The sequence below is a fragment of the Erinaceus europaeus genome, unplaced genomic scaffold (assembly GCF_950295315.1).
Source record: "Erinaceus europaeus unplaced genomic scaffold, mEriEur2.1 scaffold_777, whole genome shotgun sequence".
Lineage (NCBI taxonomy): Eukaryota > Metazoa > Chordata > Mammalia > Eulipotyphla > Erinaceidae > Erinaceus > Erinaceus europaeus.
Window position 1 is genome coordinate 1 of NW_026647549.1, and position 61139 is coordinate 61139.

The 61139-nt window shown below is 50.2% G+C and overlaps 2 protein-coding genes across 2 annotated transcripts; both read left to right on the plus strand.

The window, feature by feature from the left end:
• Nucleotides 1-83: 83 nt before the first annotated feature.
• On the plus strand, nucleotides 84-4431 carry LOC132536373 (complement C3 alpha chain-like; the record flags this gene model as incomplete). The annotated part of the gene is made up of 7 exons (XM_060184124.1): nucleotides 84-176; nucleotides 1472-1577; nucleotides 2489-2581; nucleotides 2696-2779; nucleotides 2980-3063; nucleotides 3162-3297; nucleotides 4242-4431. Coding segments are annotated over 7 exons (738 nt in total), but the record flags the coding sequence as incomplete, so codon positions are not given.
• A 15346-nt stretch (nucleotides 4432-19777) lies between these two features.
• LOC103115216 (complement C3) lies at nucleotides 19778-58384 on the plus strand. The gene is made up of 41 exons (XM_060184123.1): nucleotides 19778-19923; nucleotides 20827-21019; nucleotides 24012-24174; nucleotides 24276-24346; nucleotides 24849-24943; nucleotides 25083-25165; nucleotides 25269-25359; nucleotides 27036-27138; nucleotides 27222-27348; nucleotides 27917-28032; nucleotides 28118-28264; nucleotides 30899-31108; nucleotides 31211-31417; nucleotides 32612-32776; nucleotides 33079-33208; nucleotides 34266-34337; nucleotides 34440-34640; nucleotides 36192-36300; nucleotides 37935-38020; nucleotides 39263-39402; nucleotides 39507-39719; nucleotides 40809-40875; nucleotides 40994-41080; nucleotides 41673-41876; nucleotides 43114-43189; nucleotides 43551-43710; nucleotides 44160-44258; nucleotides 46007-46163; nucleotides 50418-50581; nucleotides 51626-51784; nucleotides 51937-51996; nucleotides 52143-52233; nucleotides 52604-52655; nucleotides 54154-54241; nucleotides 54359-54451; nucleotides 56149-56254; nucleotides 56620-56709; nucleotides 56856-56939; nucleotides 57112-57195; nucleotides 57302-57437; nucleotides 58171-58384. Exons 1-41 carry the CDS (start codon nucleotides 19850-19852, stop codon nucleotides 58310-58312), a joined length of 4995 nt encoding a protein of 1664 aa, XP_060040106.1. The 5' UTR covers nucleotides 19778-19849; the 3' UTR covers nucleotides 58313-58384.
• Nucleotides 58385-61139: the final 2755 nt, after the last annotated feature.

The following is a 61139-nucleotide window of genomic DNA, read 5'->3' on the forward strand; positions in this document are numbered from 1 at the left end:
AGGAGTCCTGGGAAGGAAGGAGCAGGGACAGAGGGAGAGAAGGAGGCTCTAGGGAGAGTCTCACCAATCCTGAATGTCCTCAGCTGAGTAATGGTGTGGACAGATACATCTCCAAGGACGAGCTGAACAGGGCTGCATCCAAAACCAAAAGCACTCTCCGCATTTTCCTGAACAAGGTAAAGCCCCTGCCAAGATCCTACTGGCCTTCCCATCCCTTCCTCTCTCTTTCTCCCCCATTCTCTTTCCTTCTCTTGTTTTTTTTTTCTTTCCTCTCACTGTCTTTTCTTTTTAAAAAAATTTAAATATTTATTTATTCATTCCCTTTTGTTGCCCTTGTTATTTTATTGTTGTAGTTATTATTATTGTTGTTCTTGATGTCATCATTGTTGGCTAGAACAGAGAGAAATGGAGCGAGGAGGGGAAGACAGAGAGGGGGAGAGAAAGACAGACACCTGCAGACCTGCTTCACCGCCTGTGAAGCGACTCCTCTGCAGGTGGGGAGCCAGGGGCTCGAACCGGGATCCTTACGCCGGTCCTTGCGCTTCATGCTACATACACTTAACCCACTATGCTACTGCTGACTCTGTCTTTTATTTTAATTTTTTTCTTTCATCTCCTCTCCTTCCCCCTTCTCTCCTTTAATTTTTATTTATTTATTTATTTTACTTTTCTCAAAGCCCTGTTTACCTCTGGCTGATGGTGGTGGTGGTGTTAGTGTTCGAGTGTGTGTGTGTGTGTGTGTTTAGGATGTGTTGAACCCAGGAACACATAGCCTCAGACATGAAAGTGTTTTCGCAAAACCAATATGCTGTCTCCTTTTTAAAATACCTTATTTATTTACTTATTTTAATGAAAGAGAGGTCCAGAGAGAAAGAGAGAGAGACCAAAGCCCTGCTTAGCTCTGGCTGATGGTGGTGCTGGGGATTGAAATCTTAGACCTCAGAACCCCAGGCAGATGAGTCTGTTTGCAAAACAATTATGCTATGTTTCCCTGCCCACCTTTAGTTCTTTAAAATATTTTTTAAAAATTTAAATGGTCTTTATTGGATAGAGATAGCCAGAAATCAAGAGGAAAGGGGGAAGATAAAGACAGAAAAAGGGAGACACCTGCAACACTGCTTCATCACCTGCAGGTGGGGACCAGGGGTTTGAACCTGGGTCCTTGTGCATTGTGACATGTGTGCTCAACCAGATGTGCTACCACCCAGTCCCCACCCTTAGTTATTTTTATTTTATTGTAATGAAAGAGAGATACAGAGACAGAGAGAGACACCAAAGCCCTGCTCAGCTCTGGTTGATGGTGGTGCTGGGGATTGAACCTGGGACCTCAGAGCCTCAGGCAGGAGAGTGTTCTGGCAGAAACATTGCTCTGTCTCCCATGTCCTCCTCCCCTAGTGCCCTCACCCATATATCTCTGGCTGGACTCCCTCCCTGGTCACTTCCCCAGATAGTGAACCTCTCCCCTCCCCAGATCTCCCACAGGCAAGAGGACTGTCTCTCCTTCCGGATCCACCAGTACTTTGACATGGGGTTCATCCAGCCGGGATCAGTCAAGGTCTACTCCTATTACAACCTGGGTGAGCTTGTGAGCTGGGGGCTGGGGTTCCCGGGGACCAGGGACCTGTGAGTGGGGTGTCTTTGAGTTCCAGGGATCTGTGAGTGGGGTCTCAGGAGCACCCCAGGAATCTGAGGGTGGGGTGTCTGGGGGCCCCAGGGACCTGTGAATGGGGTGTCTGGGGGAGCACGGGACCTGTGAGTGGGATGTCTGAGGGTCCCAGAGACTTGTGAGGGAGTGTCTGGGGGAGCCTAGGGACCTGTCAGTGGGGTCTCTGGGGAGCCCAGGACCTGTGAGTGGGGTGTCTGGGGGGTCCCAGAGATTTGTGAGGGAGTGTCTGGGGGTTACAGGGACCTGTGAGTGGGGTCTCTGGGGAGCCCCAGGATATGTGAGTGGGGTGTCTGGGGGGGTCCCAGAGACTTGTGAGGGGGTGTCTAGGGGATCCCAGGGGCCTGTGAGGGGGTGTCAGGGGGTCCCAGGGACCTGCAAGTGGGGTTTCTGGGGGTTATAGGGACCTGTGAGTGGGGTCTCTGGGGAGCCCCAGGATATGTGAGTGGGGTGTCTGGGTGGTCCCAGAGACTTTTGAGGGAGTGTCTGGGGGTCCTAAGGACTTGTGAGTGGGGTGTCTGGGGGAGCCTAGGGACCTGTGAGGGGGGTGTCTAGGGTCCTAAGGACTTGTGAGTGGGGTGTCTGGGGGTCCTAAGGATTTGTGAGTGGGGTGTCTGGGGGAGCCCACGGACCTGTGAGGGTGGTGTCTAGGCCTCCCAGGGACCTGTCTGGAGTGCCCCAAGGTCCTGTTTGTGGAGCTGGGGCAGGAGATACCTGCGGACGGGGTTCTATGAATGCAAAGGTTGGAGGCCTGGTATCTTCTGTCTGCGCTGGATTCCCAAGTCCTCTGACCACCTCCCCCCCCACCCTCTGCCACCCCCACAGAAGAGTCCTGCACCCGCTTCTACCACCCGGAGAAGAGGAACGGGCAGCTGAGAAAAATCTGCCATAAGGGCCTGTGCCGCTGTGCAGAGGAGGGTGGGCTCCCGGGACACCCCCCCCCAGAAGCCAGCCCAGAGGACTCCACTCGGGAGGGCCGGGGTGGGCTCTGGACCAAGGAGGGAGACTAAACCCGGATCCTCTGCCCGCCAGAGAACTGCTTCATGCCCCGGGGAGAGAATGGCCTCACACTGAGCTACCGACTGGACAAGGCCTGCGAGCCCAGAGTGGACTATGGCGAGAAGAGGGAGGGGGTGGGGAGGGAGGGGGGGGAATCGCTTGGCTGGGAGCCCCTGGGAGTGGGGGGGGACACTATTCCGGGATGGGGAGGGGCAAGGAGCTGGGATGAATCTGCTAGGACCAGGGAGCCCCATGGCCACCACCCCCCATTCTGCTTAAGCGTGACCCCCAATGTCCTCCCCCCTCCCCCACTGCAGTGTACAAGGTCAAGCTGGTAGACTTGGAGTTGGCTGAGGAGTCTGACAGTTACATCGTGGTGATGGAGCAGGTCATCAAGATCGGTGAGGTCCCTCTGCATCCCTGGCTGGGGGAGGAGGTGCAGGCCTGGGAGCGGGGGCACCCCCTCTGGGCTTCCCACTCACTCAGCCCCCCACCCCAGGCTCCGACGAGGTGCAGGTCGGCCAGTGGCGCCGGTTCATCAGCCACGTCAGATGCAGGGACGCCCTGAGGCTGCAGAAGGGGAAGCAGTACCTCGTGTGGGGGTTGTCCTCCGACCTGTGGGGGGAGAAGCCCAAGTGAGTGGGGGCTGGGGGAGGGCGAGCCCTGGGGCCATGGCCCCTCCCTCTGCACCTGTGCTCCGCCCATAGCCACGCCCCTTGGACTTGTTCCTTCCTCTGGCCACGCCCCCTGTCCCAGACTCTCCGGAGACCCTTCACTCTGGCACGTGGCCCCTCCCCTTGGCCCCATATCTGTCCCTGTCCCGCCCCCCCACACTGTCTTGACCCCTTCTCTGCATCTTGACCTCCCTCCCTTAGACAAGCCCTGGTGCATCACTCCAGAAGGCGGTCCCTCCCTCTGGCCCCGCCCCTGACCTTGGCCCTGCCCCCTGACTTTAGCCCCGCCCCTGTCTAGAACACCAGCCCCACTCAAGTGGGATCCCTGGACTGTGGCTCAGCCCTGGCCCCACCCCCGACCTTGTTCCCGCCCCCTGACTACAGCCCCAACCCACCCGCACCCAAACCTTTGCGGTTCAGCCCTGGCCCCGCCCCTAGCACTAGACCCCGCCCCTGACCTTGGCCACGCCCCCTAACGTAGCCCCGCCCCTACCCGTTCCCAGTCCTTGGGTTGACACTCAACCCTGGCCCCGCCCCCTGATCCTGGTCCCGCCCCCTGTCTATAACCCCACCCCCAATCCAGGCCTGTCCCTGGGTTGTGGGCTCCACCATGGCCCAGTCCGGTGACAAATTTTGGCCCTGTCCCCATCCATGCAGAGGCCATGGATTATGGCTCCGCCCAGGCCCCGCCCCCTGACCTTGGCCACGCCCCTGACGGTAGCCCCGCCCTCACCAGGGCCCAGTCCTTAGATAGAGGCTCAGTTCTGGCCCCGCCCCTTGGCCTTGGCCCCGCCCTTACCATTACCCTGCCCCCCGGCTCTGCCCAGTCCCTGGCTGTGGCTCAGCCCTGGCCCCGCCCCTGGCCCTGGCCCAGCCCCTGAATAGCCCACCTGTTCACACCCCAGCCGGAGCTATGCCATTGGGAAAGACACGTGGGTGGAGCTGTGGCCCTCAGAAGACGAGTGTCAGGAGCCGAGGAATGAGAACTTGTGTCAGGACCTGGTCAACTTCAGGGACAGCATTCTGCTCTTCGGCTGCCCCTTATGACCACCCCCACCCCCACCCCCCAATAAAGTTTCTGTTAACTTTTCACAACACTACTCAACATTTGGGGAGGGGTATCCGGGGCTGTGTGGAGCCCAAGTGAGGCTCACCTGGCTGCCAGCACCTCCTCCAACCTCACCTGGCGTTCACCTCAGGCTTCTTCCAACTCACCTGTGTGAGCTAAGTGCCTCCCTCGGCCAGGCCAGTGCCGGGGGTTCCTGTGCCCCCCACCCCTCCATGCTACCTGCACTCAGCACCATTTTTTTCTTGATTGGGGCGGGGGTAAATGCATTACAGTCAACAGTACAATACAGTAGTATACACCTGTATAACATTTCTCAGTTTTTATTTTATTTTTTAAAAAGGTTTTCTTTATTTATGAGAAAGAAAGGAGAGAGAAGGAACCAGACATCACTCTGGCACATGTGCTGCCGGGGATCAAACTCGGGACCTTATGCTTGAGAGTCCAAAGCTTTATCACTGCGCCACCTCCCGGACCACTCTTTTTCTTTTTTTATTTCTTTATTGGGGGGATTAATGGTTTACAGTCGACAGTAAAATACAGTGGTTTGTACATGCATAACATTTCCCAGTTTTCCACTGGAAGCTTTGCTATTTTTTTTTATCCCTCTGGGAGCACGGGTCAAAGATCTTTTGGGGGTGCAGAAGGTAGGAGCTCTGGCTTCTGTAATTGCTTCTCTGCTGGACATGGACATTGGCAGGTGGATCCATACCCCCACCCTGTTTCTGTCTTTCCCTGGTGGGGCAGGGCTCTGGGGAGGCGGGGTTCCAGGACACATTGGTGAGGTCGTCTGCCCAGGGAAGTTAGGTTGGTGTCATGGTAGTATTTTTCAACTTTTGTCCATGAGTGAGATCATCTCATATCCATCCTTCTGTTTCACTTCACATAATTCCTTCAAGCTCTTTCAAGATGAGGGGAAGAAGGTTAAGTCACCATTTTTAACAGCTGAGTAGTATTCCATTGTGTATCTAGACCTCAACTTGCTCAGCCACTCATCTGTTGTTGGACACCTGGGTTGCTATCAGGTTTTGGCTGTTACAAATTGTGCTGCTATTAACATAGGCACACACAGACCATTTGGGATGGGTGTGTTTGGTTCCTTCCTTAGGATATCAGCACCATTCTTACCTCGACACCCCCCTCACCTCCAAAGCTCTGGCACATGAGATGCCAGGGATAAAACTTGAGACCTCATGCTTGAGAGTCCAGCGTTTTAACCACTGAACCACCATAATTCCAATCTGCCCCTCACCTGCACGCCTTAGGCTCCACCCCCTCATCTCACCTGAATTCCCTGCTGCCCTCTTCAGGGCTCTTCCCTCCCTCCCCATGGCTACATTCTAGATGTTGGTGAATGTGATACATCCATTCCCTCCCCTCCTCCTCTTGCTCCTCTTCCCCTCCTCCTCTCCTTCTTCTTCTCCTCCTTCTCCTCCTCCTCCTCCTCCTCCTCCTTCTCCTTCTCCTCCTCCTCCTCCTCCTCCTCCTTCTCCTCCTCCTCCTCCTCCTTCTCCTTCTCCTCCTCCTTCTCCTCCTCCTCCTCCTTCTCCTTCTCCTCCTTCTCCTTCTCCTCCTCCTTCTCCTCCTCCTTCTCCTCCTTCTCCTCCTTCTTCTCCTCCTTCTCCTTCTCCTTCTCCTCCTTCTCCTTCTCCTCCTCCTCCTTCTCCTCCTTCTCCTTCTCCTCCTTCTCCTTCTCCTCCTCCTCCTTCTCCTCCTTCTCCTTCTCCTCCTTCTCCTTCTCCTCCTTCTCCTCCTCCTTCTCCTTCTCCTCCTTCTTCTCCTCCTTCTCCTTCTCCTTCTTCTTCTTCTCCTCCTCCTCCTTCTTCTTCTCCTCCTCCTCCTTCTCCTTCTCCTCCTTCCCCTCCTTCTCCTTCTCCTCCTCCTTCTCCTCCTTCTTCTCCTCCTTCTCCTTCTCCTCCTTCTCCTTCTCCTCCTCCTTCTCCTCCTCCTCCTTCTCCTTCTCCTCCTTCTTCTCCTCCTCCTCCTTCTCCTTCTCCTCCTTCTCCTTCTCCTCCTTCTTCTCCTCCTCCTCCTCCTCCTTCTCCTTCTTCTCCTTCTCCTCCTTCTCCTTCTCCTCCTTCTCCTCCTCCTCCTTCTCCTCCTCCTCCTTCTCCTTCTCCTCCTCCTCCTCCTCCTTCTCCTTCTCCTCCTTCTCCTTCTCCTTCTCCTCTTTCTCCTCCTACTCCTCCTACTCCTACTTTTTCTTCTTCTTTTTCTTTTTACTCAGGAGTGTATATGAGCCACCAAAGTCTATCTTTCTAAAATGTATTTATTGGATAGAAACAGAAATATTGAGGTAAGGGCAAAAAATACAGGGAGGGAGAGGGAGGGAATGACCTGCAGTCCTCTTCTGTCACTTGGGAAGTTCCCCCCAGTCCCCACAGGTGAGGACTGGGGTGTTTGAACCCGGATCTTTGAACATGGTAACAGCCGAGAGCATGACCACCTGGCCCCCGAGCCAACATGATTTTGTGGGATTCACATTTGCTGAAGTGTGTGAAAGGGCTCGAATTTTCGCCTGGGAAGCGACTGCCCTGAAGGTGGGGAGCTGGGGGCTCGAACCCGTATCCTTATGCCAGTCCTTACACTTCGTGCCATGTGCACTTAACCCGCTGTGCTACCACCTGCCTCCCCATAGATTTTTTTTTCAAGGTTGGGAGAGAGAAAGGAAAAAGGGAGGGATATTCGGACATAATAATAGGTGTATGTGTGACTTGGAAAGGAAGAGAATATAGCACCACAGGGGAAAAAAAGAGAATATATATATATATATATATATATATATCACCAAATATAGACAGAGAGTCATAATAATCAGCCCATATCTACAACCTTGGGAGAATGTCTGTAGCTTCCAATGGAGGAATTAGGGATTCAGAACTCTGTTGGTGGGAACAGTCATTGTTTGTTAATAACACTAACAGTCATCAAGTAACCATTGTTAAAATTCATTAATTGGTGTGGAAAACCAACTGTTGTCATCGTCTGCCATCTTCTTGTTGCAGATAATTGTACAACTCTCAGCGTTGTCAGTGCTGGTTGGCTAGCATTGTCAACCGTCATTCAGAATTTGTTCATCACAATAATTGGAAACTGTGACTAGGGAGTTGTCAAGTACTACAAGACAATTCTTTGGTTCTCAGGACAAGTTAATGCCATAGACAGCTTAGCACAGTGCTTGGCACATAGTGATTGCTTAGTTGTTGGCTCCAATGATGACTCCATTGTTAGCTTTGGACCTATGGTCGGTCAACCCCGGAAGGACTGCAAAGGCTTCTGGGAGATGTAGTTCAGCCGTTTGCTGAGCAGAAGGAGGCAATAGTTCTTGATGACAGTCTCTATTTTTTTATTATTATTGTTTTTTTTTTCTTTTCCCTTTTGTTGCCCTTGTTGTTTTTCTTTTTTTTAATTGTTTTAGTAGTTATTATTGTTGTTGTTGATGATGATGATGTCATCGTTGTTGAATAGGACAGAGAGAAATGGAGAGAGGAGGGGCAGACAGAGAGGGGGAGAGAAAGACAGACACCTGCAGACCTGCTTCACCGCCTGGGAAGCGACTCCCCTGCAGGTGGGGAGCCGGGGCCTCAAACCGGGATCCTTCTGCTGGTCCTTGCGCTTTGCGCCACATGCGCTTAATTATTATTATTATTATTATCATCATCATTTATTTATTGGATAGAGACAGCCAGAAATTGAGAGGGAAGGGGAAGATAGAGCGGTAGAGAGAAAGAGACACCTGCAGCCCTGCTTCACCACTCGTGAAGTTTTCCTCCTGCAGGTGGGGACTGGGGTCTTGAACCCAGGTCGTTGTGCATTGTAACATGTGCGCTTAATGAGGTGCGCCACCACCCAGCCCCAACAGTCTGCCTTAAGCACATTCTTATGGGGCCGGAACATCACAAGGACTGTGATCCAGCCCCTGCCTTTATAATCTCACCTTATAGTTGAGGAAAGGAAGCAGTTAGGACTCAGGCTAATGGCACACATGACTGCGTATACATGTCACCATGCATGAGGACCCAGGTTCAAGCCCCCAGACTCCACCTGCATAGGGGGAACTTTGAAAGCAGTAGAGTAGGCCTGCAGGCTGTCTCAATCAAATAAATAATCATTGACAGACTGCTATTGAAACCAAGAGATGATCCACCTGGCTGAATAGGACTGTCTGAGACCCACTAAAATCTGACGACAGATAGCTGAGCTGAAGTGGGACTTCATACTAAGGCCCAAGGGCACCAGAGGTCACAGTCAGAAAGGGTGCATGACATCTGAGTGTCCTTGCCACAGATGCCCATGTCCCATCATGGTGGCGAGTTCCTGGGAATATGTCCCATCATGGGGCAAAGACCTTTGTCATGGAAGAACACTGGACTGTCAAGCGTGAAGACCCAGGTTCAAGCATCAGCATCACCTATGCCAGAGAGACGCTCTCTTTCTCCCACTCTCTTTCAAGTCAGTAAATAAATCTAGACAATTAAAAAGGGGTGACCTGGGAGATGGTGCCGTTAGGAGCTGGAGTTTGAGACTCTCAAGCATGACATCCCAGGTGTGATCCCTGCCCCATATGTGCTGGAACCATAGGGTCATGCTCTGAGTCTCTCTCTCTCTCTCTCTTTCTCTCACAGAAGTAAGCAAACCAATAAATAAATATTTAAAAAATAATAAATACAGATCCAAGAAGGATGACAGAGGACCTAGTGGGGGTTATATTGTTATATGGAAAAATGGGAAATGTTATGCATGTACAAACTATTGTATTTACTGTCGAATGTAAAACATTAATTCCCGGGGGCCAGGTGGTGGCACACCTGGTTAAATGCACAAATTACAGTGCACAAGGACCCAGGTTCATGCCCCCGGTCCCCACCTGTAGGGAGAAAGCTTCATGCGTGTTGAAGCAGGGCTGCAGGTGTCAGTCTCCTTCCCTCTCTACCTCTCCCTCCCTTCTCATTTCTATTTCTATCTAAAAAATAATAAAAGGAAAAAAAGCATTAATTTCCCAATAAAGAAATTTTTAAAAAATAATAATAAATGGTTGGGGGAAAAACATACTAAAGATGTAAAATGACTTTCATACTTGAGGCACCAAAGGTCCTGAGTTCAATCCCCAACACCAACATAAGACAAAGATGAGTAGTGCTCTAGTAAAATAATAATAATAATAATAATATAGGACTGGGCAGTGGTGCATCCAGTAGAGTGCCAAGACTGGGTTCAAGCCCCCCACAGAAAGAAACTTCCATGAGAGATGAAGCAAGGCTGCAGGTGTCTCCCCTTCTTTCCCTCTCTGTCTTCTTTTCCTCTTTCAATTCCTCTCAATCCTCTCACAGAACAATGGTAGGAACTGCCCCGCTCTCTGAAGACCCTACCAATGTGTCCTGGAGCTCCACTTCCCCAGAGACCCACTCTACTAGGGATGGAGAGAGGCAGACTGGGAGTATGGATCAACCAGTGTTCAGTGGGGAAGTAATTACAGAAGCCAGACCTTCCACCTTCTGCAACCCACAATGACCCTGGGTCCATGCTCCCAGAGGGATAGAGAATAGGAAAGCTATCAGGGGAGGGGGTGGGATATGGAGATTGGATGGGGAGTTGTATCCCTCCTATCCTACAGTTTTGTTAATGTCTCCTTTCTTAAATAAATAAAAAAAAGAAACTGCCCCACTCTCTGAAGGGAGGATGGGTCAACATACTCTGCCCCTCGAAGAAGACGGGTCCTGATATGAGAGCGGCCTAGAATGTCCCCAGCTGTGACCAGGGACTGTGAGTTCAGACTGACAAGAGACTCAGAGGTCACACAGGCTCCTGTGCTGAACATGAACAGACCTGGGACCTGGGTCAGATAGATGGGCTTTGTAGTTAATGGTATTTATATGCTTTTCCAATATTTGGGGGCTACTCTCTGCCCTGATCCAGCTTTCTAGTCCTATTCCCAACTCTGATACCATCTCCCCAGACAATACCTTTAGCCCACCTACATGTTAGCTGTCAGGCTGAGGCAAAAATTAGTAAAGTCATAAGCCCCTTGGAATAGACCTAAAATAGACTTCCTAGCTCCTTCCAACATGAACACCCCAAATCTCATATGCTATCCTCTTACCTTTAGGTTCCTGATTATTAAACAATTTATTCTTTATATCTTAATGCTTTTTCAGCCACCAAGTTGCAGATGCTACCATGACGCCAACCTAACTTCCCTGAACAGAAAAACCTCACCAATGTGTCCTGGAGTTCCACTTCCCCAGAGCCCTGCCCCACTAGGGAAAGAGAGAGACAGGCTGGGAGTATGGACCCAGCAGTCAACGCCCATGTTCAGCGGGGAAGCAATTACAGAAGCCAGACCTTCCACCTTCTGCAACCCACAATGACCCTGGGCCCATACTCCCAGAGGGATAAAGCTATCAGGGGAAGGGATGGGATACGGAGTTCTGGTGGTGGGAATTCTATGGAATTGTCCCCCTCTTATTCCACAGTCTTGTCAATCAGTATTAAATCACTAATGAAAACAATAAACAAACCTTTAAAAAAATAAGCATAGAATTGCAATAGGACAGGTACCAACGACCCCTCCATAGGGCACACTGCTGAATCTTCTATAAGCCTGGCCATGTCTTCGGGCAATGGCGTTTGTTCAATTTACAAAGGAGGTGCAGAAGCAAGCAGCAGAGGCCAGGAGAAGGCAGAGCTGGAAATCTCACCTCTGTCTCCCCCATCACCACCGCCCCCGCCCCCAAAGCTGAATCCATCCCCCTGTCCTGGGGGTGGTGGGTCATGGTGTCCAGGTCTCTCTTCATTGTACACAGGGGGTGGAGGGAAGAAGCCAGGTCAAGGTGACAGGTGAGTTAATGAGTAACAAAACCGGGGGAGGAAAAAAATGAAAGCTCGGGCTGTAAAAGGTGGGTGTGGGGATTCCAGTAAGAAACCTCCAGAAGCCAGAGTGATAGAGGCCACACACCTGGAAATGGGAGCAGGCAGGTGGAGAATAGGAAGGAGGGAAGGAGGAAGTGTTCCCAGGCTTCTTGGCACCCTGAGGAGGCAGAAAAGATAAGGACAGGATCAGAGCAGCAGAGGATAAACCCAAGCTGGATGGAGTGTTACACAGAAATCTCCCACCCCCATCCCCAACACACACACACACACACACACACACACACACACACACACACACACACACACACACACTTCCTTCCCCATAGTCGCTTCTGTTTTTTTAAATCATAAATCATAGTAAGAAAAATCCTTATTTATTTATTTTAGTGAGAGAGAGGGGGAGAGCGAGAGGGAGAGAGGAGAGAGAGGGAGAGAAAGAGAGAGAAAGAGGAAGCCAGAGTCCTGCTCAGCTCTGGCTGATGGTGGTGCTGGGGATTGAACCTCGAACCTCAGAAGCTCAGGCAGGAGAGTCTTTTGCAGAATCATGATGCTGTCTCCCTGGCCCCCTTAATTATGATAATGATAATAATAATCTAATAATGATAATATGTATACTAATTATTTTCTCCAGAGCCCTGCCTTAGCCATTTTTTACACCCCAGCTAGAGCTACTGAGATAATAATAATAACAACAACAATAGTAACAACAACAATAATCTCAGATAGATAGTAAATGACAGTGTGGACTCAAGCCCTGGACCTCACTTTGCATCAGTCACAAGCAAATATGTCTCCCACCCTCCCTCAGTGTCCAGGAATGGATTTTTCTAAAAAATTTTTTTGTATTATCTTTCTTTATTTCTTGGACTGAGATAGCCAGAAATCAAGAGGAAGGGAATGATAGAGAGGGAGAGAGACAGAGAGACACTTTCAGCCCTGCTTTACTACTTGCAAAGCTTTCCCCCTGCAGGTGGGGACCAGGGTCTGGAACCTGGGTCCGTGTGCATGGCAACATGTGCGCTCAACCAGGTGCGCCACCACTCGGACTCCCTAGGAATACGTTTTTCTTGGGAAGATTTCAGAAAAACTCCTTGCACCATGGAAACAGCAAGGACCCTCATCCACCCATAGAGCAAATGCTTTGACTAAAATTTGCAGGAATGATGATGGGAATTCATGTCCAGGGTCTGCCCCAAGACTTCAGGCTTTAATGAACCCCAGCCCCCAAAAGAAAAAAAACTTGGTGGGTTTGGAAGTCACCGAAGAGCAGGTGACCCAGGAAGAAAATAAAGGGAGTGATGATGGAGAAAGTTGAGTGATCAGGGCTGGGTGGTGGCGCACCTGGTTGAGCACATATGTTACAATGCACAAAGACTCAGGTTCGAGCTCCCGGTCCCCACTTGCATGGGGAAAGCTTTGCAAGTGTTGAAGCAGGGCTGCAGGTGTCTCTTTATTTCTCTCCATCTCTAGCTCACCTTTCCCTCTTGATTTCTGGCTGTCTCTATCCAATAAACAAAGATTTTCAATTATATATATATCATTGGGCACCAGATACTGGCACTCCTGTGGAGGGGATCCAGCCAGGGGGCAAGTCTCCTATCCCCCCTCACCAGTTGTCAGGGACTGCGTGATACAGAAAGGAGGACTCGGGGAGTATGCAGGTACAAACACTCATTTATTTGGAGATGGGTACAGGTTTATATAGAGAGTTAAACAAAGAATATTTTTCACATATGTCAGAAATTACAGGTTTCTTAAAGGTCAGCTTGCCCCTATGGTAGGGGGCTGGTATGACAAGAATTGATGCAGATACATAAAGGTAAAAACAATTAGTCTCCATGATGCAGGCAAGTTAATTATCCAAAGGCATCTGAGAGAAGCATAGGGGTTAAACCAGTAAGGTGAGGCAGAGAAAAGAAAAACAAAACTTGATGTAAATCACAGATATCAAAGGACACAAGGGAATAAGATTTGGGGGCTTTTCACTGTCTGGTGTTGGGGTGTATGATAGAGTGTGTTCTCCTTTGTGATCAAAAGGTGAAGTGGATGTGTGAACTCTGAGTGAACCCTAAAGCAGGCAGCCATTTGGCCTGCTGCTAGCAAGGAATACTAAGTGTGAGAGGCCTGTAGGCTTTCTGTGAGCTTGAGAGACTAACAAGGAGAAACTGAGTCTGGGAGACTTTTCCCTCTTGGCTTATCTCTAAGGAGAGAGACTAACAAGTGGGGTGTCTTTCCAGACCTCCATCCAAGGATGGGAGAACTTCCCTAAGCTCTACCAAGCTTTCAGACACACACACACACACACACACACACACACACACACACATATATATATAGAGAGAAAGTTGAGTGATCCTAGATGGCCCCCCTTAGGCACATTTCAAAAAAAATCAACCCCCAATTTCTGGAGAAAAAGCAGGTGTTTGAATTCTCCTCCCCCCACTGGAAAAGGGTGGGTGTCGCAATCAGAGGTGACGGAAACCAGGGTTGTAATACAGCTCTCACACAAAGCCTTGTGGTTTACTGGAATCAAAAGATAGTTTCCATTAACCCTTACCATGACTTGGAAAGCAATCCTACCAGGAATTTGGAGCCCCCCACTCCCTCCCCCTGCCCCCTCCTCACACACAGTTGGGCTGCACAGAGGACTCCCTCCAGCTTGACCCCCTCAAGATGCTCAACCCAGCTGAGAAGAGCTAGTTAATTCCACATATTGTGAGGACCAGAAGCTAGCACCCCAAAACATTTGGAAGTCCAGGCAGTAAGTCAAAACCTTCACTAGTTGGTTGGAGCCCCCAGCTCCCCACCTGCAGGGGAGTCACTTCCCAGGTGGGTGAAGCAGGTCTGCAGGTGTCTGTCTTTCTCTCCCCGTCTCTGTCTCCTCCTCTTCTCTCCATTTCCCTCTGTACTACAACAAAGACATCAATAACAACAACAATAATAACCATAACAATAAAAAACATCAAGGGCAAAAGCAAAGGGAAAATTAATAAATAAATATTTTTAAAAAAACACCTTCACTAAGATCATGTAAGCAGGCCAGGGATAGATAGCATAATAGTTATGTAAAGAAACTCTCATGTCTGAGGCTCCAAAGTCCCAGATTCAATCCTCTGCACCACCATAAGCCAGAACTGAGCAGTGCTCTGGTAAATAAAAAAAAAAAAATTGTGTAAGCAAAATAAAGGTGGGGTGGCAATGGCACACCTGGTTAAGTGCCCATGATACTAAGCAAGGACCGGCATAAGGATCCTGGTTCAAGCTCCCGGCTCCCCACCTGCAGGGGAGTCGCTTCACAGGCAGTGTCTTCCCCTCCTCTCTCCATTTCTCTCTGTCCTATCCAATAATATGGGGAGAAAATGGCTTTAAGTCTGTGTGGTGACTCACTTGTATGAGGGCACATGTTACAGTGCACAAGGACCCAGGTTCAACCCCCTAGCTTCCCCACCTGCAGGGGGGAAGCTTCACAAGTGGTGAATCAGGACTACAGGTGTCTCTCTATATCTATCTATCTATCTATCTATCTATCTATCTATCTATCTATCTATCTCTATCTCTCTTCCTTCCCTCTCAATTTCTGGCTGTCTCTATCCAATAAATAAAGATAATTTTAAAAATCGAAAAGAAAAGAAAAAATGGCCTCCAGGAGCAGTGGCTTCATAGTGCTGCCATTAAGACCCAGAGATAACTCTGGAGGCAAAAAAAAAAAAAAAAAAAAAAAAGAAGATAAGAAAGAAAGAGAGAGAGAGAGAGAGAGAGAGAGAAGGAAAGAAAGAAAGGAAATGAACAGTAGAATACCGAGTTGAGAGCACACATTACCATAAACAAAAATCCAGGCTCAAGCCCCTGGGTCCCACCTGCAGAGAGGTAACTTCATGAGCGATGAAGCAGTGCTGCAGCTCTCTCTCTATGCCTCTTCCTCCCTCCCATCTCAATTTCTCACTATCCTGTCAAAATGAAAGAAAGAAAAATAAAACAATTCTAGATAGAGCATCATGTAAGCAACCCCAGAAGAGAAATGGTGGAGATAGTATAGATTTCAAATACATTTGCAAGAACTCAGGGATTTCTAGGAGAAAAACAAACAAACAAACAAACAAACAAAACCAGGGTTCACACAGGGTTGTGTCTGAGATCAGGCTGGCTTGGTCCTTCTCCAATGACCGCTATCTCTTTTTGTGGAACTGTGTGAATTGGCTCTGTTAGGGGGTGCTGGGGGGACAGGAGGGAGAGAATTGGATAGCACCTGAGGAAGGAGTTGTGTTTGTCTCCTTCAGAGAAGAAGGGAGTTGGAAAGCAGCTGAGAAAGTGGTGGTTGTTATTATTATTATGTGAGAGATGTGAGTGGCTTGCAAAGAAAGAACAAGGTGGGGGCTTTAGACAGTCTCACCTGGATGGCAGAAGAGAGAGAGAGAGAGAGAGAGAGAGAGAGAGAGAATCAGAGACAGAGAACACTTAAACAGACCAATGAGTTCATTCCAGGTTGATAGATGTGGATTAAAAAAAAAAAAAAAAAAGCCCAACATTCATGTCCAGCAGAGAAGCAATTACAGAAGCCAGAACTCCCACCTTCTGCATCCCATAAAGAATTGCTGCCCATACTCCCACAAGGGGGAGAAATGTTAGGGGAAGTTGACCAGAGGGCTCTGAACCCCAATTCCATCAAGACTTAAAGAGACAGAAGAGGGGGGAAGGAAGGACACTCAGAAGTAGTAACAGGTGTAGGTGTGACATAGAAAGGAAGAGAAGGCAGGATCATAGAAAAAAGGCAAATATAGATTGATAGATAGATAGATGATAGGTTAGATAGATATAGATAGATAATAGGATAGATAGGTAATAGGATAGATAGATAGGTAATTCTTCTTCTTCTAGCGTTTGCCTTTCTTCCGTAGCCAGTCAACAGCGTCAGGTTGAGCCTGATGTCAAGTTTTGAGACCTCCTTTGAATCTGGAGAGGTGGCAGTCGTTGACTATGTAGGTCATAGTCTGTCTGGAGCCGCAGGGGCAGTTCGGGTCATCTCTGGCTCCCCAGCGATGGAACATAGCGGTGCACCGGCCATGGCCTGTTCGATAGCGATTGAGGAGGGCCCGATCATAACGTGCCAGGTCAAAGCCGGGTGGACGCTCGCAGGGGTCTGTGATGAGGTGTTTGTTCTTTACCTCGGCTGACTGCCAGCTCTGTTTCCAAGAGTCTGGAACAGAGAAGTTCAGTGATAGATAGATAGATGATAGGATAGATAGATAGATAGATAGATAGATAGATAGATAGATAGATAGATAGATAGATAGATAGATAGATAGGATAGATGATAGGATAGATAGATAGATAGATAGATAGATAGATAGATAGATAGATAGATGTTAGATTAGATAGATTAGATAGAGATAATAATCAACCCATCTCTGTGACCTTGGGAGAACCACTGCAGTTTCCAATGGAGGGAATGGGGACACAGAACTCTGGAGGTGGGAACAGTGTGGAATTCTACCCCTGTGGTCTCATAATTTTGGAAATCACTAATAAAACTTAGAAAACAAAAATGAGCCCATACACACTAACTAGACACATCCTTGGGATGTGTGTCCCAAGGCAGGTTTTCACTTCCCTAAATGAAGTATGTGTTGCCTCCTCAACCTTTTGTGGAACTTACCGTGACCACCAAGAAATGATGGGGGGAACATTTGACTAGCGTCTCCTGCAGCATTTTGTCAACCACGAAAGGACATGAAAAGGTACTGAGAAGTTGATTTTTGTCTCGTTAAATGAGTCTACTCTGTCTGTTCTCTCAGGCTTTACTATGAACTGGGGATGCTTTTTAAATAAGGATCTCCTCTCTATCTATCTATCTATCTATCTATCTATCTATCTATCTATCTATCTATCTCGTCTCCAGAGTTATCGCTGGTGCTTTGGCTCCTAAACTACAAATCCACTGCTCCTGATGTCCAGTTTTTATTGGATAGGACAGAGAGAAATGAAGAGAGGAGGGAAAGATAGAGAAGGGGAGAGAAAGCTAGACACCTGCAGACCTGCTTCACCACCTGTGAAGCAACTCCCCTGCAGGTGGGGAGCCGGGGGCTCAAACCTGGATCCTTGCACTTGGTGCTATGTATACCTCAACCAGGTGCAACGTCGCCTGACCCCACCCTCCCATAAGCTCATCTCTTTGTTTTGGATTTTCATCTGTTTGACTAGTCACTCCCCTTCCCTAGACTGCTCCCTGGTGGATGGCCAATCGGCTACACCCCCTTCTCCTTCTCCATCTCCTTCTTCTCCTTCTCCTTCTCCTTCTCCTTCTCCTTCTCCATCTCCTTCTTCTCCTTCTCCTTCTCCTTCTCCTTCTCCTTCTCCTTCTCCTTCTTCTTCTTCTTCTTCTTTCTTCTTCCTCTTCTCCTCCTCCTTCTTTTTGTTTTTTTGATTTATTTATTTATAAAATGGAAACACTGACAAGACCATAGGATAAGAAGGGTATAATTCCCACCACCAAAACTCTGTATCCCCTCCCCTCCCCTGATAGCTTTTCTATTCTTTATCCCTCTGGGAGTAGGGACCCAGGATCATTATAAGGGGGATGCAGAAGGTGGAAGATCAGGCTTCTGTAATTGCTTCCTCGCTGAGCACGGGCATTGGCAGGTCGGTCTGTACTCCCAGCCTGCTTCTCTCTTTCCCTAGTAGGGCACCCTCTTCTATCCTTAGAGCAGTTTGGTCCCAGAGTCTCCCACCCTGCTCCATGCCAACCCAGGTGCGCAACTGGCTTCATGCTACACTCCCAGCTGGGCCAGAATCACCTGTCCAGTCCTAGGTCACCACTGCCACCACAAGTGGGCAACCCACAGGGCACGCGCATGCACACACACACACACACACACACACACACACACACACACACCAATTCCTGGTCAGCTCTAGCTCCCCCCAGAGCCTCTTGTGACCAATTCCACAGAACACTGATGTCACAACTTCAGGTGAGGCTGGGGACAGCATGTGACAGCAGCACCAGGTGACAAAGCACAGGAATAACCATTGCCCACAGTCATCAGTATTTAAGGAGAATGAATCACGACTCCAGAATGCTCCCTCCAAGGGGCTAGGTGGCGGCGTGCATTGTTTCCCATGCACAAGGACACCAGTTCAAGCCCCCAGTCCCCATCTGCAATGGGGAAGCTTCATGGGCCAAGAGGTGAGACTTTGCTGCAGGCGTTTCTCTTTCTAGCTTCTTCTCTCTCACCCTCTTCCCTCTCAATTTCTCTCTGTCTCTGAAAAAAAAAATGCTTTGTTGTTGTGGTTGTTTTTGTCCTGGGGTTTTTCTTTCTTTCTTCTTTTGCTGCCTTTTTTTATATTTGCATTTTCTTTTTTCCTCTTTATTATTTAAAAGATATTTTATTCATTTATTTTAATGAAAGAGAAATACAGAGAGAAAGATACCCACAGAGAGAAAGACCAGAGCCCTGCTCAGCTCTGGCTGATGGTGGTGCTGGGGACTGAACCTGGGACCTCAGAGCCTTAGGCAGACAAGTCTTTTTTTTTTAATGATTTAATAATGATCAGCAGGACTGTGGGACAAGAGGGGTATAATTCCACATAGTTCCCACTACCAAAGTGTCATATCCCATTGAATCCCTTGAAAGCTTCCCTATTCTTTACCACTCTGGGATAATGGACCAAAGTTCTTTATGGGGAGCAGAAGGTGGAAGGTCTGGCTCCTGTCATTGCTTCTCTGCTGAACATGGGTGTTGGCAGGTGGATCCACACCCCCAGCCTGTTTCTCTCTTTCCCTAGTGGGTCAGGGCTCTGGGTAGGTGGGGTTCCAGGACACATTGGTGAGGTTTTCTGCTCAGGGAAGTCAATTTGGCATCATGGTAGCACCTGCAACTTGGTAAATGAAAAAGCATTAAGATGGGAGTCGGGCGGTAGCGCAGTGGATTAAGTGCAGGTGGTTCAAAACACAAGGACCATATAAGGGTCCTGGTTCGAGCCCCCAGCTCCCCACCTGCAGGGGAGTTGCTTCCCAGGTGGTGAAGCCGGTCTGCAGGTGTCTGTCTTTCTCTCCCCCTCTCCCCGTCTCTGTCCATTTCTCTCTGTCCTATCCAACAACAACAATAAAACGACAAAGGAAACAAAAGGTAATAAATATATATATATATAATTTTAAAAAGCATTAAGATAGAAAGCAGAGCAAATTGTTTAATAATCAGGAACCTAAAGGGGAAGTTCTCTTTCTCTGGATCTGGGTGCAATAGAGAAAAGCCCTGGTGTAGTAAGTGGCCTTGACCCTGGTGGAGACCAGGACACGGGGATCATGTTGCAGGGCCAGGAAGGCAAGTCCTCTGATAACATCCTCACTAAGTGTGCCAGCCCCAGGGATGGGAAAACCTAGGGAAGAATATTGGGAAATCCAGGGTAGTCCCTGGAAGGGGGTGGAGTTGAGGGACAGAGGCCACTGGGGGCAGGAGGTTGGGCTGAAGGGAGAGGAGGAGCCAGATAAAGGCAGCACCCAGCTGGCGGCCCTCATTCCTCCCTCTCCTCTCCTTGTCTGTCCCCCTGTCCCTCTGTCTCCTCTACTGTCCCTGTGCCATGGGGGCTGCCGACGGTCCCCCAATGCTGCTGCTGATCTTGAATTGCCTCCCTCTGGCCCTGGGGGACCCCATGTGAGTAGTCCAGCTCCTTCCCCAAAGATGTTGAAAAGGGACGTCAGGGGTTGCAGAACCCCCCACACACACACACACACATTGAATGTGAGGTGCATTCAGGCGGGAGGGGGGTGTCAGTGAACGTTGGGAGGGAATGGGATGGGATGTCACTCTATCTGCAAAATTCCTCGTGAGATGTTTCTGCATGGGCTGACTGTGTAATTCAGTGGGGAAGGTTAGAAAGTTACAGAATTGAAAAAGAAAAGAAAGGAAAGGAAAGGAAAGGAAAGGAGAGAGGAGAGGAGAGGAGAGGAGAGGAGAGGAGAGGAAGGAAAGGGAAAGGAAGGGAAGGGAAGGGAAGGGAAGGGAAGGAAAGGAAAGGAAAGGAAAGGAAAGGAAAGGAAAGGAAAGGAAAGGAAAGGAAAGGAAAGGAAAGGAAAGGAAAGGAAAGGAAAGGAATGGAATGGAATTTACAGAACTTAGGATTCCAGAAGTTTTGAGTGTCCTTGGTGTTCAGGGATTCTCTGCCTGAGATAACTTGAAATCTCTTAGGCTTAGGGTTCCCAGAATCTAGAAGTCTGCAGTTTGGGGATTTGGAAGTGTCAGTGTGTGTGTGTCTGCAATTGGGGGTTAGACATTCAGTGCATGGGACTTAAGTGGGACCTTCATATAGGAAGGTTTTGGAGGTGTGCAGGCTAGGTGTCTGGGGGTCTGTGGGCTCAGGTGGCCATGACTTTGGAGGGGTCGGAAGTTCTTTTAGGGGGGTTTGGAGGCTGGAACTGGTCTTGAGGTTGAGGAGTTGACGGCATGTCATCAGGTCTTTGGATCCTCTCAAGGGTCAAGGACTGTACAAAGCACCCCAGGGACCCTGGTGACTCAGGTAAGGAATGGAATCTACGGTGTTTCCCCGGCTCCCGGCAGGTACTCCATGATCACCCCCAACGTCCTGCGGCTGGAGAGCGAGGAGATGGTGGTGCTGGAGGCCCACGAGGTCCAAGGGGACGTCGCTGTCACCGTGAACGTCTATGACTTCCCGGGCAAGAAGCAGGTGCTGGCCAACGAGAAGACGATGCTGAACAACGCCAACGGCCACATGAACACTGTCAACGTCAAGGTGCGGAGGGGTCTGCGGCCCCCACAGAACCCGCCCCTGCAGAGCCCACCAACTCTTAGCCCCGCCCCTGCAGAGCCCGCCAACTCTTAGCCCCGCCCCTGCAGAGCCCGCCAACTCTTAGCCTCGCCCCTGCAGAGCCCGCCAACCCTTAGCCCCGCCCCTACATAGCCCGCCAACCCTTAGCCCCGCCCCTACAGAGCCTGCCAACTCTTAGCCCCGCCCTTACAGAGCCTGCCAATCCTTAGCCCCGCCCCTACAGGGCATGCCAACCCTTAGCCCCGCCCCTACAGAGCCTGCCAACCCTTAGCCCCGCCCCTGCAGAGCCCACCAACCCTTAGCCCCGCCCCTACAGAGCCCGCCCACCATTAGCTCCACCCCTCTAGAACCCGGCCAATCTTAGCCCCGCCCCTGTAGAATCCAGCCAGCCTTAGCCCCACCTCTCTAGAACAGATAACATTAGCCCCTCCCCCACCGAGCCTGGTCAGCCTTATCCCCTCCCCTTTAGCCCCTCCCCTATAGAGCCTATCCCTCTTAGCCAACTCTTAGCCACGCCCCTCTAGAACTCGGCCACCCTTAGCCCCGCCCCACAGATCTATCACCATTAGCCCCGCCCCTCTCAGCCCCGCCCCCACAGAGCCCCACACTATGGAAGGAATTCATTTGAGCTATCATCTAAAAGACACTTATTTATCAGTGCCAGGTGGTGCTTCTTCTTCTTCTAGCGTTTGCCCTTCTTCCGTAGCCAGTCAACAGCGTCAGGTTGAAAGCTGTCAGGAGCTGCTTGTTGCTGGCTTTGAAAGTGACTGGGATCCATGTGGATTCAGTCGGCTAGGAAGGATCGTCAGTTTCCCCAATGAATGGGTACTCACGGGATGCACCATGAGAAGGTCGATCCAATGCATCCCCCAGGTGGTGCTGATATTCCAGTGATCAAGGTCCTGAGTTCAAATCTCCAGACCCCACCTGCAGGAGGGAAGCTTCATGAGGTGTGAAGCCGGGATGCTGATGTCTCTGTCTTTCTCTCTCCATCTCTATCTTCCATTCCTATCTTGAGTTCTCTCTATATATCCTAAATAAATACCTTATGTATCTATTCATGAGCAAGACGGAAAGAGAGACCCATCACTCTGGCACATGTGATGCCAGGGATCAAATCTGGGACCTAATGCCTTTGATTCCAGCCACCTTATCCACTGTGTCACTTCCAAGGAGAGTGTATTTTATTTTATTTTTCAAAAATTTTATTTACTTTGGATAGAGACAGACAGAAATTGAGAGGGAAAGGGAAATATAGAGAAGAGGGAAGGGGGACTGCAGTGCTACCTCCTCGCTCCTAAATGTTCCCATTACAAGCGGGAAGTGGGGGCTGAACCTGCGTCCTTGTGCGTTGTAATGTGTGCCCTCAACCAAGTACGCCACCATCAAGCCCTAGGGAAGTTTTCTTAAATATTTATTTATTTATTTATCTGTAAGAGAGGAAGAGAGAGAGAGAGAATGAACCAGAGCATCATTATGGCACATACTATGCCAGGGCTCAAACTTTGGACCTCATGCTTGAGAGTCCAATGCCTAATCCACTGTGCCCTCTCTTGAACTGCTACATGTATTTTTATTTTATTTAATACCTATGAGAGGTAGAATCTTGTATGGGATAGAGACAGAGAAGCCAGAGCTTGGGTGCAACACATGGGGTATTGGAATTCAAACTGACGAGGTCACACATGTCAATCTGATCTTCTGCCTACCAACTGAGCCGTCTCCCCAGCAGGTGGAGTCTTACCCTTAGCCCCTTCCCCACAGAGCTCCACCCTTGCCTTCTCTTAGCCCCTCCCCTCTCAGTCTCACCTCCACAGTGCCCCACTCTCCCAGCCCTACCCCTGTTTAATCACACCTCTTCTTAGCCCCGCCTCTCCATGACTTTTTTCTTTATTGGGGGGATTAATGCTTTACAGTAAGATACAGTCATTTGTACACGCATAACATTTCCGTTTTCCACATAACAATTAAATCCCCTCTAGGTCCTCCTCTGCCATCCTGTTCCAGACCTGAACCTCCCCTCTTCAACCCGAGTCCTTTATTTTAGTGCAATACACCAAACCCAGTCCAAGTTCTGCTTTGTGTTTTCCCTTCTGATCTTCTTTTTCAACTTCCATCTGTGAGTGAGATCATCCCATCTTCATCCTTCTCATGTTGGCTGATCTCATTTCACATGATTCCTTCAAGCTCCATCCAAGATGAGCTGAAGAAGGTGAATTCATCATTCTTCATAGCTGAGTAGTATTTCGTTGTGTCTATAGACCACAGCTTTCTCAGCCACTCATCTGTGTTGGACACCTGGGTTGCTTCCAGGTTTTGGCTATTACACATTGTGCTGCTATGAGCATAGACATAAACAAGTCTTTTTTGGATGAGTGTGTTGGCTTCTTTAGGACATATCTCCAGGAGAGGACTAGCAGGGTCATAGGGCAGGTCCACTCTAGCCTTTTTTATTTTATTTTATTTTATTTTATTTTCCACTTCTAGCCTTCTGAGAGTTCTCCAGACTGCTCTTTCCACAGAGGCTGGACCTACTGACTTTCCCACCAGCAGTGCCGGAGGGTTTCTTTGCACCTTTTGCTCTGCCCACTTTTTAGCCTCACCCTCCAGAGCTCTACTCTTTAGTTATAACCTCTTAGCCACACCCCTTTATTAGCTCCATTCTCCAGGTCTCCCTACTCAGCTCCACCCCCACTCATCCCTGCCTTGACAGAGTCCATCAGCTCCTGGGCTTTTCCCTCTGCTCCTGATCTACCCCAGGACCTTGGCATGGGTTGCCCTTCTTTCCACTTCTACCTCTGCTGGCTACTTCCACTCCCTCTCCCAGAATCCCTCACATCTCCCACATCTGAGCAATCCAGGGCACCCAAGAGGGAGGGAGAAAGGGAGACATGGCATAGAGGACTCTTCGTTCACTGCAGAGCCCTCACAGGTGCGCCCCTGCCTGCACCCCTAGATCCCAGCCAGCAAGGAGTTCAAGTCTATGAAGGGGCAGAAGTTCGTCATCGTCCAGGCCACCTTTGGCGGCACGCAGGTGGAGAAGGTGGTTCTGGCCAGCCTGCAGAGTGGCTACCTCTTCATCCAGACCGACAAGACCATCTACACCCCGGGCTCCAAGGGTGAGACCCTGGGGTGGGGGGCTGCTGAGAGGGGGCGGGGAGAGGCTGGAGGGTGCAGGACCGGCTCTCACTGGGGCTCCCTGTCTGTCTCCCACCCACAGTCCTCTACCGGGTCTTCAGCGTGGATGACAAGCTGCTCCCTGTGGCCCGAACTGTTGTCATCACCATTGAGGTACCTGCCACATGAGGGTTGAGAGAGACAGAGAGATACTCAGAGACAGAGGCCACAAAGAGACAAAGTCTCAAACACAGACAGGCTTGGGGCCTGGATGGAGATTCAAGGTCAGAGCTATGCCCCGTCATCTAAGCTCTGAGCTTCTAAGAAGATTGGGCTAATGATTGGACACAGCCAGAGGGCCACCATGAGTTCTGAGCCAGATGCCACCCCTTCTCTGTTTACAGCCTTCCAGGGCTCCCTTCTGCCTTGGGAAGAGGGTGGTTTCAAAGTCAAGTCCTCCTGGCCCCTCCCTCTTGGGTTCCGCTGCTCCACCAGGCTGGCCCCACCCCCGGACCTGATGGGAGACATGGAGGGGCGGGGCTAAGGAATGGGCGGGGCTAAGAATAGTAGGACCCTATGGATGGGCTGATGAAAATTATGGAGGGGCGGGGCTAAGAGTAGCAGGACCCCCATAATGGTCTGATACACCTTCCTATCCCCACCTCCCACCCCACAGACCCCTGATGGCATTCAAGTGAAGCGAGACTCCATGTTTGCTAATGACCAAGGTGGTATCTTGTCCTTGAGTTGGAATATTCCAGAGCTGGTCAAGTATGTCAGGCCCACCGTGTGTGTGTGTGTGTGGTGGGGGGGTTGGGGTCTCCTTGTCCCGAGGAGAGGTATTGAGGGGACAAATGATCTTACTGGGACCCTGACGGGCCTCCCTTCTCCCCCCATCCACCCACCCCAGCATGGGGCAGTGGAAAATCCGAGTCCACTATGAGGATGCCCCTGAGCAGATCTTCACGGCTGAGTTTGAGGTGAAGGAATATGGTAAGAGGGGGCGCCCCAAGAGTAGGGCTGGGGTGAAGGGACAAGGGGAGGCAGGCCTGGCCTTGGCCTCCCACCCACCAGGACCTTCTCTATCCGTCCCCAGTGCTGCCCAGTTTTGAGGTGCAAGTGGAGCCGAAGGAGAAATTCTACTATGTAGATGATCCAAAGGGGCTGGAAGTCACCATCAAGGCCAGGTGAGGGGCTGGGGGGTGAACCAGATGAGAGACCAGGTGGGGATTAGATAGAACACCCATGCCCAACAGAGAGGCAATTACAGAAGCCAGACCTCCCACCTTCTGCGCCCCATAGAGAACTCTGGTCCATACTCCCAGAAGGATAAAGAATAAGGAAGCTTCCAATGGAAGGGATGGGACATGGCACTCTGGTAGTGGGAACTGGATTATGGGAACTGTTATCTCATAATCTTGTCGGTCATTATTAAATCACCAATAATAATTTTTTTTAGTAAATACAATAGTTTGTACATGCATAACATTCCCCAGATTCCCATTGAACAATACAACCCCCACTATGTCATTCATCATCTTTCATGGACCTGTATTCTCCCCACCCATCCACCCACCCCAGAGTCTTTTACTTTGGTGTAATACTCCAATTCCATTTCAGGTTCGACTTGTGTTTTCTTTTCTAATCTTGTTTTTCAACTTCAGCCTGAGAGTGAGATCATCCCATATTCATCCTTCTGTTTCTGACTTATTTCACTCAACATGATTTTTTCAAGGTCCATCCAAGATCAGCTGAAAATGGTGAAGTCACCATTTTTTACAGCTGAGTAGTATATATCCTAAGGAACCCAACACATCCATCCAAAAAGATCTGTGTACACATATGTTCTTGGCAGCACAATTTGTAATAGCCAAAACCTGGAAACAACCCAGGTGTCCAACAACAGATGAGTGGCTGAGCAAGTTGTGGTATATATACACAATAATAAATTTTTTAAAAAGTTGAAAATTAAGAAATCACTAAGCAGAACATAGACTGGAGTTGGTGTATTGCACCAAAGTAAAAGACTCTGGGGGTGAGGGGGAGGGTTCAGGTCGTGGAATATGATGGAAGAGGAGGACCTGGTGGGGGTTGAATTGTTGTGTGGAAAACTGAGAAATGTTACACATGGACAAACTACTATATTTTACTGTTGACTTTAAGTGAGAGAGAGAGAGAGAGAGTAAGAGAGAGAGAAACAGGGGAGGGACCGGACGTGGAAATAAGGTAAAAACGGACCCAGGGGCATGAAGTAGATAGCATAATAGTTATGCAAACAGATTCTCATGTCTGAGGCTCCAAAATCCACAGGTTCAATCCCCCATACCACCATAAGCCACAGTAGAGCGGTGCTCTCATAAAAATTAATGAACTAATTGATTAATTAATTAATTAATTGAAACAAAAAAACAGAAGCAAGTGCCAATGAGAGAACAGCAGAGAGACTAGGGAATCAGGAGAAGTGAGAGAGAAGATTAAGGGGCCAGGTGGTGGCGCACCTGGTTGATTGCACATGTTACAATCCACAGGGACCCAGGTTTATGCCCCCGCTCCCCACCTGCAGGGGGAAAACTTTGCAAGTGGTGAAGCAGGCCTGCAGGTGTCTCTCTGTCTCTCTCTCCCTCTCTCCCTCTTCCCTCTCAATTTCTGGCTGTCTCTATCCAGTAAATAAATAAAGACAATTTAAAAATATATTTTAAGAGAGAGAGAGCTCAGACAAGGAAGCAGGTGGGAGGAAGAACTTGTGAAGACTAAGGGAGAGACCAAGTGGGCCCCAGATGGGTCTCAGGTGGGCACAGAGGTGGAGTCATGTGGGGTGGGCCCCGGCTCCGTGGCTGGAGGGAGGCTGAGCCTCTACCCACAGGTTCCTTTATGGCAAGAACGTGGAAGGCACCGCCTTTGTCCTCTTTGGGGTCCAGGACGGGGAGCAGAGGATCTCACTGTCTCAGTCCCTCACCCGAGTGCAGGTACCTGCCCAAGGCCCCCACCTGCTCCCCTCCCCATCCCTGCCCCCACCTGCGCCCCCCTCACCTGGGTCTCTGTCCCCCAGATCCAGCAGGGCTCCGGGCAGGCCGTGCTGAAGAGGGAGGTGCTGCTGGGTGGGGTGCGCCCCTCCACCGCTGAGGCCCTGGTGGGCAAGTCTCTGTATGTGTCAGTCACTGTCATCCTGCACTCAGGTGAGGAGGTGGGCAGGGGAGGACCAGGCTGAGGAGGGAGGGAGGACTGGGCTGAGGAGGGAGGGAGGACCGGGCTACCTAAGAATGACCTGACTGGGGCTGGGCGGTAGCACAATGGGTTAAGCGCAGGTGGCTCAAAGCACAAGGACTGGTGTAAGGATCCCTGTTCGAGCCCCCGGCTCCCCACCTGCAGGAGGGTCCCTTCACAGGCGGTGAAACAGGTCTGCAGGTGTCTGTCTTTCTCTCCCCCTCTCTGTCTTCCCCTCCTCTCTCCATTTCTCTCTGTCCCATCCAACAACACCAGCTATACCAACAATAACATCCACAACAAGGGCAACAAAATGGAAAAAATGGTCTCCAGGAGCAGTGGATTCATAGGGTTGGCACCAAGCCCCAGCGCTAACCCCAGCGCAATAAAAATAGAATAATAGAATACAATAGAATAGAATAAAGTAAAATAAAAGAAAATTAAATAATGACCTGACTGCAGAAGAGGAGGATGCCCCAGTTGGGGTCCATCTGGGGGATTTGGTGACCCGCCCCCCCCTCAAACTCCACCCCCTCCCAGGCAGCGACATGGTGGAGGCAGAACACTCAGGGATACCCATCGTCACCTCCCCCTACCAGATCCACTTCACCAAGACGCCCAAGTTCTTCAAGCCGGCCATGCCCTTCGACCTCATGGTGAGACCCCACCACCTGAGATTCCAGCCCCATCTCCTGAGATGACCTGGCCTCGCCCGACCCCCCTTCTCTGTGCTCCCCGCAGGTGTACGTGACCAACCCCGATGGCTCCCCGGCCAGCCGCGTACCAGTGCTGACGCAGGGCTCCAACGTGCAGGCCCTGACCCAGCCGGATGGAGTGGCCAAGCTCAGCATCAACACCCCCAACAGCAAGGCCCCCCTCAGCATCACCGTGAGCACCTCGCCCCCCCCCCCCCCGGACCTGGGAAAGAAGGGAGGGAGCTGCTTCAGGACAGCACCTAGGTTCCTGCATTCCTTAAAAAGAATGTGTATGTGTATTAATAAAAAAAAAAAATGCTCCCAGAGGGATAGAGAATGGGAAAGCTATTGGGGAGGGGATGGGATATGGAGATTGGGTGGCGGGAAGTGTGTGGAGTTGTACTCCCCCATCCTATGATTTTGTTAATGTCTCCTTTCTTAAATAAATTTTTAAAAAGGGAGAGACAGAAGGAGTCGGGTGGTAGCGCAGCAGGTTAAGCACACTTTGGTATAATACACCAAAATGCGTTTATTATAAAAACATTTTTCAGGGAGTCGGGTGGTAGCGCAGCAGGTTAAGCACACTTTGGTATAATACACCAAAATGCGTTTATTATAAAAACATTTTTCAGGGAGTCGGGTGGTAGCGCAGCAGGTTAAGCACACTTTGGTATAATACACCAAAATGCGTTTATTATAAAAACATTTTTCAGGGAGTCAGGTGGTAGCGCAGCAGGTTAAGCACACTTGGCTCAAAGCGCAAGGACCGGCCTAAGGATCCGGGTTCGAGTCCCCAGCTCCCCACCTGCAGAGGAGTCGCTTCACAAGCAGTGAAGCAGGTTTGCAGGTGTCTTTCTCTCCCCCTCTCTGTCTTCCCCTCCTCTCTCCATTTCTCTCTGTCCTATCCAACAACAACGACAATTACAACAATAATGACTACATCATCAACAACAAAACAACAAGGGCAACAAAATGGAAAATAAATTTAAAAAAAAAGAAAAAGAAAAACAGAGATAGAGAGAGACTTTGTGAAGCAGAGAACCCCCATCATTATCTCTCTACCCTACCAGCTCCACTTCACCAAGATGCCCAAGGTCTTCAAGCCTGCCATGCCCTGTGACCACCCAAAGAGAATCAGAGCAAGACTGGGCTCAAAATCAGGACCCCACACCTGAGATTCCACCACTCTATCCACTGTACCACCTCACAGGCCACTCTGAGAGATACTGTTACTTTTTTTTTTTTTTTTTTTTTGCCTCTAGGGTTATGGCTGGGGCTCAGTGCCTGCACCACTCACCAATCCACTGCTGCTGCTAAGGGTCATTTTTTCCCCATTTCTGTTGCCCTTGTTGTTATTGTTGTTATTGCTGTTGTTGGCTAGGACAGAGAGAAATGGAGAGAGGAGGGGAAGACAGAGAGGGGGAGAGAAAGACAGACACCAGCAGACCTGCTTCACCGCCTGGGAAGCGACTCCCCTGCAGGTGGGGAGCCAAGGGCTCGAACCAAGATTCTTCCACCGGTCCTTGCACTTTGCTCCACCTGTACTTAACCCGCTGCGCTACCGCCCGACCCCGCCCCTGCTAGAGATTTTTAAAAAATTATTGAGGGAGAGAGAAAGAAGAGGGAGAGAGAGAGAGAGAGAGAGAGAGAGAGAGAGAGAGAGGAGCACTTCTCAGCTCTGGCATTTCTGGGGACTGAACCTACCTGAAGCCTCAAGCATGCCAGTCTTATGTGATATCTCCCTGGCCCCTTTTTTTTTAAAAAAAATGTTAGTGATTTAATAATGATTACCAAGATTTTAGCATAAGAGGGGTACAATTTCACACAATTCCCACCACTAGAATTCCATATCCCATCCCCTCCATTGGAAGCCTTCCTAGTTTGTATCCCTCCGGGAGCATGGACCAAAGATCTTTCTGGGGTGCAGAACGTGGAAGGTCTGTCCTCTGTAATTGCTTCTCTGCTGAACATAGGCATTGGCAGGTGGATCCATACCCCCAGCCAGTTTCTATCTTTCCCTGGTGGGGCGGGGATCTGGGGAGGTGGGGTTCCAGGACACATGGATGAGGTCGTCTGCCCAGGGAAGTCAGGCTAGCATCATGGTGGCATCTGCACGTTGTTGACTGAAAGGCTTTAAGATATGAATCAGAAGAAAATGTTTAATAAACAGAAACCAAAAAGTAGGAATAGAGCAGATGAAATTAGAGATCTTAAACTGGAACAAAGCTAGGAGGTCTATTTTAGGTATCTTCCAAGGGCCCAAAACTTTAGTAATTTTTGCCTGAGCTCAAAGGCTAACACACAGGTGGGCTAAAAATATTGTCTGGGAGGATGGTGTCAGAGTTGAGTATTCTCAACTAGGGGACTGGATCAGGGTAGAGAGTAGCTCCCAAATATGAGGAACGTATATAAATATCATTAACTATTTACGCCATTGATCTGACCCAAGACCCATGTCTATTCATATTTAGCACAGGAGCCTGTGTGACCTCGACATCCCTGTTGGTCTGAGCTCACAGTCCCTGATCGCAGCTGGGACATTCTAGGCTGCACTCATTGCAGGACCCGTCTTCCTTGAGTGGCAGTGTCGGCTGACCCAGCCTCCCTTCGGAGAGTGGAGGGAGTCCCTATTATCGTCCCCTAAAATTCCTCCCCCTCTGAGAGTCTGGACCCAAATTCTTTCTGGGATGCAGTAGGTGGGAGTTCTGGCTTCTGTCATTGCTTCTCCTCTGGACATGGGTGTTAGCAGCTCGACGCAAAGGGTGCTTTTTGGCGTTAGTGCAGGGATGGCAGGAGATTCAGAGCATGGTCCTCTCTCCCTGCCCAGGTGAAAACCAACAAACCCGGCATCCCTGAGGCCCGGCAGGCCACAGAAACCATGCAGGCCCAGCCCTACAGCACCCAGGGCAACTCCAACAACTACCTACACCTCTCGGTGCCCCGCGTGGAGCTACAGCCCGGGGAGACCCTTAATGTCAACTTCCACCTGCGCACGGACGCCGGGCTGGAGGCCAGGATCCACTATTACACCTACATGGTCAGTGATGCCCCCCGAGAGCCCTCCTGGCCCTCCTCCCAGCCCCCTTCCATGCCACCCCACTTCCAGACCCTGCCGCCCAGCTGTGCCCCGTCCTCCCAGGTCCTGAGCAAAGGGAAGCTGCTGAAGGTGGGCCGGCAGGTGCGCGAGGCCGGGCAGGACCTGGTGGTGCTCCCCCTGACCGTCACCGAGGACTTCATCCCTTCCTTCCGCCTCGTGGCTTATTACACCCTCATCAATGCCAGGGGGCAGAGGGAGGTGGTGGCCGACTCCGTCTGGGTGGACGTCAAGGATTCCTGTGTTGGCACGGTCAGTTTCTACTGCATTCTCTCTCTCTCCCTCTCTGTCTCTGTCTCTATCTCTCCCTCCATCTTTATCTCTCTCCACCCTCCTATTTTTTTTTGTTTGTTTGTTTGGAGAATGCTCTCAGCTTGAGCTGGTGAGCTGGTGAGCTGGTGGTGGTGCCAAGGACTGAATCTGAGTTGCCAATATTTTAGAACTTTTACTAATTTTCTATTCATTGTTAAAAGTGTGAGTTTGATTCCACTCTAGTCTGAGAAAATGCTTGGGATGGCCTCAATGCCCTTGAATTTGTTGACACTGTCTTTGTGGCCTCACAGATGGTCTGCCCTTGAAAATATCCCATGTAGCCTTGACCAGAATCTTGTGCAGAACCACTATGCTGTTTCCCAGCAGTAAATGAGATGCATTGAGAAAAGGAAGAAAGAGAATCAGAGAACACTCTGGGACACTGCAGTGCTGGGGAGTAAACTCAGAGCTTCATGTTTGGGTCCCATGCTCAAACCACTAGGCTGCCTTCAAGACTTTTTTTTTAAATATTCTTTTTTAAAAAAATATTTATTTATTCCCTTTTGTTGCCCTTATTGTTTTAATGTTGTTGTAGTTGTTATTGTTGTTGTTGGACAAGACAGAGAGAAATGGAGAGAGGAGGGGAAGACAGAGAGGGGGAGAGAAAGACAGACACTTGCAGACCTGCTTCACCGCCTGTGAAGCGACTCCCCTGCAGGTGGGGAGCCGGGGGCTCGAACCGGGATCTTTCTGCCGATCCTTGTGCTTTGTGCCTCGTACACTTAACCCACTGTGCTACCGCCCGATTCCCTTAAATATTCTTTTATTTATTAATGAGAAAGATAAAGAAGCAGATTATCATTCTGGGATGTGCTATGCATGGGGCAAAACTCTGGGCCTCATGCTTGAGAGTCCAATGCTTTATTCACCATTTCATTTCTGGGTTGTTCTCTCTCTCTCTCTCTCTCTCTCTCTCTTTCTCTCTCTCTCTCTCTCTCTTTCTCTCCTAGAACACTGCTCAGCTTGGGCTGGGGATGACTTGAAAATGGAACTCTGGCATGCAAGTCCCATATGCTATCTCCTCCCCCTCCTCCCTCTTTGTCTCTTTCTTCTCCTCCTCTTCTTCTCCCTTCCCCCTTCTGTCCTCATGATTGGGGCCCTGAGGCCAACTCCCTACACCTGTCCCTCTCCCAGCTGGTAGTGAAAAGTGCCAACGAGGAAGAGGAAGACAAACAGAACTTGCCTGGGGATCAGATATCCCTGAAGATCGAAGGTGACCCGGGAGCCCGCGTGGGGCTGGTGGCTGTGGACAAAGCCGTGTTTGTGCTGAATAAGAAGAACAAGATGACTCAGAAGAAGGTCCGTCCCCATCCCTCCTCCCCCGTGTGCTCATGGGGACATCCAGAGGGGCAGAAGTGACAGAGAGAATGGAAAGGAGAGGCCTGCAGGGTTGGAGTTCAAGTTCAGGCCATGAGGCTGGGCGGGGACTGAAGCTGGGCATGGGGGGGGGGGGAGGACAATGGACCGGTGGCTTTGGACTCAACAATGGCAACCTGAGTGTGAGCTGTGGTTCAGGATGGGACAGAAGTGGAATGGAGGGAGGGGTTCTGCTGTCCCAGCCTCCCTCCATCATCCTCTGGGGGGGGGGGGTCACCTCACAGATCTGGGACATCGTGGAGAAATCAGACATTGGCTGCACCCCGGGCAGTGGCAAGGACTATGCAGGGGTCTTCATGGACGCAGGGCTGGCCTTCAAGACCAGCAAGGGCCAGCAGACGGAGCAGAGGACAGGTAAGGACACCAGGGCTGGAGATCCAGGGTGGACACAGGGTCCAGGGCACCATCCAGCAAGCGCCCCTACCTCAGTCTCTCCGTCTATCCACAGGGCAAGTCAATCCCACTCCCCAAACTACATCATGATCAGGGATGGAACTCAAGACCTCATGCTTGAGAGTCCAAAGCCTTATCCACTGAACCACCTTCTGGACCACAAAATGTGGGATTTTGTTGTTGTTTTTATTAATTTTTATTTATAAAAAGGAAACACTAGGGGATCTGGTGGTAGCACAGCGTGTTAAGTGCACATGGTGCAAAGCGCAGTAAGGATCCTGGTTCGAGCCCCCGGCTCCCCACCTGCAGGGAAGTCGCTTCACAGGCGGTGAAGCAGGTCTGCAGGTGTCTGTCTTTCTCTCCCCTCTCTGTCTTCTTCTCCTCTCTCCATTTCTCTCTGTCCTACCCAACAGTGAACGACATCAACAATAACAATGATAACCACAACACGGCTACAACAACAAGGGCAACAAAAGGGGGGGGTGGCTTCCAGGAGCAGTGGATTTATGGTGCAGGTACTGAGCCCCAGCAATAACCCTGGAGGCAAAAAAAAAAAAGGAAACACTGACAAAACCACAGGCTAATAAGGATAACACTTCACACAGTTCCCACCACCAGAACTCCGTATCCCACCCCCTCCCCTGATAGCTTTCCTGTTCTTTAAAGAGATCACTCTAGTACTTTTTGACTTATTGGATAGAGACAGATAGTAGTCGAGAGCAAAAGGAACAATAGAGTTAGAGAGGGAGAGAGACACCTGCAGTCATGCTTCACCGCTCACAAAGCTTCCTCCTACAGGTGGGGACCAAGGGCTCAAATCCTGGTCCTTGTTCATGGTAACATGTGTGCTTAACCTTGTGTACCCACTTCCCAGTCCCCTGTGGTTTTTTTTGGTGTTGTTGTTGGAGGGAGATTAATGGTTTACAGCCAGCAGTAAATACAGTGGTTGGTACATGTGTAACATTTTTCTCAGGGCTCATACACAATGGGTTCTCTCTCTCTCTCCTCCATCCCCCAGATACGAAGTGTCCCAAGGTTGCAGCTAGGCGACGGCGCTCTGTGCAGCTCATGGAGAAGAGGACCGACAAAGGTGGGCGCCCCCGGCAGCCCCTGGGGGGGAGGGGGAACAGGGGGCGGTACATGGTGCCCTGACGGGTGGAAGGGTTGGCCTGACCTTACACCAACCCTGCAGCCGGACAGTACGCGGACAAGGAGCTGCGGCTGTGTTGCGAGCACGGCATGAGAGACAACCCCATGGGCTTCGCCTGCGACCGCAGAGCCAAGTACATCTCGCAGGGCCCCGGGTGCAAGGCCGCCTTCCTCGACTGCTGCAAATACATCGCCCAGCTGCGGCAGGAACTGGCCCGCGAGCAGCCGCTGGACCTGGCCCGCAGTGAGTGGGGCGGGGGGGGGGACGGGGACATAAGGGCAGGGGTCTCAGGGGAGGGGAATACACGTGGGGGGATGGTGGAATGACTCAGTCTGACAGGGGAGGGAAACTGCGAATGAAAGAGGAGGGGAACCCTTCTGGAGAAAGACACCCCCTATTTAAAGACGGAGTGAGGAAAGTAAGACCCCTGTTAAAAGGAGGCAAAGCCACCCTCCCCTCAATGAGAGAGGAGGTGTCAATTCCAAGGAGATTGTTTAAATAATAATAATAGTAGTAATACTAATAATAGATATTCCAAGAACATAGTTTACAGACACACACACACACACTGCTCTTTTTTAATTTCTCCAGCATTGTGGGCTTTCTTTTTATCTCTCTCTTTTTTCTTTTTCTTGCCTTTGCCTTTTATTCTTTTTTTTTGCAAATTATTTTCTTTAATATTTTTATTATCTTTATTTATTGGGATAGAGACATAAAGAAATTGAGAGGGGAAGAGATATAGAAGGAAAGATGGAGAGATAGAGAGAGAGAGGGAGAGAGACCTGCAGCCCTGCTTCACCACTCACAAAACTTTCCCCCCTGTAGGTTGGGACTGGGGGCTCAAACCTGGGTCTTTGGGCCTTGTAACATGTGTGTTCAACCAGTTGTGCCACCACCTGGTTCGCTCTTTTTTTTTCTTATTTGGGGGACTAATAGTTTACAGTCAACTGTAAAATATGCAGTTAGTACATTTGTCACATTTCTGGGTTTCCCACATAAAACCCTAAGCCTATGTTATCTTCTACCATCATGTTCCAGGACCTGAACAGCCGCCCCCCCCCCCAGAGTCCTTTACTTTGGTGCAATACACCAAACCCAATTTCTGCTTTGTGTTCCCCCTTTCTGTTCTTATTTCTCAATTCCTGTCCATGAGTGAGATCATCCTTCTCTTTCTGGCTTCTCTCATTTCACATGATTCCTTCAAGCTCCATCCAAGATGAGGTGAAGAAGGTGAATTCATCATTCTTCACAGCTGAGTAGTACTCCGTTGTGTGTATAGACCACTACTTTCCCAGCCACTCATCTGTTATTGGATGCCAGGGTTGCTTCCAGGTTTTGGCTACTACAAATTGTGATCTTATGAACGTGGGTGTACAGAGATATTTTTGGATGGGAGTGTTTGGTTTCTTAGGAGATATCCCCAGGAGAGGGATTTTTCTTTGTTCCAGAGGAAGAAGGCTTGCAGGAGGCAAATATTTCTGGGTGCCTCAAAAGTCAAAGTGCAGTCTGGGAGGTGGCACAGTGGATAAAACATTGGACTCTCAAGCATGAGGTCCTGAGTTCAGTCCCTGGCAGCACATGGATGAGAGAGATGTCTGATTCTTTCTCTCCTCCTAGCTTTCTCATTAATCAATAAGTACAATACTTTTTTAAAGGTCATGATAAGGCTCCATATCTCTCTGTCTGCTGGAAATCCCCCTGAGATTATTAAGTTGTGTCTGAGGCGGGTCATAGGGGGTCGGGGGGGGGGGGCGGGGAAACTTATTGTCAACGTTGGTCTTCTTCCTTCCCCAGGTAACCTTGATGAGGACATCATCCTGGAGGAAGACATCGTTTCCCGAAGCCAGTTCCCAGAGAGTTGGTTGTGGAAGGTCGTGGATCTCGAAGAATCTAGAGGAGATGGGTGAGGCTGGGATACATCCTCCACTTCTGCCTCTGCCTACCTCCATCCCCACCCAGGAAAGTTTCATTTTTTTTAATTACTTAGTTTATTTTAAAGAGAAAGAGGAGATACAGAGGGAAAGATTCTGAGAGGGAGAGAGAGAGAGACCAGAACAGTGCTCAGTTCTGGCTTAGAGTGGGGCTGGGGATTGAACCTGGGACCTCAGAGATTCAGGCTTGAAAGGTCCAGAAAAGTCTCTATTACCACCCCAGATGAGAAGACTGAATAATTTGCATCTCCAACCTCCCCCACCTGGGTTATCTCATTTTCCTGCACTTAAGTCTTCCCAGGAGGGTTATTTCATGTGAAGATGCCCATACAGTCTCCCACAAATGGGACCGTTTTGTTCACTGCATCTCTGTCTTTCCCCCAGACTGAGTCATGTTATTATATTTTATGATTGTCTTTACTTATTTATTGGATAGAGACAGGCAGGAATTGAGAAGAAGGAGAGGTAGAGGGGGGAGAGACAGACAGCCCTGTTTCACCATTTATAAAACTTTTCCCCTGCAGGTGGGACCAGGGGCTCGAACCCAGGCCCTTGAGCACGGCAATGTGTGTGCTCAACCAGGTGTGCCTCCACCCAGCCCCAGGTCATGCTTTTTTGTGGACACTCAGTATCGCTCAGACTACACTGTTCGATTCCCATGGCCTATTCATTTTTCTAAAACTCCTAAGTCCTCCAACAGAGTCATTCAGTTTAGGTGTATCCCAAGCTGTATGGCTTGATTTGGGGACCCATTTCAGTGTAACACCTCCAGCCTGTCACAAAATAGACCATTAATTCCTGGGTACCCCATCCCCACCAGACTGGGTTACTTACTTCACACACGCACATGCACACGCACACACCCACACACACACACACACACACCTTTCCATTTCTGGAACCACAACCCAACCTACAAAAACCATAATTTTCAACAGAGGAGATAGCATAGTGGTTAAGAAAACAGACTCTTGGGTGGGGGGTAGACAGCATAAAGGTTCTGCAAAAAGACTCTCATGCCTGAGGCTCCAGAGTCCCAGGTTTAATTCCCCTGCACCACCATAAGCCAGAGCTGAGCAGTGCTCTGGTAAAAAATAATAATAAAATAAAATAATAAATAAATAAAAAGAAAACAGACATCTCCTGCCTGAGGCTCTATGACCCCAGCTTCAATCCCCAGCACCACCATCAGCCAGAGCTGAGCAGGGCTCCAGTAAAAGTTTAAAAAAAAATGGGGCTGGGTGGTGGTGCACCTGGTTGAGTACACATGTTACCACGTGAAAGGACCCAGGTGGGAGCCCCTGGCTCCCCACCTGCAGGGGAAAGCTTTGTGAGTAGTGACGCAAAAGTTCTCTCTCTCTCTCTCTCTCTTTCTCTCCCTATTTCCCCCTTCCCTCTCAATTTCTGACTGTCTCTATATAATAAATAAATAAAGATAATATTTTTAAAAGGGAAAAACTTAATTAAAACCATGAGTTAGGCTACTTGGTCATGCTTACCCTCAAGAACCCCTCCAACCTACCCTTGGGGACCCTTCAGCCATCTCTCCTCCTACGCCTGCTCCTAATACCTCCCCCCCCCATGCCCTCTCCCAATGTCACCCCAGAATCGCCACGAAGACTATCGATGTCTTTTTGAAAGATTCCATCACCACCTGGGAGATTCTGGCTGTGAGCTTGTCGAAAAAGAAAGGTAACAGAAAGGGTGATCCTGTCTTCAGGGACGTGGGGTAGCAAAATCTAGATTGTGGGAAATCCTGTCTTTAAAAGACCAGTTCAAATTTCTTTTCTTTTCTTTATTTTTTATTTATAAAGATGGAAACACTGACAAGACCATAGGATGAGTGGCACAATTTCACACAATTCCCACCACCAGAACTCCATATCCCATCCCCTCCCCTGACAGCTTTCCTATTCTCTATCCCTCTGGGAGTATGGACCCAAGGTCATTGTGGGGTGCAGAAGGTGGAAGGTCTGGCTTCTGTAATTGCTTCCCCGCTGAACATGGGTGTTGACAGGTGGATCCATACTCCCAGCCTGTAGCTCTCTTTCCCTAGTGGGGCAGGGCTCTGGGGAGGCAGGACTCCAGGACACATTGGTAAGGTCAAATTTCTTTTTTTATTGTGATTTCATATTGATTTACAAAATTATAAGAAAACAGGATTCTAATTCCACACCATTTCCACCACCAGAGTTCTGTGTCCCCATTCCCTCCACTGGAAACTGCAGTGGTTCTCCCAAGATCACAGATATGGGTTGACTATTATTTCTAGAACCATCTATATTTTTATATTTTTGCCCCCTTTTTTTCCTATGCTCCCAACTTCCTTTCTAAGTCACACCTACACTTGTTACTACTTCCAGGTGTCCTTCCTTTTTCCCTTTTCTCTCTCTGGGTCTTCATTTGCTTCCTGAACTTTCTCACTCTTCAGGATGGTCATATTTTTGTTTGTTTGTTTGTTTTTCGCTCTGTTTTGTCTTGTCTCTAGGGTTATCACTGGAGCACAGTGCTGGCGTTATGAATTCACTGCTTCTGGAAGCCATTTTTTCCCATTTTATTGGACAGGACAGAGAGAAATTGAGAGGGGAGGGGAGAAAGAGAGGGAAAGAGAAAGATAAACACCTGCAGACCTGCTTCACCAATTGTGAAGCGATCACCCCACACACACACACTGCTGGTGGGGAGCCAGGGGCTCAAACTAGGATCCTTGTGCTTCATAGCATGTATTTAAGCTGGTGCATCAACACCAAGTCCTGAGGGGTAGCCCCCCCCCCTCTCTCTCTCCTCTCAAATAATGTTAAATTCCTATAAATCATGACAGAATAGGATTAAATGCAGGTCGTGCAGGCCCTGGGCTGGGGGTAGGGGGGAGGAAAGAGATGACTCCAAGCTTAGCCTTGACCTTGACCCACCCCAACTCTCCCATCCGGGCAGGGATCTGCGTGGCAAAACCCTACAACATCACGGTGATGCTGGATTTCTTCATCGACCTGCGTCTGCCTTACTCTGTGGTCCGCAACGAACAGGTGGAGATCAGAGCTGTCCTCTACAACTACCGAGCACAGAAGATCAAGGTGGGACCCTGGGGGGGTGGAAGGTGATAAGAAGATGAGGAAGGAGGAGCAGGTTATGTACCCCGGACCGACTCCCCTGTGTCACCCCCCCCAACCCATGGCAGGTGCGGGTGGAGCTGTTGTATAACCAGGATTTCTGCAGCATGGCGACCGCCAAGAAACGCCATGTGCAGACGGTGGAGATCCAGCCCAGGTCCTCCGTGTCTGTGCCCTATGTCATCGTGCCCCTCAAGGTGGGCCAGGTGGAGGTGGAGGTCAAGGCTGCTGTGTACAATTTATATGCCAGTGACGGTGTGAAGAAGATTTTGAGGGTTGTGGTGAGTTCCAAGCAAGTACACCTGTGGGTTCTCTCCCCTCTTGTAGGAAAAGGGGCCTGGCCTTCCTTAGAGATGTCACAGGGGGGTTGGAATCAGTAGTCACCATAGAACATTACAGGAGTTCAGAAACAGGGTCCTGAGTTCAAATCCTGTTATCACAAGAGAGTACCTTGCACAGCACCCAGGGAGCCCATGCAGGGTGGGCAGGGCTGTGGGGTCTCTCCTCTCTCAGCACCAGGCACAGCACCCAGGGAGCCCCATGGAGGGTAGGCAGGGCTGTGGGGTCTCTCCTCTCTCAGCACCAGGCACAGCAACCAGGGAGCCCCATGGAGGGTTGGCAGGGCTGTGGGGTGTCTCCTCTCTCAGCACCCTGCACAGCACCCAGGGAGCCCATGGAGGGTGGGCAGGGCTGTGGGGTCTCTCCTCTCTCAGCACCAGGCACAGCACCCAGGGAGCCCATGGAGGGTGGGCAGTGCTGTGGGGTCTCTCCTCTCTCAGCACCATGGACAGCACCCAGGGAGCCCATGGAGGGTGGGCAGCACTGTGGGGTGTCTCCTCTCTCAGCACCATGGACAGCACCCAGGGAGCCCATGGAGGGTTGGCAGGGCTGTGGGGTCTCTCCTCTCTCAGCACCATGCACAGCACCCAGGGAGCCCATGGAGGGTGGGCATGGATGTAGGATACTACTATCTTTATGTTGAGCACATGTTACAATGTGCAAGGACCCAGGTTCGAGCCCCCAGTCCCCACTTGTAGGAGGAAATCTTTGTGAGTGGTGAAGCAGGGCTGCAGGTGTCTCTCTGTCTCTCTCCCTCTCTGTCTCCCTTTCCCCTCTCAATTTCTCTGTCTCTATCCAATAATATATATATATATATATTAAAAATAAACAAGTAGAGTGAAGAGACAACCCAGACGATGAACCAATTCATATGGACAGTTCAATTCTTTCTCCTCCACCGTCATACCAATGTCACAGTAAGCTCCCCAGAACCACAGGGCCTCTCGGATGCATTGTGTCTGTCTGTCTGTCTGTCTGTCTGTCTGTCTGTCTGTCTGTCTTCTCAACCCCTCCCTCCCCATGCTGTGCAGCCCGAAGGAGTTCGAGTCAACAAGACAGTGGCTGTCTGCACGCTAAATCCTGAATCCCTGGGACAAAGTGAGTCAGCCCAAGAGAGGAAGTGGGGGTGGAGCAGGCTGGTGGGAAGGGCTTGAAGCCATCTCCCCATCTCTCTCTCTCCTCTCTCTCTCTCTCTATCTCTCTCACTGGCTCACAGACGGTGTGCAGCGAGAGGAGATCCCAGCGGCAGACATCAGTGACCAAGTTCCAGACACAGACATAGAAACCAATATCCTCGTGCAAGGTGAGAGGCTCTTGACATTGACCCCTTGGGTACCTTGGGGTGTCCTTGCACCATGCACAGCACTCAGGGAGCCCATGGAGGGTGGGCAGGGCTGTGGGGTGTCTCCTCTCTCAGCACCAGGCACAGCACCCAGGGAGCCCATGCAGGGTGGGCAGGGCTGTGGGGTGTCTCCTCTCTCAGCACCAGGCACAGCACCCAGGGAGCCCCATGGAGGGTGGGCAGGGCTGTGGGGTCTCTCCTCTCTCAGCACCATGCACAGCACCCAGGGAGCCTCATTGTGAGAGGAGCGGAAGGGAGAGAAGCAGAGTCTCCCTCTGACACATGCAATGTGGAGAATTGAATTCAAAACTTCATGCTTGAGAGCCCAGCACTTTGTCTACTGCACCACCCCCCAGAACTGCAAAATTAAATTATTTTCACTGGAGTGGTGGAAGGAATCAGAGGTGAACGGGAGCATGCACAGACCCATACCAACCAACGCAGTCCTACTCTAGTCTCCCTCCGCCCCATACACCAAAGCTCCCCTCTAGCAAGGGATGGTGGGTGTGATGGCATGTGCATCTGCAGCCTTTCTGTCCTCCACCTGCTGCAGGGACCCCGGTGACCCAGATGACCGAGGATGCCATCGACGGGGAGCGCCTGAAGCACCTGATTGTCACTCCGTCGGGCTGCGGGGAGCAGAACATGATTGGCATGACGCCCACAGTCATTGCCGTCCACTACCTAGACAGCACTGAGCAGTGGGACAAGTTTGGCCTGGAGAAGCGGCAGGAGTCCCTGGAACTCATCCGCAAGGGTGCGTTGCCCCCTCCCCAAACACACACAGCTCTGTGCTCCCTCTGAGGTCCGGCCCCTCTGAGACCCCCACCTTGAACCCCCATTTCTGAGCCCTGTTTTCTTCCCAGCAGCCTTCACTCTTTGAAGACACCCCAGTCTTCCTGGAGCTCCCTGAAGCTTCATCTCTGACCCCTGAACCTCCAGAAGCCCTCACTCTTTGATGAGACCCCAGTCCTTTCTGAGCCCCCTCTCTATCTCCCTGCATGACCCCAGAACTCCAGAAGCTCTCGCTCTTTGATGAGACCCCAGATCCCCTGGATCCCTCTGAACCCCCATCTCTTGAGCCCAGTCTTGCTTAAGACCCAACTGCTTAATGTGACCTCTCTTTGAAGTCTGTCTTCCTGAGACCCCATAGTTCCCCTGAACCCCAGTCTCTGAGCCCTGTCCTGCCTGAGTCCCCATTCCTTGATGAGACCCCAAGTCCTTCTTGATTCCCCCCCAGAACCCCCATCTCTGAGCCCTGTCCTGCCTGAGTCCCCATTCCTTGATGAGACCCCAGCATTCCTGGGTGTCCCCCTCTGAGCCCCCAGCCCACACTCTGTCTTTATTTGTTGAGTTCTTGGTCATCCAGGTCGCCCCTGAACCACCCCCCCTTGCTGAGCTCCGTCCTGCAGAAGCCCCACTCCCCACGGAGGCTCCAGCCTGCCCCCGGAGCCCTCTCTCTGAGACCCTGCTCTTCCCCTCTCTGAACCCCCATTCTGTGCCTTTCCCTTAAGCAATATTTTCCTCGAAGAACTCCCACTCCGGGTGGGGGAGAGAACATAAGGGTTATACAAACAAACTCTCATGCCTGAGGCCCCTAACCAGGTTCAATTCCCCTGCACCACCATAAGCCAGAGCACAGCAGTGCTCTGGTATTTCTCTCGGTCTCTCTCCCTCTGTTTCTCTCTCTCTCTCTGCATTTCTCTCAAAACTAAATAAATACAATATTTTTTTTAAAAAAAGAACTTCCACCCCCCCCTCCTGGGTCCCCAGACCTTCACCCATGAAGGGTCCCCCAGCCCTTCCCCTTCTCCCAGACCCTGCCTCCCCACAATCACTTTTCCAAGTCCTGTCTTCCCTTTTAAGTGCCAACACGACTTTCCCAACCGTGCACCCCCTTTCTCCTCTGAGCTCTCATAGACACCCCCATCTTTCACCGACCTCCTTCCGCCCCCCGCCCCTCCATCCCAGTGACACCCCCTGTTTCTCCACAGGGTACACCCAGCAGCTGGCTTACAGACAACCCAGCTCAGCCTATGCTGCCTTCCAGAAGCGACCACCCAGCACCTGGTGAGTGTCCAGGGGTGGGGAGGGGTCACACCATGCCCCCCCAAAACCCTGAGCGAGACCTTCATGTCACCCGGGACCACCCAGTCTGCCTCCCTCCCTCACAGTGCAGTGGGTCTGGCCCTGTCTCCCCGCCAAGTCAGAGGTTCCCTCCCCCCGCCCCCACCCGCACCTGCACCTGCACCTGCACTTGCACCCAGGCCTGGAGTTCAGAGGTCAGGCTAACACCTGTACAGACACACCTGTATAGCTCCAAACAGACAACTGGCTCCACCCCCCCCAGCTCATTCATTGGCCCGCTGGCATGGCAATCTTGGGATCTCACTTTTGATTGGCTGATGTGATGGCTCCGCCTCCTCCCCAGGCTCACCGCCTACGTGGTGAAGGTCTTCTCTCTGGCCTCGAACCTCATCGCCATTGACTCCCAGGTCCTCTGTGGTGCCGTCAAATGGCTCATCCTGCAGAAGCAAAAACCAGACGGGATCTTCCAGGAGGACGCACCTGTGATGTCTTCAGGAATGACTGTAAGGCCCAGTCCAGTGTGTGTGTGTGGGGAGGGGGAATGGGGTGCTGGAATCTAGCACTCTCTCCCCCCAACACTAGAGGCCTTGACAGACACGCTGTTCCCCCCTGACCTCTCTCCACCTTCTTAGACAATGGAGTCCTGATGACTTCAACCGCACCCTCCTCCACCCCAATCCTTTGGTTACACTTTGGCCTTTCCACTGAGTCCTGTCTATCCTCATGGCCCTGTCCACCACACTGTTTTGTTCTTGACTATTTGCTGAACTGACTTGGTTCATGTGGGAAGACATGAATGAATGAATGAATGAATGAATGAATGAATGAATGAATGAATGAATGAATGAGGAAAAGGCCTAGGTCTGCCCTGCTATGCAAGAGATTTGGGGATAATGGCTTGGTGTGTATTGGGATTACACTGGTTACACCCTACTCCTGTTTCCCGCCCTAGGGTGGCATGCAGAATGCTCAGGAGAAAGACATGGCCCTCACTGCCTTTGTCCTCATCGCCCTGCATGAGGCCAAGGATATCTGCGAGGGACAGGTCAACGTAAGTGTCCCCAGAGCATGCCTGTCTAGCAGAGCAATGTTCAACACCCCCATCCCCAAAGAAGAAAAAAAAAATACAGCCACTAGAAGGGTTCACGGAAAATTCACAATATTTCTGAGGCAGTTAGCCAAGCCCTCTAGTGAAGATTAATCCTAGCATCCTCATGACCACCTCCAGGGGGGAAAGCTCCAGGGGTGAAGCAGGGCTGCAGATGTCTCTCTGTCTCTCTCTCCCTCTCTCTCTCTCCCCTCTCACTAATTCTCCTTGTCCTATCATATAAAGAAAAGAAAAAGAGATAATTTTTTTTCAAAAGAAAGTACAGTTTGCAAGCACTTCAAATGCAGCCTGCAGAATGATTTAACATTTCACGGTTGTCTGTGTGTGTGTGCCCTGTAAGAGGTGGGTATCTGTTATTTCCATGTGATAGAAACACTGTTCTTTCCAATAAGCTGTTTCCCATCTCTTTGTGAATCTACGTACAGCCAAGGAAGTGTTTGCACTGTGGGAATGGGCAGATATTGCACACAATAACTTCCTCTGCCTTTCGTCCTTCTGAGTTTCATGCTCTCATCTGTTCAGTAGGGATATTAATGAAAATAATCATGAAAATTTTTATTGTCCCTTTTGTTGCCCTTGTTTTTTATTGTTGTAGTTATTATTGTTGTTGTTATTAATGTCATTGTTGTTGCATAGGACAGAGAGAAATGGAGAGAGGAGGGGAAGACAGAGGGGGGGAGAGAAAGACAGACACCTGCAGACCTGCTTCACCGCCTGGGAAGCGACTCCCCTGCAGGTGGGGAGCTGGGGGCTCGAACCGGGATCCTTACAAACGTCCTTGCGCTTTGCGCCACCTGCGCTTAACCTGCTGCACTACTGCTGACTCCCTAATCATGGAATTTTTATGAAGGTTAAATGAGTGCGTATATAAATGAACAGTAAGTGCTAGCTGTGGTGATGATGATGATGATGATGGTTGACTAAGAGATGCTTCCTACAATTTGCTGAACTTGAACCATATAAGCACATGATTATCTATGAAGGGATGACTTTGCCACAGTCACATGGGAAGGCTGAAATTGGCCGTGGAGAAAGTATTTATACCAGAGGAATTAATTTGAGGAGCCAGGTGCTGGCACACTTGGTTGAGTGCACATGTTACAATGCACAAGGACCCAAGGTCGAGTCCCTAGTCTCCATCTGCAGGGGGAAAGCTTTGAGAATGATAAAACAGGACTGCAAGCCTCTCTCTCTCTCTCTCTCTCCCCCTCTCATCCTATCTCCCCTTTCCCGCTTGACTTTTGACTGTATTCAATAAATAAATAAATATAATTAAAAAAATTTTAAATCATAAGGGAAAACTCTAAGCAGAATTTGGACTGGAGATGGTGTGTTGCACCAAAGTCAAAGACTCTGGGGTGGAGGGTAGAGGGTTCAGGTCCTGGGTCATGATGGCAGAGGAGGGCCTAGTGGGTGTTGAGCTGTTCTGTGTAAAACTGGGAAATATTATGCATGTACAAACTATTGTATTTTACTGTTGACTGTAAACCATTAATCCTCCAGTATGTAGAGAGAACTCTGGGGGGGGGAATAGTTATGTATTCTTTGAAAATAATGACAATTAATATATATATACATATAATTAATATGGTATATATATTAAAATTTTTAAAGGAATTAATTTGACATTAGGAATGTCCCATGGTAATTGACAATAGATAAACCAGAGTATTTGACACTTTTTCTCACAGAGCCTGGGACGTAGTATCACCAAAGCTGGAGACTTTCTGGAAGCCCAGTACCTGAACTTAAGAAGGCCCTACACTGTGGCCATCGCTGGCTATGCCCTGGCACAGTTGGGCAAACTGGAAGGTCACTACCTTGATAAATTTCTGGGCACAGCCAAAGGTGAGGTCCAGCCTGAGTGGGGGTAATGGGGCCACAGAACTGGGGGTTGTTTGGGGGGGGGGTGAAGAATCATCCTGAACTGGGATGGATAATTCAAAGTCAGCCTTGGCTAGAGAGCCCTAAACTCTGGAATGTTCTCATCAAAGACTCAAAAGAAGTTTCACTGGGTTGCTCATTTCGTGCATGTGTGTGTGTGTGTGTGTGTGTGTGTGTGTGTGTGTGTAACACCTGTTCTAACACGGCCATGTGGAGGCATAAGAAACTTGGACTCTGATACCACATGCCAAATTCTCATTGTGTGGATTTAAGCAAGTCACTGAGTCTCTCTGGGCCTTTGGTTCCTAAGTGAGGGTGTGTGAGTGTGATGCAGAGAGAAGGGAACCTAGCACATAGTTACAGTCCCATTCCTGATTTGGCTTTTACCTGGTTTTTGATCATTAATAATTATTGCAATTAACTTATTAATTACTGCATGCAATGATTGTTCATTGACAATATCTTACTAGCTATTAATAACTATGATGTATTGCTAACCATGAAAGCTTAGCTAACTCCTGAGAGTAACTATTGCAATGAACATATAATATCCTTGCTGCATGGAAGTACTGTTACTAATTAAGACGGCCATTTAATAATGAACAATATTGGGACTGGGTGGTGGTGCACCTGGCTAAGCACTCACATTACAGTGCACAAGGACCCAGGTTTGAGCCCCTGGTCCCTACCTGCAGGGGGAAAGCTTTGCGAGTAGTGATGCAGGGCTGCAGGGGTCTCTCTATATCCCCCTCTCCTCTCAGTTTTTCTCTGTCTCTGCCCACTAGTAAATAAAATCAAAATATTATTTAAAAAAGAACAATATAACAAGTGTCAGAATTATTACTGGTAATACTCATATGATCATTGGGTACAATCACTGTCCATTAACAATGCTAATAGATATCAATCAATAATCTCTAGTAATCAACTACTATTGTTAGCTAATTATTATAATTAACAGTCATCAACGTGTTGCAAATAGTTTCTATGGTGTTATCATTGTTAACTATTGTTCGGTGTTATTCATGATAATAATTGGAGAATTAAGTATTATTAGGCAATCACTTGGTAATCAGGACAAGATAGGAGAAAGCCATGGTAGTAACTGATAATAAGTCTTTGGCTCCAGTAATGACTACAGGTCAGGATGGTCAACCGTGGAAGACCTGCAAGAGACTCTGGGAAATGTACTTCAGTTGGGTTCTTGATGACAGTCTCTGCCTTAAGTATTTTTTTCCCATGGGAGTGAGACATCCCAGTGAAATGACACAGCCCCTGCCATCATGGCCTCATCATGTAGTTGAGGAAAGAAAGGTGGGGAAGGGGCTAACCCCAATAGAAAGGATGGGACACAGAATTCTGGTGGTGGGAACTGTATGGAATTGAACCATTATCCCACAACTTGTAAGTCAATATTAAATCAAGAATAAAGAATTTAGAAAAAGGGTCAGGTGGTGGTGTACCTGGTTAAGCATTCACATAACTGTGCACAAGGACCTGGGTTCAAGACCCTGGTCCCCACCTGCAGGGGGAAAGCTTCATACCTGCAGGGCTGCAGGTGTCTCTCTGTCCCTCTCTCTATCTCACCTCCCTTCTCAGTTTCTCTCTCTTTCTAATAAATAAATAAAATTAAAATATTTTTTTTGAATTAACGGGGGAAAAGAAAGGGTTTTAATACACTGCTGCTGGGACTTGGACATGGCTCACTTGGTAGACAACATGCCTTGGCATAAACTCAGCTCTAGATTTGAGCCCTGGCACCACATGAGAATGCCATCAACAGCACCAGAGAGTTCCATGGGTGGTAAAGTAGAGCTTGGGGTCTCTCCTCTCTCAGCACCATGCACAGCACCCAGGGAGCCCCATGGAGAGTGGGCAGGGCTGTGGGGTCTCTCCTCTCTCAGCACCAGGCACAGCACCCAGGGAGCCCCATGGAGGGTGGGCAGGGCTTTGGGGTCTCTCCTCTCTCAGCACCAGGCACAGCACCCAGGGAGCCCATGGAGGGTGGGCAGGGCTGTGGGGTCTCTCCTCTCTCAGCACCAGGCACAGCACCCAGGGAGCCCATGCAGGGTGGGCAGGGCTGTGGGGTGTCTCCTCTCTCAGCACCATGGACAGCACCCAAGGAGCCCATGGAGGGTGGGCAGGGCTGTGGGGTCTCTCCTCTCTCAGCACCAGGCACAGCACCCAGGGAGCCCCATGGAGGGTGGGCAGGGCTGTGGGGTCTCTCCTCTCTCAGCACCAGGCACAGCACCCAGGGAGCCCCATGGAGGGTGGGCAGGGCTGTGGGGTCTCTCCTCTCTCAGCACCATGCACAGCACCCAGGGAGCCCACGGAGGGTGGGCAGGGCTGTGGGGTCTCTCCTCTCTCAGCACCAGGCACAGCACCCAAGGAGCCCATGGAGGGTGGGCAGGGCTGTGGGGTCTCTCCTCTCTCAGCACCCTGCACAGCACCCAGGGAGCCCCATGGAGGGTGGGCAGGGCTGTGGGGTCTCTCCTCTCTCAGCACCCTGCACAGCACCCAGGGAGCCCCATGGAGGGTGGGTAGGGCAGTGGGGTCTCTCCTCTCTCAGCACCAGGCACAGCACCCAGGGAGCCCATGGAGGGTGGGCAGGGCTGTGGGGTGTCTCCTCTCTCAGCACCATGGACAGCACCCAAGGAGCCCATGGAGGGTGGGCAGGGCTGTGGGGTCTCTCCTCTCTCAGCACCAGGCACAGCACCCAGGGAGCCCATGGAGGGTGGGCAGGGCTGTGGGGTGTCTCCTCTCTCAGCACCATGGACAGCACCCAAGGAGCCCATAGAGGGTGGGCAGGGCTGTGGGGTCTCTCCTCTCTCAGCACCAGGCACAGCACCCAGGGAGTCCATGGAGGGTGGGCAGGGCTGTGGGGTCTCTCCTCTCTCAGCACCAGGCACAGCACCCAGGGAGCCCATGGAGGGTGGGCAGGGCTGTGGGTTCTCTCCTCTCTCAGCACCATGCACAGCACCCAGGGAGCCCCATGAAGGGTGGGCAGGGCTGTGGGGTTTCTCCTCTCTCAGCACCATGGACAGCACCCAGGGAGCCCATGGAGGGTGGGCAGGGCTGTGGGGTGTCTCCTCTCTCAGCACCATGGACAGCACCCAAGGAGCCCATGGAGGGTGGGCAGGGCTGTGGGGTCTCTCCTCTCTCAGCACCAGGCACAGCACCCAGGGAGCCCATGGAGGGTGGGCAGGGCTGTGGGGTCTCTCCTCTCTCAGCACCAGGCACAGCACCCAGGGAGTCCATGGAGGGTGGGCAGGACTGTGGGGTCTCTCCTCTCTCAGCACCAGGCACAGCACCCAGGGAGCCCATGGAGGGTGGGCAGGGCTGTGGGGTCTCTCCTCTCTCAGCACCAGGCACAGCACCCAGGGAGCCCATGGAGGGTGGGCAGGCTGTGGGGTCTCTCCTCTCTCAGCACCAGGCACAGCACCCAGGGAGCCCATGGAGGGTGGGCAGGGCTGTGGGGTCTCTCCTCTCTCAGCACCAGGCACAGCACCCAGGGAGCCCCATGGAGGGTGGGCAGGGCTGTGGGGTCTCTCCTCTCTCAGCACCAGGCACAGCACCCAGGGAGCCCATGGAGGGTGGGCAGGGCTGTGGGGTCTCTCCTCAGATCCCAGGGGGCACCACAGGGATGCTGGATTGTGTGCTCTCTCCTCTCTCTCTCTCTCTCTCTGTTTCTCTGTCTCTCTAAACGAAAAGCAAATTTAAAAACTAGTTCAGGGAAACTGTTCATTAAGGATATCTTGAAGGTCAAAGAACACTACACTCTGTTGTAGAAATTAATTGCTATCACACATCAGAGTGCAACACCAGGGAAGCCCAGGACTCTGTGAGAGGGAGGCAGAATATCCCCTTGGTCTTCATGAGTCATTGGAGCTGCATTGGGTAGGGTGGTGAAGAATGAATCAGGACTTGGTAGACAACTGAACTCCAGGAAGAGGTATCAGTATGGGAAAACTCTCAGAGGGGAGAAGGAGGTGGAAACTCTTACACTGAGCTATTTGGGCTCTAGCTCAGAAGCCTACTAGAAGAAATCAAACTGAGGTGGGGGAAGTTGACAGGAGCCAGCAGACAGAGGAACTTGTGTGTCGGCCTGCATGCTGGACACCAAGGTGGCCAGCATGAGTATCTATCTAAGCGCCCTTTGTGCCCTCTTCACATCAGAGGGAACAGAGAGCAGACGGGGTACTTGGTTTCTCTCTGCAGAGAAGAGCCACTGGGAGGAGCCTGACCAGAGACTTTATAACATAGAAGCCACATCCTACGCCCTCTTGGCCCTGCTGAAGATCAAGGACTTCGACTCCGTGCCACCAGTTGCACGCTGGCTCAATGAGCAAAGATATTATGGAAGCAGTTATGGATCTACCCAGGCAAGTGGCCCCACATTCCCTGGGCACTGGCATCTCAACCCCCTTTGGTCTCCTAGTGGGTTCCAGAAAATATGGTGATACCAAGAGATGTGCTTCTCCTGTCCCACTGCCAAGATGTATAGAGCATTTTTGTTGCTTATAACCCATGTGTGGATTCTTGACTTCATTCTGGATCTCTCTCTTAGGTTCTGAACCTCCCCCCACTAGTGTCTAGGCCAAGGGGGGATCCAAGTTCATCTGTGATTCTCCACCCACCCCCACCTTTCTCTCTCTAGTGGTTGTAGATCACTTCCTCAGTTCCACCAGGAACTTTCTGACAGGAAGTTCCGCCATCTTGTTCTGTCTCCTTGGTGTGTTCTAAATCAAGTCCTCACAGGAGGGTTCAGGACCATGTTCTTGGTTCACTCCAGTTCTTGGGGGTTTTTCCCCTGGTCTTCCTGTGGGTTCTAGAGCAGGTTCTCGACCATTCTGTGGCATGATCTGACACACGCCCTTCTGCCTACTAGGTTCTAGACCATGACTTCAGTAATCTCACATTCTGACGACCTCATGATCCACACCCCCTTCATCCTGGTGGGCTCGGCACCACCTTGGGATTCTAGCTCACTAGTTCAGTGTTTCCAGGTTTCAACATTTCACAAGTGGGTTCTAGAAATCCACATTGCTGTCCCTTCACTTTTGGGTATGCCATTTCTAGTGGTTTCTAGGACAGACACCTTTGCATTGTCTCCGTGATCTAAGTCTCTGTTCCTTGAGGAATTCCAGAACTTGTCTTCAGTCCTCAGAATCACAACCACTGATCTTACCCTCATACTCTCACTGATGGGTTCAAAGCCCATCTTTCTTAGAGAGTTCTAGAACATGTCCCCTGCACATCCTAAATCTTACCCTCACTCTTTCTCTAGTGAGTTCGAGACCACAGTCACACAATCACAGCATCCCAGCTCTGCTCTAAACCTCTCCCTCCTCATGAGTTCTAAAAACAGATCCAGCTCCTTCATCTACCCCTCAGGTCACCTTCTTCCTCTCTTTTCTGGGTTCCAGGCCACCTTCATGGTGTTCCAAGCCCTGGCCCAGTACCAGAAGGACGTCCCCAACCACAAGGACTTGAACTTGGATGTCTCCATCAACCTTCCCAGCCGCAGTAGTCCTGTTACTTATCGTCTTTCTTGGGAATTAGCCAACCTGCAGCGATCAGAAGCGGTACAGTCAAGCCCTCTGGGTCCTGCCCACCACACACAACCAACCAGTACTTGGGGGAGGGAGGCAGAGGGAAGACAGACAACCACTGAAGCTGGCAGCAGGAAGACTGGCTCTCGACACCCATCTCCTCTCTCTACTCCCACTCTCTGCAGACCAAGGAGAATGAAGGCTTCGTCCTGACCGCCAAAGGGAAGGGAGAAGGCACCTTGTCGGTGAGGAAAAGGGTGTTGCATGCAACACACACACACACACACACACACACACACTTTTTTCAGCCCCTCTGCCCCCTCCAGAGAGACTGTCCCTTTTTCCCAGACCCAGGGAGTCAACTATACCTCTCCCTGCCCCTTCTCCCCAGGTGGTAACAGCCTATTATGCCAAAGTCAAAGACAAGGCTTCCTGCAAAAAGTTCAACCTTGATGTTACAATACGGCCAGCTCCAGAGACAGGTAAAAGCAGCAAGGACTCTAGCTGCCCCCCTCTCCCTGCTTCTTCCTGTTCTGTTATCTGATACTCTTCCTGAATGGGTAACCAGGATGTCCTCCCTGTCATTTTGTTTAAGGGTTTGCTTATTATGAGATAGGGAGGGAGGGAGAGAGGTAGAGATAGAGATAGAGATAGAGATAGATAGATAGATAGATAGATAGATAGATAGATAGATAGATAGATAATAGATAGATAGATAGATAAGCAGAGCATTACTTTGGCACATGTGATGCCAGGGATCAAATCCAGGACCTCATGCTTGAGAATCTAGTGCTTTATCCACCGTGCCACCTCCTGGGCTGTGTCCCTCTCATCTCTCTTGTCTGTCTCTAGTCAAGAGGCCCCAGGATGCCAAGAAGACCATGTACCTTGACATCTGTACCAGGTAAGAGAAGGGGTCACTCCTGGGGTACATTTTGGCTTTTATCCCTACCTTCCACATGACTCCATCCATGACCGTTGTCCAATATCCTTTGTCTAGTTTTGGAACACCAGGATTTTGTGCCTGCATGATGCCACCGCTCCTAGTGGACTCTTCTTCTTTTCTAACTTCAGATAAAGGGAGATGTAGAAGAAAGACACCACAGTACCTGTCATTCATAGTGCTCCTATGTAGAGGGTCAGGGGCTTGTACCTATGTCCTCACACATAGCAAATTGTGAACATGTTTACTGCTCCTTTCCTGCTCTTTTTTCCTCCTGAGAACCCTATATTTCTGATATTTACTTTCCTAGTGGAGTCTTCTATCAAAAAGTTGTCTCGTTTTTCCTAGACCGTTTTTTCTCCTTCTACTTTGGAGTCAAAGAGTAAAGTAGACAATGTCTCTTTCCCAGATAGCATCTCCTCTACACTTGCTATTTGAGACTGGAATGAATCGAAACAACATTCACACCCTGTAACTCTGTTTCCAAGTTTTTAAGTTTCCTAGCAAGTGAATCTTTGAGGTCATGGTTTCCCCCTCCCAATCCATTTGTCTATATGGAATTAAGAATTGTGTGTTTCTTCAAACATCCTGACAATGTGTCCCCTAAATTCTTTCTCTGACAGCTTTTCTGGATCTGCATCATTAAGTTTCTGGATGTCATCTTGGTTTTGCAGAACCAGCGTTTTCCTAGTTTTATTCTTCTTGTATAGTTACTGTTGTTGGCCAGCAGGTGGTGCTTGGTTCTGCTTTGTATAAGTTTTGCAGAAGTGATCTAGTCTTTATTATGTCACCTGATATCCCTTAAACAGAGCCCCTAGTCTGGGGAAGGGGCTCATGGGAGAGATCCCAGATCTCCTCTTCCCAGACTGATTCCTGAAAGTGGGAACTCTGCTGTGAGATCTAAGTCACTGCAGGGCAGTGTGATTCTGATCACCAGTGTCTCCATGGCATCTGGGACAACTTAAAAGTTTGGTTGGGAGTCAGGCGGTAGCGCAGCAGGTTAAGCACACATGGTATGAAGTGGAAGGACTGGTGTAAGGATCCTGGTTCGAGCCCCAGGCTCCTCACCTGCAGGGGGGTCGCTTCACAGGTGGTGAAGCAGGTCTGCAGGTGTCCGTCTTCCCCTCCTCTCTCCATGTCTCTCTGTCCTATCTAACAACAACAACATCAGTAACAACAACAATAATATTAACTACAACAACAATAAAAAAACAAGGGTAACAAAAGGGAAAATAAATATAAAAATAAAGAGTTTGGTTGACTTCCCTACTGTACCAGGGTACAGAGTTCAGTTTCCTGGGTCCACTGGCTGACTCGCTTCTACTGCATTTAACAGCCATCCCAACCTCCTATTTTTCTTTAAGTCATTCAGTTCCTGAATGGTTCTGTGCGTTCCCTGTAAACCCACTGGGACCATCCCCACCATGAGACCTGAACCCTCACTCTTTGCCCCATGCAGGTACCTGGGCAATGAAGATGCCAGCATGTCCATCCTGGATATTTCTATGATGACCGGCTTCTCTCCTGACTTTGACGATCTCAACCTGGTAGGAGGGTCCTGAGTTCAGGGAGGCAGGGGTCCTGAAAAGGAGGGAGGAGGGGAGAGGGAAGAGGAAGAGAAAGGGGGCTCTGGGAAGATTCTCACCAACCCTGAATTTCCTCAGCTGAGCAACAGTGTGGACAGATACATCTCCAAGTACGAGATGAACACGGCTGTTTCCCAAACCAAAAACACTCTCATCATCTATCTGGACAAGGTAAAGATCCTCTGGAAACTGTGCTGTATTCTCTTCCTTTTCTTTTTTCCTTGCCTTTTTCTTCTTCTCCTTCTTCTTCCTCTCCCTCTTCCTCTTCTTCTTCTTCTTCTTTTTTAATTTTTTATTTAAGAAAGGATTAATTAACAAAACCATAGGATAGGAGGGGTACAACTCCACACAATTCTCACCACCCAATCTCCATATCCCACCCCCTCCCCTGATAGCTTTCCCATTCTCTATCCCTCTGGGAGCATGGACCCAGGGTCATTGTGGGTTGTAGAAGGTGGAAGGTCTGGCTTCTGTAATTGCTTCCCCGCTGAACATGGGCGTTGACTGGTCGGTCCATACTCCCAGTCTGCCTCTCTCTTTCCCTAGAAGGGTGGGTCTCTGGGGAAGCAGAGCTCCAGGACACATTGGTGGGGTCTTCAGTCCAGGGAAGCCTGGCCAGCATCCTGGTGGCATCTGGAACTTGGTGACTGAAAAGAGAGTTAACATACAAAGCCAAACAAATTGTTGAGCAATCATGGACCCAAAGCTTGGAATAGTGGAGAGGAAGTGTTAGGGAGGTACTCACTGCAAACTCTAGTGCACTTCTGCTTTCAGGTATATATTTTGCACTAGTTTATGGATACGTGTGAACATATGCTCTCTCTCACAGAACCTGGTGTATATCTAGGTTTTTGGGACTTTGTTAGAAAGTGAACCACCTGAGATGGAATTAGAGTGTACTATGAAAGGAAAGGTCTCACCCGAGTAATGAAGCTGAAGGGTTGTCATTCCACACGTGAAGTCTCTGGACACAGTCTGAGCTGAAGCATGTTGAGGCGGCAATCGTTGCGTTGATTGGGTTGCGATTGGCAGAGGCGATATTATTTGGTATGGATTGGGAGAGGCATACGGGAAAGTGGGTCCTATCCAAGGCTTCCAGGACTGGGGGAAGTAGGGGCTCCATAGTGGAGATGTGAGGTTCCTGCTGTCTGAGGGTTCAGAAAGACAATCGATAGTTAATGTTGCCATCACATTATCTGGTAACTGGGTTAACTTTGAAAAGTCCTTTGGTTAGGGTTTGCTGTCCAGTACCCAGTATCTTGTATAGAGCTGTGCTGTTTATTGGTTGCTTCTCATCTACTTGGTCTAGGCTTTTGAGAGTTCTTCTTCTCCTTCTTCTTCTTCTTCTTCTTCTTCTTCTTCTTCTTCTTCTTCTTCTTCCTCTTCTTCCTCTTCCTCTTCTTCTTCTTCTTCCTCTCCTTCTTCTTCTTCTTCCCCTCCTTCTTCTTCTTCTTCTTCCTCTTCTTCTTCTCCTTCTTCTCCTTCTTTCTTCTCTTTCCTCTTCTTTCCTTCCCTTCCCTTTTCTTCTTTTCTCTTTCCTTTCTTTTTTCTCTCTTCTTCCTTTCCTCTTCTTTCTTTTCCTCTTTTCTTTCCTTTTCTTCCTTTCCCTTTCTTTTTCTCACCTCCCCTCTGAATTGTTTTATTTTTCTCCCCAGAGCCCTGCTCAGCTCAGGCTAATGGTGATGTGGTGATGGTTATTGAATCTGAGACCTCAGAGTCTCAAAAATGAAAGTCTTTTCGCATCACCGCCATGCTAGCTAGCTCCTCAGTCCTGCTCCACTAGTTCTTCTGACCCCTACCCTAGGCTGAGCTCTCTCCCAGCTCACCTCACTGACCAGCGAACCGCTCTTCCCCCAACCCCTTCCCAGGTCTCCCACACAGAGGAGGAATGTCTCTCCTTCCGGATTCACCAGTACTTTGAAGTGGGGCTCATCCAGCCTGGATCAGTCAAGGTCTACTCCTATTACAACCTGGGTGAGCCTGCAAGCTGGGGGCTGGGGCTCCAGGGGACCAGGGACCTGTGAGTGGGATATTTGGGGGGATCCCAGAGATTTGTGAGTGGGGTGCCTGGGGTGGATTAGGGAGTCCCAGGGACTTGTGAGTGGAGTATGAGGGGGAGTCTCAGGGACATAATTGGAGTTTCTGAGAGGTCCCAGAAACTGTTTTTGGGATGCCTGGGGTGGGGATTACCAGACATCTGAATGTTGTAGGCCTAGGGAATCAAGAATTGGGGGAGGGGCTGGTACCAGCAGCCCAGGAGACCGGAGTTGGAGTTCTAGTCTAGAGCCTTGGGCCCTCTGAGCTTCCCCTCACACCCCCACACCCCCACATCCACACAGACGAGTCCTGCACCCGCTTCTACCATCCGGAGAAGGAGGACGGGCAGCTGAGCAAGCTTTGCCACCAGGATCTGTGTCGCTGTGCTGAGGGTGGGCACCCTGGGGACCCCCCCAGGCCCCTCCAAGGGCTCCAGAAGGGAGGGGCAGGGAAGGGACATCAGGCCCTACCCCAGAGGGGCAGCGGGATGGGCTCCGGGTGGAAGAGGGAGACTGAGCCCGTCCCCTCCGCCCTGCAGAGAACTGCTTCATGCATCAGGATGACAATGACATCACGCTGGAGTACCGGCTGGACAAGGCCTGCGAGCCCGGAGTGGACTATGGTGGGCGGGGGCTGGGGGAGGGGGTTGTGAGCCTCTGGGGGCGGTGCCAGTGGGCGGGGGGGGGGTGGGGGGTCAAGGTGCTGGGATGGAGCTGCTAGGAGCGGGGAGCCCAGTGACCCCCATTCTGCCCGGGCCTGACCCCCAATGCCCTCCTCCCCACCCCACCCCGCAGTGTACAAGGCCAGGCTGGTGGACATGGAGCTGTCGGAGGACTTTGATGACTACATCCTGGTGGTGGAGCAGATTATCAAGTCTGGTGAGGCCTCTGCCTGTTTCCCTGGGGGATGGGGATGCAGGTCTGGGGGCGAGGGGGCGCCCTCCCTGGGGTTCCCACTCATTCTCTCCTCCTCCCTGCCCCCCAGGCTCTGACGAGGTGAAGGTCGGTGATCGGAGACGGTTCATCAGCCACATCAAATGCAGGAACGCCCTGAGGCTGCAGAAGGGGAAGCAGTACCTCGTGTGGGGGTTGTCCTCCGACCTGTGGGGGGAGAAGCCCAAGTGAGTGGGGGCTGGGGGCGGGCTGGGCATGGGGCCCTGGACACTCTGCACCTGTGACCCCGCTCCTGACCCTGCCCCACCAGGATGTGCCAGGTCCCTGCCCCAGCCCCAGTTCTGACCCCTGCACCCTAGTCCATCACCTTGAACCTGGCCCCTCCCTTGGTCTTGGCCCCAGCCTTGAACCCTGCCCTGGCCCCATCTCTGTCCCTGTCCCTCCAGTCTGGACCATGTCTTCTAGCCCTTCCCTCTGGCCCCCTTTTGCTCTGACCCCTTCCCTGCACCCTGGCCCCTCCTAGGGGCCTAGCTTTGCCCCTCTCCTGAGCCTGACCCCAGCCCTAGATTCAGCTTTGAGTGACAGCGCTGGTCACCCCACCCCTTGGGCCTGGCCCCGCCCCTTCTGAGTGCCACCGGCCCTCTGGCCCCGCCCCTATGTCTGGCCCCACCCCTTATGAGTGCCACCTATTCCTCGGACCCCGCCCCTATATCTAATCCCGCCCTTCCTTATGGCTCCGCCCCTCTCGGCCCCACCCCTGGACCTGGGCCCGCCCCTCTCTGGCCACCCCCCCTCCGTGTATGGCCCCGCCCCTCCCTCTGGCTCTGTTCCTCCTGGCCCCGCCTCTTCTGAGTGCCACCGGCCCTCTGGCCCCGCCCCTATGCCTGGCCCCGCCCCTCCTGGCTGCCACTGGTCCTCCACTCTGGCCCCGCCCCTGACTGCCTCTTGCCCCGCCCCCAGCCTCAGCTACGTGATCGGGAAGGACACGTGGGTGGAGTTGTGGCCCGAGGCGGACGATTGTCAGGACGAGGAGAACGAGAAGGTGTGTCAGGACCTGGCCAGGTTCGCGGATGACATGGTGGTCTTCGGCTGCCCCAACTGACCCCCCCCCCAACACACCCACCTACTTACGCTCCACCTGCCCCTCCCCCAATAAAGCTTTGGTTGTTTTTCACGCCCTTCTCAAAGTCTGCAATGGGATGGGATGGGGTGGAGGGGGGGTGAGAGACAGCTGGGCTCACCTGGCACCCAGCCCCTCCTCCTACGCCCACCTCACTGCTTCACCTGCGAGGTCGGTGGTCTGGGGTCAGAGACAAACAGCTGGACATTTGTGTGTGGCACACACAAACACACAGGCACACACACAAACCTGGCGACATGTGTTTGTTTTTCTCCTTTTTTCATAACTTTTACCTGACAGGACAGAGATAAATTGAAAGGGGAGAGGGAGATAGAAATGTAGAAAGATGGAAAGACACCTGCCACATTCCACTTATGAAGCTTCTCCCCTGCTAGTGGGGGACTGGAGGCTTGCACGTGGGCTCCTGTGAACAGTGACGATTCCAATCAACCAGGTGCACCACCGCCTGGCCCCTAGCTAAGCTCCGATGTTAGAGTACATGTCATCTGGGTTCTTTCTGAACTTAGTCCTGTATGGCTTTAAATTTCACTCTTTTTAAAACTTTTTCCCCCTTTATTGGAGGATTAATATTTTACAGTCACCAGTAAAGACAATAGTTTGTACATGCACAACATTTCTCAGTTTTCCACATAACAATACAAACCCCCCCCCCACTATACATTTCACTCTTTAAACAGCTTTTGTCATATTCCATAGGGTCTGGTAACCAATCTCGTTGTTATCATTGCTCTCCAGCTGAGTTTTAAGCTCTCTTAAAATCATGCTAACTGAAATAAGCCAGAAAGAGAAGGATGAATATGGGACTCATTTTTATTTCTTTGATAACCCAGGTGTCAGTCAGAGGTAAGTCTCCAGAGATCTGTGGGGGAGGGTAGTTTTTTTTTCTCTCTTTTTGTGATTAATTTTTTTTTTAATTTTTATTTATGAAAAGCAAACACTGGGCCGGGTGGTGGCACCTCTGGTTGAGTGCACATATTACAATGTGCAAGGACCCAGGTTCGAACCCCTAGTCCCCACCTGCAGCGGGAAAGCTTGCAAGTGGTGAAGCAGTGTTGCAGGTGTCTCTCTGTCTCTCTCCCCCCTCTATCACCCCCCTTCCCTCTCAATTTCTACCTGTCTCTATCAATAAATAAATAAATATAAGCAAAAAAATTTAAAAAAAAGAAAGCAAACACTGGCAAAACCATAGGATTAATGTTTAGCCTCATGGTCTGATGGTCAGAAATGAGCCTTTTTTATCATTTTGAATTCAGGCTTTTATTTTATCGTTTTATTTTAGTCGATTTAATAATAATCAATAAGACTGTAGGATAAGAGGGGTACAATTCCACACAATTCCCACCACCAGAGTTCTGTATCCACATCCCCTCTCATTGGAAGCTTTCCTATTCTTTATCCCTCTGGGAGTATGGACCCAGGATAGTTATGGGGTGCAAAAGGTGGTAGGTTTGACTTCGGTATTTTTTTTCTTTTTAAGCAGAACCCTGCTCAGCTTTGGCAGGAATGGGAGGTTGAACCTGGGACCTCAGAGCCTGAGGCATTAGAGTCTGTTTTCAGAACCACAGTGCTATCTCTCCCACCCCTGACTTTGATATCCACATACTTATTGAGGCTGTCTTTATGTCTCTATATGTGGTCAATCCTTGAGAATGCTCCCAGTGCATTTTTTTTAAAAAAATATGTAGGTGGGGGAGATACCATAATGGTGATGCAAAAAGTGTCTCATGCCTGAAGACAGCCAAGTCTATCTTTTAAATAGATAAGCTGGGATGATTAGCATAGTGATTCTGCAAAAAGACTCTTGCCTGAGGCTCTGAGGTCCCAGGTTCAATCCCTAGCACCACCATCAGCCAGAGCTGAACAGTGTTCTTGTAAAGAAGGAGGGAGAGGAGGAAGAGCAGGTGGAGGAGGAGGAGGAGGAGGAGGAGGAGGAGGAGGAGGAGGAGGAGGAGGAGGAGGAGGAGAAGAAGAAGAAGAAGAAGAAGAAGAAGAAGAAGAAGAAGAAGAAGAAGAAGAAGAAAGAAGAAAAGAAATAAGGAAGGAAGGAAGGAAGGAAGGAAAGAAAGAAAGAATTATTTCATTGTGGGGGTGGCAGGTAGGGGTTGTATCTGGTTGAATTCACACATTACAATGCACAAGAATCTAGGTTCAAGCCCCTGGTCCCCACCTCTAGGAGGGAAGCTTCATGAGTGATGAAGCAGGACCACAGGTGTTTTTATCTCTCCCTTTCTATCTCCTTCTTCCCTTTCAGTTTCTCTCTGATTCTATCCAAAAAGAAGAAAACAAAAACCACATTTCTTTTGGGATGGAATGTTCTGTATATATCTGTTAATTTCATCTTATCTATGACTTCATTTAAGGCTACTATTTCCTTGTTGATATTTTTATCCTGATGAGTTTTATCTTCCTGGAAGTGGTGTGTTACAACCTGTTATTTTTTTTGTTACTGATGTCTCTCTTGATGTCAGTTAATACTAGTCTTTAATATTTGAGGGCCTCCAAAATGGGGATCATCTACATTTGTGTAAAGCAACCAAGGTTATAGATGAACTCACAAATCCTTCCACTTACACTGCAATATAGACTTGGGTTCGAGCCCAATTCCCCACCTCACTGAAGGAGATTTTTGCTATGGCATCCCTCTCGGTCTATCACTGTATCTCTGTTTCTATGAAAGAAAGAAAGAAAGAAAGAAAGAAAGAAAGAAAGAAAGAAAGAAAGAAGAAAGAAAGAAAGAGAGAGAGAAAGAAAGAAAGAGAAAGAAAGAAGAGAAGAGAAGAAAAGAGAA

Bases quoted from the DNA above. Each gene is read 5' to 3' on its own strand.
- LOC103115216 (XM_060184123.1), top strand. From the start codon at position 19,850: ATGGGGGCTGCCGACGGTCCCCCAATGCTGCTGCTGATCTTGAATTGC. The intron at 31,109-31,210 runs GTCAGTGATGCC...CCGTCCTCCCAG, and splicing joins TCCACTATTACACCTACATG to GTCCTGAGCAAAGGGAAGCT. The intron at 54,452-56,148 runs GTAAAGATCCTC...ACCCCTTCCCAG, and splicing joins TCATCATCTATCTGGACAAG to GTCTCCCACACAGAGGAGGA.